Here is a 72,089-nt window from a genome sequence, read left to right as displayed (position 1 = left end):
ATTTATACACTCGACCGGAGCTGTATGCTCCGAAAAAGAAACAAAAAGGAAGGAGTGATAGAAATCTTACGGAGGACCGAAAACACTTAGCGTGACAGCACTCGCGTGAAATGCTCTCTGATTCTGTTTTTCTTTGTGATGGTGTGTGATCCCCGATAAAAATTTCGTAGACTGGTTCCGTGAATAGTAATGCGAACACTCGCATCCCCGACGCCCCTCCTTCCTCCGTCTTCTCCGAAGAAAAGAATAAAGCGGAACTTGCTTTATTGGCCCCAAGGGCCGCATGTCAGCCTTGGCTTTTTATACAGATAGCGCCCCTTCCAAAGGAGCCCCTGCGCTGGCGATCGTATCACCTCGGATTCGCGTATCTCCGCCCAGAGAAGAGAACTCGAAACGCTGAGTTTTACTACCTGTGACCCATTAGAGGCTAGTAAAGTTAGAACGCAGATGTTGTGGAGCACCGGAAGATTTGTTTTCGTGCCCTCGCGTTGGCTTCTTTGTTCTTTACTTGGCATTTTCTCACCCGGAACCAGTCTCTCGAAAGCGCATTCCGCGTAGCTGTCGACGGACGCGTTTAATGCGTCATTGATCACTGGACGGAAAGGCACGGGGTAGCGATTCGGTCAAGTGCGGCCGGTAATGACCTCCGACGTTTTACCAGCGAAAATGATAAAAATGCAGTTCTTTAAAACTGTTATGTTAGAAAACAAGTACAAATTTGTGTGAAGTCCATTGAGTGAGGCCCTTTAGAAGGCACTCAATGTTTCCAGCACTTCTATTATTTTCCTACTATACTACGATAGTACGCGTCGCGCAGCTTGGACATAGGTCACTTAGACATGCTCGACCCTCGCTTATCAAGCATCCCGAGAATTCACTTCCTGCTGCAGAGTCACGGGCATATCCTTGTGGTCATTTCCACTGAAAAAAGAATGCATTTTGTTCTCAATACAGAAGTTGAAAACACTTTTTCCAAGACCTGGAATACAAATTTACCATGGACTGTTTACTAGCAACATTGTTTTGAACATAAAATGTAATGCAAGCCATGAGGTTCGACTAGTCCATAACACTCGAAGCACTCAACGAAACTTCAGGAGCGATGGCCACTCAAAAATGGATGCCATTTAAGCCATATCATGAAGTTGCACCAAAATTACATAATGCTGCGGGGTTTTTAGGAGTTTCTCTGTTAATTCAGGACTCTTTTGTGATGCTATAGTTCGCCTCGACTCCTTAGTGCCTTCCCAGATGGTTCGGTATTCAGAGCTCGCACCAATATTCCTTTCGAATTCATTTAAAAACAGTATGGAAACTACCCGAAAAGTTATAGGAACCGTGTCAGATAGCTGCCTAAGAAAAAGCAAGGGAATGAAACTGTGTAGAAGCCTGTCATAAGGAACTGAATTTCTCTACCTGAGTTATTAAAAAACGTGTAAAGTATCAATTTTGATCACTACTCAGTTTTATTCATCATCATTGTCATCATCGCCACTACTACGACGATCATCATCATCATCATCATCATCATCATCATCATCATCATCATCATCATCATCATCATCATCATCATCATCATCATCAGCCTGACTACGCCCACTGCAGGGCAAATGCATCTTCCATGTCTCTCCATTTAACTCTGTCCTTTGCCAGCTGTGCCCACCGTTTGCCCGCAAACTTCTAAATCTCATCCGCCCACCTAACATTTTGCTCGCCTCTGCTACGCTTGCCTTCTCTTGGAATCCACCCTCCGGTACCCCTAAGGACCAGCGGTCATCTCGCCTTCGCATTACATGCCCTGCCCAAGCCCGTTTATTCCTCTTGATTTCGACTAGGATGTCATTAACACTTATTTGTTCCCTCACCCACTCCGCCCACTTCCGGTACCTTAACGTTACACCCATCATTTTCCTTTCTATTGCGCGCTGCGTTGTCCCTAACTTAAGTTGAGCCCTTTTCGTTAGCCTCCACGTTTATGCCCCGTAGGTGAGTACCGGTAAGATACAGCTGTTGTATACTTTTCTCTTGAGGGATATTGGTAAACTGCCATTAATATCTGGGAGAACCTGCATATGCGCTCCACACCATTCTTCTATCACAAAACAAGCTGTAATGCAAAAGTACATATTCAAGAAAACTTTGCGCAGAATAACAGAGGACGGGAGGGAGAAACACGCACACACACACGAGCGCGAACTTTGAACTGTATTTTCAGAAACGATACACCGCCTTGAGTACAGCCATGAAGTTTCCAAAGATTTCCAAATTAATTAGGTAAAATGTGAAATTTCCTTCATCGCACTCTTCCGAACGCACTTTTCATTCAGCGCGTACAAATGAACATAATGAGACCTACCAGTACTAGCGTCCTTCCTGTAGGAAATAAATATGACTGTGCGTACTTTTATGGCACAGACCATCATAAAGAATAAGTTTGCTACTTGCGAGGGGCTAAAGAAGCCTTCTTCCTGGCACAAACCGGAACAAAAAAGGAGACACAGCCAACTACGGCTTGCAAAAATGAGCCTTGAGTTCCTGTTGACATTGCGTTGGGGCGTTCTTTATAAAGCAACATTTCAATAAAACGTTCAGAACCCTCCAGTTTGGTAATTTTACAAAATTTTTGTTCATCACATCACAATGAAATACTCACATGAGTAGTAGCTTTTGGTTTTTCACTGAGCAGTAATTGTGGCATCAGCAACGCCGCGCGCCATCTGGCGATCTTGCTTCGTTCTGACGTGATCGTTCTGATGAGCCAGCGGCGGCCAGTTTTATTTTCCCACCTTCAATAGTGTGTTGCTGTGCGCTCAAACGCATTTCTCTCTTTGTTGGATAGCGTTTTGTGATGTAATGCGTTCAAGTGCCGTGTGTTTCGTGTGCGTAGGTCATCGCAGATCCTTGCGTGCCCACGTATCTTTATTTGCCAGCGCGCCGTATACGAGGTGCGTGGTGAGTGTGAGCCGATGTAGTTGCATCCTCGGTGTGCACTTATTTTTTTTTTTTGGCTGCTGAAAAGGGTATACTGTCGTGACTCTGGAAGGCAGAAAGAGTTCGCGAATTTGTTCACCGTCCGTGGTCGCTATCCTGTATGCGTCGATATCGAATCACCTTTCGTCCTGAAAATAGCATGATTGCTGAGGTTTCGCCAATGCAACGGGATCTTTGCCCGACAATGTGATTTTCCCAAGAGGTTACAAGCGCCATCAGAGTCCCTCTGGTGTCGTGCATGTTCGAAAACATTCTTTTATTTTTTCACAGTGACTTACTTACTGCAAATTTTCTTTTTCTATTAGAGCAAAAGACTGTGTTGAATGCTGAAATGTCATAATTTAACTCTGCATAGTTTCGGAAATAATAACGTTGTACTTATTCATTGGCCAGCGTACTTCTTGGAAAGTGTCTATTACATCTGCAGTGAGTGGCAGCTCACTAAAACCAGCTGAAGTACAACTGTGAGTGCTAGGAGACAAGATTTATCATTACTTTTTGCGTGCTGCCAATCGTTGGGCAGCACGCTGATTGTTCATTTATCTGCACTTTTAAGCTCTTTCGCCGGCTTGTAAGTTTCAGAATATCTTGGCCAGGGGAGCAGCCCGAATGAGAATCGCCGCCTGTTTTACGTTTTATCGGAACTGTGTGTGTGAATTTTAAACACCCCCTCCGAACCGCTAGGTGACTTTCTTCGGTGTGAACGCGCGCGTGGGACGCGTCGAGTGCCCCCGATTCATGGACCGTGTTGGTAGCTCTAGCCTCTTAGGTGGCCATGGCGGGTTGCTGGTACTTCATGGCACACGCTCTTTTATTGCTAAAAAAATGCTGAAGGTGCGAGCACTTCAGGTTGTGAAGGCGGGATCCCAACCGAGGCTCGCTGACACGGCGGTCGCCCTCTCCCTCAGCGTCACGCGTCGGCGTTTTAAGATTTCGCCTTCGTCGTAGTCTCACAATAACATCGTCGCTGCACTCTGAACGGAAAGATGTACAACGGTAGCAAGCTACAGTCCTCTATAAAAGGGAGTGCGCTAGAGGGCAGCTTAGCCCCTTTTTACTCCCATGCAGGCGTACTCGTGTTTAGAGTGTGCGCTGCTCCTATATGTCACGGGTGCTTCAGAGGCGTCGTGCAGTTTTTGCTTGTATTGACAGATTTACCAGCCTTACACCTGCGTTAAGTTGCACTTCACGCCCCCGCCTTGGCATTAGCTTGGGCAGCGCTAAGTTCCCGAGGAACCTGTTTTTTTTTTATTTGTTTCTTCCTGTGCGCTGTTTTCAGAACGGTCATGTATATACACGAGCAATTTTGCTCTTTTATTTTTTAGCGTCTTCATTCCTTCGCGTAATGCGACCAACGCGAACCTACAGCTCGATTTATCGAATCGTTCGGAAGCGCTTCGCTGGCGGCGATTTCACCCACACTTCAAAAAATAGGCGTGTTGTTAGTGAGAAAGCTTACGAACAGATGCCCGTGCCTGGCGTTGATATGACGAGCCAGTCTGCGTACGCACAAATGCAACTAGTGAACGTTCTAGGGTGCACGTTCTAGGGTGGAATTATGTGCAATTAAATGCAAGTACGGAATGAAATGCTTTCGTTATAGATTAAGCAGTCCTTCCTGCCTACATACCACGTGTTCCAGCTAAAGGTAACCGAGCTGTTTGCTGAAACGGAGTGTCTTAGCCCCGTGAAACCAGCTGAGGGCTGTTGAGTGTCGCGTGACGTAGTCTACGGTATCTTTTTTTCGTTCTTCAATGTGAATAATTAGTACAGAAATTTGGCTAACTTTATAATTATGGTGTTCTGGAATAAGCTTAAATTCAGAAGCTGTAGATCGCCTTTAAAAAGAACTGGCTGAAATGTTTCCATCAAGGTTGCATTTATTTATTTTTTTCACCGGCCTTAAAAAATAACTCGCAAAAGACAAATGTTTCTACGTGACAGCGGTGCTGTCTCAGCGTCCCTAGACGCGTCTTAGAGAACGAAATTTGCTTTCCTCAGGAGCGTGGTCTCCGACGGGGCTTTATTTGGGCAGTGTGCGAGAGATATGCGCCAACAGCGGTTAAAGGACTCTAGGCACCTTATTTTAGTTGCATGTTTTCGGCTTTCAAACGATGTGTTCGACGTGATAATGCATGAATTACCGCGTTGTATTCGCCTACGACCGCTAAATTATCTATAACTTCTTCTCTCGTGCCGTCTCGGTTTCATCAATCCGACGATGGCTGTAACGTGCAGTTCACACTTAGGTCACGTCAGACACGAAAAAACCGGCAATATGAACACTGATAGGTAGTTTTAATTCACTACAGCACTTAAACCAGCCTGCTTCAAGAGCTGGAATGGCAGCAAACGACTTATCAGCAATTATATTGACGTTTTTGTAGCGAAAGCTACATTGGACACGAACTAGCAGTTTCGCGGTGCTCGCAGTCCCACCGTGGTCGCACCGCACGACGTGACCAACTACGTGACTGGTCACGCGATTAACAGAGTGACGAACCACGTGACCAGCCACGGCGCCACCTCCTCTCCATCTCGTCTCGTCTCGTCTTTGATGCAACAACTAGCCAGACAACCAGACTAGCCTGGACTTGCAATCAAAATTAACCAAGGCTAACCAAGCTATGCCTTAGCTTTCGCTACGTATATCCTGGCATAGCTGAGCTAAGCCACTGACAACTTATTTTTTGTGCCTCGCATGACCTAGGTATGAACAGTTAATTTTTAACAGTTTTCCAGAGGCCGTTGATCACAATGCACACTGTGTAATGCAAAAATGTGCGCAATCGGCTTTCCTGATCCCTGTAACGGAATTGGAGGCTCAAGCATAATTATGAAATTTAAGAAACAACGCTTCTTGTGACATCTTTCATATCCGAGTTCGCCCAGGGAAGTTTGTAGCGGACATCATTGCCGGCCCTTTAACTTACATCTTTAATCTTCGTTTCAATGCCGGAATCTTTCCTCTTGAGCTGCAGATTTCTAAAGTTAACATACTTTATAAGACAGGCGACAGGAACAACCTACACAATTACCGGCCTATTCCAATATTTCCTATCTTCTCAAAGGTTTTAGAGATGTTCTTCTTGCTCTCTTGAGGTCATAATATTAGAGATGAGCACAATTTAACACATGACTCGCAATTTGGATTTCGAAAAAAATCGCTTCACCGAACTGGCTCTGCTAAACCAAAAAGAATATATTCGACAGAACTTTCAACAAATTAACTTTGTCTTAGGAATATTTGTCTATTTTAGTAAGACCTTTAAATATTTAAATCGCAACTTAATTAATGAAGTTTCAATTACTACTCAAAAGGAATTAAGGTATACGGGGTCTCGCGCTTTATACGATATATTGTTACTTTGACAACCGTAAACAATATGCATCTTTTAGTAACCGGTCTAAATTAACTAAAATAACATCATTTGGTGTTCCACAGGGCAATATGTTGGAGCCTTTTCTCTAACATTTTCATAAATGGTATAATACATCTTGATCAGTCCGTAAGATGCATAATCTACGTTGATGACATCAGCTTGTTTAATGCAGATATTTACAGTGAAGCTGTTTTTCGCCGTGGCAGTCAATTTTTATCGAAGCTAACTTTAGTAATAGATTAACTGTTAATACTAAGAGAACAAAAACCTTTAGTTATTTTCGATTAAAAGGCAAGCATTTAGAACAAGACCGCTCTCTCTTTCTAAAAGGAAAACCCATAGATATTGTAAATAACTTCAAAACATTAGGAATTATATTCTCAGAACATGTGCTGTGAGATTCAGTTTTACTACGCAGCAACCAAATTAGCTCGCACGACAGGTTTCCTATATCGCCACACACATTTTTATTCACCGTACGCTACTGTTTTCTCGTGTGGGGAAACATTATATGTACTACTAAATGAGTCGTGTTCAAATGAAGATTGTAAGAATTATCTCAAACTCATCTTCACAATTTTCAACTGAGACACTCTTAAGCTTGATACACTATTGATACATATGGTCGCTGAGCTCAACTGAGCTTATCATTTTTGATCCAGGACGTATTTTCTCTGCAATGAATGCATTTTTTTCTGAAATAATTATCTTTTTAACTTGTCGAGTTAGGCAACTAGTTGCAATTAGAGATTTGTAGCCGGTCGTTAGTTTAAGCCATATCAGTTTTTTAGAATTCCGAGAACGCGATTTCCCTCGCCGCTGTGGCTCGATAAAATTTGGCTGCATCGTGCGAAAATACATCCGCTTTCGAAAGCATGCAGGCAAACCAACCACTCCAGAGCACGAAACTAGTCCAAAAATCCAAATTTTGTCGAGTCACAGCGCCAAGGGTAATCGCGTTTTTCATCTTTCGAATGACCTGATATTACGTTAAATAAGCCGTGTAGAAAGCAAGGTGCAATAATTTTTTTTTTTGAAATCGGGCTATAGTTGCGCTGGCAACAGGCACGTAGTCACACTTTAAACCCGAATTACCCTATAGGGGAGTAAACGGACCTCTACCGCACTCTCTAATAGGTTCAGGATATGTTGCTCAAGCCCTGGAGTAGATTTCCATCCCTAAAAATACGGAATACTTACGGCGGACAAAGGAAACAGGTTCCCTTTTCAGAACATGGGAAGTCCTTCCAATTACCAGGATTTTAACCGACCTTTCAATCTCCTTTAAATGCTAGCGTCAAGACCTGCGGTGCCGCGTGGAAAAATCTTTTTCCTTTGCTACCTCCCACTGTGCCCTTTTTGTGCCGAACCTGAGACAATAGATCACTTCCTGCTGTTCTGCCGCCGCTTTTCTCATTTGAGGAAGAGTATTTTGCACATTCCATTTCATCAACTGGGCTTGCCTGTGTCTTCCGCGGTTGTTCTTTCCATTGGCGCTTCTTTGCTTGGACGAAGCGACAGGAGTGTGCGCTCTGCTGTGCAAAATTTTCTTCAAGAAACGCAGCGACTCCCACTCTAATTTCTTTTTCCCGCCCTCAATCAGTACGACATTGCAACATTACAGGCATTGTGTACTATTATGCGCATTAAGCAATTGTCCCGTCTTTGATCTCCAAGTTAACTGGACCCCTTTCCTTCCCTTTTCCAATATCTCAGACTACATACTATTACCACTCCTTTTCCCGTCAAAACTTTCCTGTGTCCAGTAATTAACCGCCTGTGTCTTGGCCACTCCCCCGTAGTGGGTATGTGCCAGCAACGTCTGAGGCCTTCCTTCCTTCCTTCCCTGGATACTTACGTGCCTGACTGGCAATAAATCAAAGCGGTATCTCGAAAAGAGCAAGAAGAGCCCAACATATTCTCAATCCTGTTATTTGGAGTACGGCGTTCTTAGCAAGACAAGCTTCACTGGCGCAGTCGGCTTCTGTTTCTTCTTTTTTTTTTCGGAGGGGGAGGGAGAGTGTTTTGGTATGCCGTTTGTCACGGATATCCCACACGCGATGGGCAGAGGAGGATTACTGAACATTGATTACTGAACACACTTGCCTGATACTCTACCTGGCGAGCTACTACAGAAGAGGGTGAAAAAAGGTGAAACGAAACACGCAGACAAAACTATCGCGCACTCACAAACACAAGAAAGATTTTCAGAGGATTCGAATATACCCCTGCCACACGGCCAGTTTCAAAGGCCATCGAGTCGAGAACCTTCGATATTCGCAATCGCTATCGGACTCGAAGGAGTTGTGTTGCTGCTACACGGCAGAACTCAATGGCCATTGCTTCTAGAGCCTTACATGAAGCTTGTGTGGCGCCACAATCGCTACTTTCGGTTTGGCGCAAATACCAAAAATATTTCTATAAATCTTAAATTAATGTTGAAATACACTGTTTTAAGGTCATAGGAGGTTTTTAGTTATTATTAAAGGCCTGTTACGCTGTCTTGAAATGCATTGTCTTTTTGCACAATTTGCTGACGCAGTTTTGTAACGCTCTGGCCACCCTGATACCGCTGGCCCTTCAGTCTTCTGCGATTGAAAGCATAAAATGAATGCGCTATGAAGCACACCGATCCAATTTTTAAAATATTGAACAGAAAAATATTTTACTGCTTACATTAAAGTTTGAGAGAAAAATGTTTGTTCATGCTTTTGTACCGTGAACGGATCGTGCGCGAAAGTGCGCGAAAGCAACACTAGCAACCTTGGGCAACGCTCGAAGGCCCTCGAAGTCTCGATTGAGTTCCACGTTGCTCCGTTGACTCGATAGACTATTCACTCGATGGGCATTCAAACTGGCCGTGCAGCAGCGCTCGATCGCCTGTGAGTCGATAGACTATAATCGATTCGGGGGCCTTCGAAATGCCCATGTGACAGTGGTATAATACCCGTGTCCTTTAGGAATTTAATAAGGCTTTTGTTTCACGAGACGCGAAGCCTGTTGGATCATTGTCAGCTGTGCAGGGTCGTCGTATGTACCCAAGCGCTTCATGCATAATTGAGGCTCTCAGCACTGAGAAAAGGCTAAATTTTTATATTTTTATTCCAATAGCATTAGAGCTGTCGCACCAAAACCCTGTCGATGTTCGAGCCGAAATTCGCTGATTGCCCGAGAGAGGTTATATGACCGTATGACGTCATCACAACCTGCCCTGGGGGCCACTCTGATTGGTTTAGAGAGGTCACGTCATTACAACCTGCCCTGCCAACAGGTTGTGGGCAACCTAGTTTCTAGACAGCAACCTATAATACATAGCTGAAATCAAAAATAAGAAAAAATGTGATGAATTGAAATGTCGGCACCGACACAGCGTAGCGGACACTTGCTATTGCAGCTAGCAGTCCGAATATGGCAGTTGATGGACCGACAATTGAAAAGACCTTGACGCAAGCACGTGCAGAAGTTGCAACAGAAGCTGTGAAAATGTGAAATATAATGCTATCTCATTTCACTCTGAAAGTAACCTAAAGCGTCCTGATAGTTATTTTTTTTTATCCTGTTGATGCCCAAATTTGTAGCAGGCATTTCAAACCGCTATCTTCAGTGATGTACTCGCCAATAAAACAGACATTTAAAAGTAACCCGACAAATTTCTTTCACTGTAGTTTCTTGAAATTTGCAAAAGCAAGACGTAATAAATAGAATAATTCCCAAAGGTGTTGTTATATCGAACCTGTAAAACTTTGCCCATGCACACGTATAGGAACCGCGATGAGATACCGCACAAATACGATATTGCTTTACAAAGCGCACGACCTTGAAAATAAATGAAAGTAGAAATGTATGAACGCGGCGTCGGCAAGGCGCAAGTGCAATGTCAACACGTTTGTGCACTCAAAAGTCTTGTGGGATGGCGTATGGTTGGTGCGACAAGTATAAATGGATGTCTCATGCTATTTATTAGCTTCGCTAGCGGATCGTGGGCAGCATCGTTCGCAATTACATACACATCCACGCACAGGAAGCGTGTGCTGCTGTCAGCGCCTCACAGCACCATTGGTTGGAAACGGCGCGCACAGCTATCCGTCGCCGCCTTGCGCCCACAAAGAACATAATTCACCGTAACCCTCCACTGTGCAACGCAACTCTGTTGCGCATGGCGTACCATAATTCAACTGCCTCGACGGCTGGGCCGCGCGAAACACGTAATTTGCTCGTAATAGCGCACGACACTGGCTCCCTGTCCTGCTTGCGTATACCGGTTTCGGCTATTTAGGTTTCGCCTATTATATTTGGAAGATTCGGGTGTTGTGCATGCGTTCGTTTTCCTGTTGTGCAAGGGCGTGCTGGTTCTTTTCGGCTGAAAAAAAAGGGAAAAAAAACGAAAGGGGGAGAGTATTGCGCGTCACTTCGTTAGGCAAGCCGTCGTCGTCGCTCTTTCCCCTCATTTCGCCGAAGCGCGTGCCTGTCGCGGAATCGAAGCGTCCCGTGCCGCCACCGCGAACAAGAATCGCGCGGCCGGTCGATCGGCGAAAGCCAACAGCGAGGCCTGGATCGACGCCCACCATTTAAGGCGACAGCTCGTGGCGGCACGCGAGCGTCGCGGCCGACGCCGGGCATTCGGGCCCTCGCGTGACGAGCCCGGGGCGGATGGATGTCGGCCGTGTACGGACGTCCGCCCCCATTGTCAATACGTGTTCTTTATTGCCCGGCTCGCCGGGACCACCATGCGGCTGACCACGTGGCTGGAAGGCCGCGCAACAAAAGGCGCATGAAAAATCATGACGCGCTCTGTCATGTCGCGACATATCTGGACCCCGGCGCACACGTTCCCAAACAACTTTTGTGTGCGGCCCCTGTCTGAAAGAGGCAAAATATATACACGCACAGGAGTATAGACGTGTATATACGGCCCATACATGAGGCGTAGGAGTAAACACGCGACAAGCCGCTGGACGCATGCATGCATGCACGCCGAGGGCCCGCACGCAGCTCTTTATGCTGCTCTTAAATATAGGCTCGGCAGCCACGGCTCTATTACGGTCCACTTCCGTGTGCCGTGCGCAGGCCAGGGGACGTCGTTCGAACGCAGTGCGCCCGCTGCCCGTTTGCGGACGTCCAAGGCCTCCTTGAATGCCTCCCAGGGTTATGACTTCTGGACTCCTGTTGGCTTGCGCCGGGGCTGATTATCAGCCACAGATTGATGGATGCACACGCATTCGCTGAATCAAGTCAGTCCAAAGCTGAGTGCGGCACTGGGTGCAACGCCGAATTCGGAGCGTCGGTGCCTCCCACGGCCCATGGCTGGCAGAATTTTGAGAGCGTTTTCCTACCGAGAGACTAGCAACGGGGCGATTTGATATGTTTACTTTTTTTAAATGAAACTGGTTTTTGGAAAAAGGAAATGGCGCAGTATCTGCCTCGCATCTCGATCGACACCTGAACCGCACCGTAAAAGAAGGCATAAAGGAGGGAGAGAAAGGAGAAAGGAATACAAAGGTACCGTAGTGGAGGGCTCCGGAATGATTTTGACCCCCTGGAAATCTTTAACGTGCTCTGGCATCACGCAGCACAAGGGCGCCATTTGCCGGCCGCCGCGGCCGGGTTCGAACCTGGAAACTCCGTCTTAGTAGCCGGGCACCCTAACCACTGAGACAAAGTCTGCTTCTAGCACGTGTTGCGCAAGTCGAGGCTCTTGCGGTGATAAGCAGCAGGAAATTAATGAGAAAGCTTTGCCTTGCGGTAGTGTGTACATTAGAGCTCGCAGTAGAAGCTGATCGGAGTAGTCCTGTGCTCAAATATATTTTCCTGAAGTGACTGATTTTACTAATTAAGAGCAGGTGAGTTCGGTACATTCGCGGATGCCTCTTCTGATGTCAAAGAAATCAACAAGGGCCCGAAGTTACGGCAAGGGCCTCTGGCTGGAAGACTCGTTGTACTCTTACATGCCGACTATGCTGCTAACATGGTACACCACAATGATTTCTTTGCGATCGTTGGTAGCAGTAAAGTTACTCTAACGGACATTGTTTTTGATGTAGTACTAACTCAACCAGCGGTAATTTAGCAAAAATATATTTTTGTACTACCGACCACTATCTTCTTTTTATTGAAAACTGATATACACATCTGTAAACCCTTCGACTCAGACCACACAACTGTCTGTTTACTGTCGAGCTTGAAGAAAAAACGGAGAATTTTCGCGCGCGCGTGCGTGCACGTGTACGTTTGCGCGTGTATTGTGTTGAAATTTTATCCTCGTTTCAGTTCATATCTCTTTTCATTAACCATTAAACAAATTCATTTCGTGGGCCAACATTCAGAGTCCCACAGAGACTTATTCGTTCATTTAACGGAGTAGGATACCTGCCCTGAAACCCATTGAGATGGACGACGTCTTTCTTGAAATCAGCAGAACAGCTAGGTTCACATTAGCCCTTAATAATTAATTTTAGCCTTGAGTGAAAAGCCTCATTCTCGTCCCGCATCTGGACTGTCACTGTGCTAGCAATCCCAGTGTCAAAAAAATACCCGTGCTGTTTACTTCGTTTCGTTTTAAGGGGGTTTAATGTCCCAAAGCGACTCAGGCTACGAGAGACGCAGTAGTGAAGGGCTCCGGACATTTCGACCACCTGGGGTTCTTTAACGTGCACTGACATCGCACAGTACACAGGCCTTAGTATTTCGCCCCATCGAAATTCGACCGCCGCGGCCGGGATCGAACCCGCGTCTTTCGGGCCAGCAGCCGAGCGCCATAACCACACAGCCACCGCGGCGGCTCCGTGCTGTTTACTGTTCCCTGCACTAACCTGGTCACCGGAGCAGATCCTGTTGACACGCCAAGAGACACTGTATTCATTTTTATTGTACCTAAAGGAACCCCCAAACTCAGTCTCACCTGGATTTTCTCCTTTTGAAAAGCGCCCATGGCGGTCGAAATGTACGACAACATGATGTCAAACAAACAAAAACAATCGAACAAATGACAATGAAATGGTTTATGGGGGGTTTAATGTCCCAAAGCGATTCAGGCTATAAGGGACGCCGTAGTGAAGGGCTCCGGAACTTTCGACCACCTGGGGTTCGTTAATGTGCACTGACATCGCACCGTACACGGGCCTCTAGAATTTCACCTCCATCGACATTCGACCGCCGCGGCCGGGATCGAACCCGCGTCTTTCGGGTCAGCAGCCGAGCGCCATAGCCACTGAGCCACCACTTTCGAATTGTGCAATTTGAAGAAGAACTAGAGTTTTTCAATTCCCATACCATCTAAATCCCATCCAAACGTATAATTCTGCAGGGTATCTGCTGAACTTGTTTTATGTTAACAGGTTTTTCTGCCCCATTTGCAATCAACCCATTTGCATTTCCGCAGTTTGTTTTTTCGGGGGGAAATGATGTGCGATTTAATTCGACTCTTTCGTCGCCTAGCTTGGCGCCTGTTTGCTAGTGTTTTGTGTGATGAATTATGATGGCGAGGATGAAGGAAAAGACTTGCAGCCTTTATATTATACGAGTAAGGTTGATCAATTACATATATATGGCCAATATTGGGCAAAATGATGATCATTTGACGAGGAAAGACAATAACGTTTTTATGCTTTTCATTCGTTTCAAGAAGTTCTAATATCAACTATCTTAATGCTTCGTTTTTTTTTCTACGTTACAGCATGTTAATCTTGCGGCCACTGCTATACTGCAACCAGCAGAAATCAGTGTGGCTATTTTTTTTTTACGACCAACTTCAATTTCATCACCTGCAGAGCGAAATCCGATGTGACATCGCACGCCGCACTTGTATGAGAGTCGCATGAGAGTAACTTGGCTATAGAGAGCCATTGAGGCCGATGTAAAACGTTTTGCTAAACGTGCGTCACACAAATCCGCGATATCACATGCTGCTTTGTCAGTTGTGAGCAGACACGCCTTGGGGTTGCTTTCTCGAGTTGATCAGCCGTGCAATAATTTGCACGAAATTAATATATAATCGCAGTATATCGCTGTCAGTCAGCAATAGCTGATAACTATCATCACCAGAAAGTCCGGACAGCGCCCAGCCAGTGCCGCTAATACCATAGAGGCCGATAGGACTTCAATGGGAGGTGACTCGGTCATTCTTCTTCTTTCTTGGATGATGTCAGCGCGATATTTTTTAATGTCCAAAGCCATATGCGCCACGTGCTGGCAGCGAAGGGAACTATAAGTGCTTGTCCTGAATTTCGGGCAATAAAACTCGGAGAATAAAACATAGGAGCATATTGATTGCAAAATTTATTGCCATTCGTGCAACAACAGAAGGGCTAATCCGAGAAAAAAAAAAGTGCATTTAGGCAAGCCCACACCGCTCCGTCCGTAAACGCAATTCATCATTGGAAAAACCATCCAACAAACAAAAAAAAGTGCCACTAAAGCTGCACGACGAATTGAAATCGATTAGCTTGCAAGAGCATATGCCTGCATGACTGAAGACGCGGAGCTCTGGCATTTGCCACTGCAAATTTTTCGAACATTCGAAAGGAACGACTAATATGGACGAATGTACACGGACACGGAGGCGCAAGAAAGTGTTGAGGCGATCCCCCGATGCTTGTTTCGTACAGGACTGAAGGCGGTAAACCGACGTAGGCCGGACCATTGACACACAGGCGCCGGAGCCAAGGTAGGCGCTGCCATTTGCGCAATCGTCCAGGCGCGCGCACCGTGTCGCGATCAATGTAATGGCAGGGGAGGCCCGCCGGAGGGGGGCGTGCCTAACCGCTGGGCGCAGCCGATTCACGGCCACCACTCTGCCGGCCAGAGGTCAGGAGGCGCGGTCGTTTGTCTGGAGGCCATCCCGTGTATGCCCCACACGGCCATTGATAGCTGTCAATTAGCGGGTTAAACTCCGGCCATACAACCAGATGCCCAGAAGACTGCTCAAGGAGAAGTCGAATATATATCATAGTGAGTGCTCCTTCAGAGTATATATCGTCTCATTGGGTCCGAATGGTGCGCCTAACCTTTCATTACCCGTCAAACTCGCTGTTTGTGGCAATATTATTACGTTGTACTTAGCGCGATCGTCGCCGTCATTTTTATCACGCTGGGAAAACAAATCTGAAGAAGGCACAAATAGGTAGAATTGGCGAAAGCTCTGCTGTTTACCAAGGTGCGAATAGAATTTTTTTTTGTCCCCTGCGTTTTCTATACCCACGCAAATACCCCTGAGTGCCTGAGACCATGCATTTTGTTCGCAAGTTACATGCGGCATGCCGAATGACAAAAGGAACGAGAAACGAACCCATCGAGGCTCTGGAATCAAACCGCCTTGGCGTGTGACGTGCCAGAGTATACAACATGTGCTCCAGCAGGATCGAACGTATATCAATGTGCTGCTGTTGATCATGACCACATTACATCTCCGAATTTCTGTTTACGTGCCGCTGCAGTCTCACTGAAGACCCGTCCCGTTTACTTTTGGTTTCGTTTGTACAACAAATAGTGTATGGCCGACCATACGCCGCCTTTTGACCATTCAGCTCAATGGACAACGACGCTCAATGCATAAAGACGATCAGTGGATAAGTACGCTCAATGGATAACGATCGTTTCGGCACCATTTACTAGTACAACCTACTTGATGAAAGCTCGAGGCATTTTGATGTGTGCCGAGACAATGGCAACTAGATAGAACACGGAAAAGTACTTACACAGCCAACTCTTTATGTACAGCATTTGTCGAAAGCATTCAGCCCGAGGAGTTGGCTTCTATAAGCCTTGCAGTGGGGCTCCCTATAGCACCCTTGAAGCCCAAAGCTTCGTAGTAGTGGGGACAATAGTTAATCTCATTTTCGCTATATTTTGAACGCTGTAAGCGCAAAACGAGCATCCTGAGCTAAACCCGGTGGGCTGTAAATTTTCAATAATGGCTGTACGTAATACGAACAGTGCCGTATAATCAATGCTGATTCCTCGAAATTATAAAAAATCCCTCCTTTTTTTTCGAATAAGTTTTGCGGCGATTGTTATTGTTGTACAGCTGAGATGAATCATAGCTATTAATACCTAATTCTACTAAGTAATCCTTCCGGTATTTCGAAATTTCTAGTTTATGTTCATGCACATCATCGCTCTTAGACCAGCTCTGACTTTGTATCAATTATGAAACGCTTACGTGGCGCACTCTGCCTATTGCTCTCGGTGCTGCCTCTATTGATATCTGGGTATTTTTGCCCATATAACATTTTAAGCACACTGTTTTGATATTTTTTTCTTGTAGGAATTAACTTTTAAGAGGCTAAAACCATTTTATGACAACAAATTGACGTGCACCGAACTGGAAAGAATAGTTACTGGCACTATAAAAATCTGAGTCGGCTGTAAGATTCATTCATTCATTCATTCATTCATTCATTCATTCATTCATTCATTCATTCATTCATTCATTCATTCATTTCTGTTTGAATGGTAGCATTGCACTATAGTTGGATACAAGTCCAGAAAAAAAGCGGCTTCACCCCGTCAAAGGACCCCCTTCAGCCAATGGCTTCGCTCGACGCTCATGAACCTGCTAGCCTGAGCAGCGTGACAAAGCAAGGAAATGTTCAAGATTACGTTGATACACGTAATCTTGCGTTACCTTACGTTGATTCTTGTCATATGTAATACGTTTCATATGTTCTTCGCACATGTGTCTCGGCAGCTGCACTTTGTATCGCGTAATGCAGGAAGTAGCGTGGCAATGCAGAAAAGGGGCTTTCCCCGACAAGGAATGGATGGAACTGTCTCCTTTCATCTGCCACTCCCTGGATTGTCACGCTAGCAGGTTCATGAGAATCGGCCGACGCCATTGGCTGGAAAGGGGTCCTTAGACGGGGAAAAGCTGCTTTTTTTTTCTTGACTTGTATCCGACTACACTATCAGGGCTGGACGATTTTGCAGAAACTGAATAGCGTCCGATGGAAACGAAATTAGGGGTCGATACTCTCGCTTTCGAGTCCAACCGATAATATTTTTCTTTCATGAGAAGAGCCCAAGAGAGTGTACCGACATTACAACCCTGTCGACAGGGACTGAAAGGCCGCGACGAAAGGAGGCGAGAGCGCTCGAGGGGTGCACTGGCCAGATACGTGTATCCCAATGGTTCCTCCTTTTCCTGGTTTGCAAAGGACCCATTTCACCGTCATGGCATCGCTGTGCTGTTTACGTGTGCGTGCGCGCCGTAGTTGGTGCGTCTGTCGTCTTCCTTTTGTTTTTTATTGAATGTCTGCCCAAGGAGCTGAGGAGCGCCAGGATAAGAAACGGGCGGGGCATCTCGGCAGTCACCAAACAAACTAAGCACCTCAGCCAGTAAACGCTGATGCGTGTCTCTAAGTCCCGTGTAATTACCGGTCGCGTGTTCTTCTCATATCTGCCTGGGCACTGAAAGAAGCAAACAGAGATGCCCGCCGATTGAGGCAACTACAGTCGCGGGACATTATGCAAAACGCGCATTACGCAAATGACAGGGAAGAGCACGGTTAAGGACGGTCCGGCAAAGGCTGCGAACTCGTCGAGGGGAGCGCTTTCGAAAGTTTCTTGAATGGAAAGCCGCGACGCAAATATTATGCCTGACTCCGCTTAAGGAAGACAAGACGACACTGCCTATTAGGAGGAGTGATTTGGTCCTTCGAAATTGTCTGCGCAAAAGTATCGAAGTGCACCCCCCCCCACCCCCCCCCCCCCCCCACCCCGCCCCCCACGTGGACCATTTGGAATTAGATATGCGATTATAAAGTTTGGCCTCCGGTAAAATTGAAGAGCAGCGTTGTCTAGCTGTAACCGTTAGAAGCATGTTGGAGACTGAACACGCGAAACAGTGCACCATGAAACGGTAAGCGCAACTCTCAGCAGCCTTACTTGGTGGACCATGACCTTTTAAAGTTTCGATTCAGCTCTGTTTGCCTCAGAGACCCGCAAAACAAATCTGAAGCTGTGACATCTAACCATAACGAAGCTTGAGTAACCTTAATCCATCTCTCCCCCTCATGTCTTCCTTGCACAAAACAGCGACTGCGAGTGACACAACCTCACAAAAAGAAATTAAAAAATTGCGGTTGCGCTGCTTGTGCGGAGGTAAAAAAAGGCCGCCAACGTCTGTAAGACGTTGAAGAAACGCGCGTTAGCTTTATTGGGCATGCGTAAAACGAAAGTATTTCCGCATCCAGCGGGGCCAGTGAAGAAAAACGTGAGCGGTTGGGAAAAGTAACAACTTTTCCACCTAGCGCAGCGATCGACGCCTAGCGCCATCTGTCAGAGAAATTACGATGCACGTCTACCCGTTGTCGAGTTACACCCCATCAAGATACGTCCCGAAAGGAATTTGCTTCGTTTGGGGGGTCAGGGTGTGCCTAGAATTCGGCTTGCGGTGCGATATGGTAGCGCTTCAATTAATAATTGTATATATAAAATGTTTACCTATTATTTACTTGTGGATTTATTTCTATACCACAACCCGCAGGGTTTTATTTGCCTACCAAATTCGGTACAGAACTGTCCCCGGATGGGTGCCGCTTGTTGTCGTAGTATATATAACAGAACGAATGTATACATTGCAGATGGTGTTATTAGTCTCAGTGCGAGATGAGCTGCTTCTGGTTGTTGCCTCAGATGGCGCTGTGATCTCAGGGTGGCAGCAGGCCCACGAAATCTCGAAACATGATGAGTAGTTGCTGCCACAGATGGTGCTGTGTTCCCAGCGGGGTAGCAGACCCCACGAAATATGAAAACTTGATGAGTAAAAGCTCACGCTCCTAAAAAAAGGCGTAAATGTTACGTCATGCTTAACGTATACAGTGAGAGCACGCTCGGCAGCGCGAACTGGAGCATGTCAGCTTGATCACATTTCGCTTTAAAACGCGCCTACTGCGGCCTTAGCTGACGTTGTATGCGGGTAGAGTGCACGACGTGACTAGAAGGCGCTGTGCACGACGAGAGACGCACGCCTGATTCATATCGTTATGCTGTATCATAGACTGCTCCTTCCTTCCCGGCATAGTCCGAGGCCCGCTTAATTGATTGGTTTTTTGGGGGGATAGGAAATGGCGCAGTATCTGTTTCATATATCGTTGGACACCTGAACCGCGCCGTAAGGGAATGGATATAGGAGGCAGTGAAAGAAGAAAGGAAGAAAGAGGTGCCGTAGTGGAGGGCTCCGGAATAATTTCGACCACCTGGGGATCTTTAACGTGCACTGACATTGCACAGCACACGGGAGCCTTAGCGTTTTGCCTCCATAAAAATGCAGCCGCCGGGGTCGGGTTCGAACCCGGGAACTCCGGATCGGTAGCCGAGCGCCCTAAGCACTGAGCCACCGCGGCGGGTCGAGGCCCGCTTGCACGAAGCAGATTATAGACAGCCAGTCGAGCCATATACTTGCAGTTTAGTTCACGGTGCTATAAGTGGTATAAACCATGGCTCACTTTGCTGGTGGGCACCTCAAGAGCGCCGTGGAAGAAAAACACGAACGCTAGCAGCGAATAAGCTTTTATTATGTGTTCGTGTTTTTCTTTCAGGGCGTGGTTGCGGTGTCCACCGGCAAAGTGAGCCCATTATGTGTCTTTCCTCAAATCCAGCGAAGGGTTTAGGCTGGGAATAGGGCTAGAATGGGAACTAGACTGTCTAAGGTTATTCGCGGTCTAAACATTCTCTTGCACTTGAGGGAAGGAAAGGCGCATAACTGGCTCATTTTGTAGGTGGACAGCTAGTTTAACCACACAGTGAGAAAAAAATGTTTCCTCCTCTCCGCTGCTACAGCCGGCTAGACCGCATTACGCGTGTAATGCGAATGCATTACATGGCTGCCGTTGTGTCCCGTCACTTATGTTGGCTTGAGCTAAGCCATTACAGCTCTCGCTGTGAAACGTTTTGTTTCATACCCAGTCCGCTGCACTTTGAACCAGGAGGCTTAATCTGCGCCACTTTCAAGTCTGCCACCCAAATGCCCTTTTCTTTTCCTCCCGTCCTCTTTTCCTTCCTAAATACAGTGTTTGCCTTATGGCTAGGCAGCCGCAGGTTCTCACGTTATGAGGATAAGACCCCATCCCGTTTTCATTTTGTAACGTTGCCTTTGTGTCACCGTCACACAAAATACTGAAGAGCGTCACAAAAATAAAATATCGATGGAGGCCCAGGGAGTGCTTGACCGGGAGCGTTTGCAGGACATGCGTTACACACACCTTCTCATGTTACGGCAGCTTCCCCCATTTTTTCCCTCGTTACCTGCGCAGCGGCGCGCCATGCCGGCGCTGGCCCTCTGCGCCCTTCGGCAGCGCCCGAGCGAGCGTCGCCAGCGTGGCCGACCCCCCGCTGCACCGCGACGCGGCCACTGGCGAGACGGGAGCACGCAGCTCGTTTGTGCTGGAACTTGTCGCTTCGATGGCCCGCTTTATTTGGGCGCCTCGCGAAGGCGATTCTTGCTAGTTTTTTTCGCAAGCGTGTACCGCCGCTACACAGTGTAATACACGAATGGGTGCCATTAATCCAGTTCGCGCCACACAAAGCGCGGACAAACGAGGCCAATTGAAGCTCGCCTGTTCTGGACGACGTTTCTTGCAACGTATAAGGCACCGCCCAATGAAAAGAGGTGGAGGATGGGTTGTGGAGAATGAGAGCGAACACACGGCCACCCGTGAAGAAAACCATGGAAAGAAAAGAACTGTATGTGTGCCGGCTATAGAAAACAAGTCAGGACTGGAAGGATGGCGTTGCGCGAAAGGCATTAGTTACTGTGTTCCTAGACAAAGTCATGGTCAGTTCGGAAAGGAATGACACTCCGATAGAAAAATAGGCGACAAATAGCCCTCTCTTGTCACGCTTCCTTTCCCCTTGCTGCGAACCCGTCAGAAGAAACACAACTTAGGGAAAAAAACATTGTAAACATTAATTATCTTATAAGGGAGTAAATAGGGAGTAAACTGTGTTCTAGTGCATTCCCTTTTAGGGGAAGGGTGTGCTGCCCAAGTCCCGGAGCAAATTTCGATCGTAATATATGGAAGGCTTACTGTCGGTAACGGAAACATATTGCCAGCTCAAAGCATACCACCTTAATGGAGCTAACAATGGAAGGAGACTTCTAAACATGGCACCGGAGTTGCTGATAAAGCTGTTTGCTTTCCTTTGTAGACGTATGGCTACGCTTGGGTGATGCCAATGAGTAACTACTCCCTTATTACAAATCTACTCCACCTTGGGGGATTACCCTAAACATCTGACAGGCACCGGAGGTCTTGGGGTTAGCTAATAGAGAAGATTCAAAGCTCGGTTAAAATCTTGGTAACTGCAAAAAACTTAGCTTGTTCTGAAGAGGGAATGTGCTTCCGTTGCGAACCGTAAATGTGCCGTATTTCTAGTGAACGAAATCTACCTCAGGTCTAGGCCAGCTTGCCCTGCCCCGAATAGAGAGTGCGCTAGAGGTCAGTGTACTCCCTTTTTACTCCCTTTAGAGCAATTCGTGCTCACGTTGTAGCATGGCCAGCACTCCATGTGCCAGGCGAAAATGCAAACGCTTTAAGTACCATTTTCGCACGTGGGAATAACAGCGCTTAGAAGGTTTTTTTTTTTTTTCATTCGTGCATGACAATCACGCATGACACCAGGATGTCCATGCATGAGTTGGAGCGTGCCTGATTCCGGAAAGGAACCGTTCAACCTGCTTCGCCCACACTCGCTGCGACGCAGGAGTGTTGCTCCTGCAGGACAGCCAATGCGCGGAACTATGCAAAATCGTCCGCGCTGCGCGTGGGCGATGATCACCGGTGCATGTTACTAAAACGTAGCACCTGTGTAATAGCGTACAGTCATCAGCTGTCCTATCGGCTAAAGCAAGTAGGCACTAGATATGGGGTAGAAGTCTTGTTTTCGGCTCCTAATAAACTATAGAAAAGTGTGTGCCATCTTTGACAGAAGAGCCCGAGAACAAAACAAAAAAAAACAAGAAAAGGTTAAAAAAGATGTGCCAAGCAAAAGGTGAGTTCGAGTTTGCACCATGTGCTGAGGGTGTGGTCTACGTCGTTCCTTCTACCTGCGGCAAGAACTATATAGGGCAAACCGGGAAATGCTCAAGAAGTCTTTAAAAGGCGCTCCTACTTCCAACCTGGCCTCGCATTACAAAGATTGTTGTCTTAACAATCCCCGTTCCTCGAAGAACAATGCATGCGCTACTCTTTTTAATAAATCTAAAGTTTCGTATACGCAAACATTTCAGTTAACAAGAGAAATATGGGAGCCATATCGTATTCAACAGTGAAACGTGCATGAGCACTCCTTCTCTTTTTATCCATGACTGTGAAACCATCTATCTGGATTCCCATCAGTAGCGCATTCTGTATCTCGTTGGGGAAGCGCATGCGCTCCTGGTTGCAGACTAGTGTACATTATCCATTACTTTTCCACTAAGCGCTTGTCGTTCATTCCTGGTCTCCTGTCGCGGCGCTGTGTTTGTAGTAAAACAATGTACCAACTAGTTTGAGTCTCCGTTTTACTGCCGTTCATATCCTCTTTTGTCCTGCATGCGCGCTGCTCGCTGCGTTACGGCTGATTAAGTGATGGTGCGGGCGCATTGCCGCCGACGTGTGCCCAGCAGCATGCATCATCGGCGTGTGAGGGCACGCAGCAAAATTTGGTTGCTGTTAAAAAGACGGAGCTCAGTCATGTAGTAATGATTCTAAAAACCAAAACACAGGCTGCTTTCGTAACCGATTCCAATCTTTGTACGATAATGCTATTAACTATTTCACGCAGAGTCGTGAAATACAAGAGAAGCACATTACATACATAAATCGCGTGAACCTCTCAGCACGCATGCCGCAGGCGCAAGCGAGTACGGGATGGCACACGCAATTTCAGTGTTCTGTATGAGTGTCAAAGTTCGATGAACAGAAAGGATTCAGATTTTTTTTTTTTGCTCGAGGCCTTAAGCACCAGAACAACAACAAAAAAAGTTAGGCATGCGAAAGCACCGCTTTTTTTCCCCCTCCGCTCTGCGCAGCAGTTGTCTTCGCCCGCACCCAACTAAAATTCTCTATACTTTGCCAGAAAACAGCACGCTGCTAAGGGTGGTAACACGAACACCAGAAGGCGCGATGTGAAGCAAACATTTCACGCGGAGGCGCCTGCATCAAGAGGCCGAAGGCGGTGTACAGCAGCACCTAAGGAATGCGCACCGAGGCCCAGCTCAGGACGGCATGAAAGGTGGCCCCCCGAGCAACGGCAGCGGCGGCGTCGCGCGTCATTGAGGCAGGGCGCCGACACATGGACGCGTCGTCTTTGTGCGCGCCTCGGGGCAACAGCGGCCGCCCCTCGGCGCGTGTGTGGGCACTTGGCCCCGGGATGACCGAGAGCGCGAAAAAGCCGCTCCCCATGGCCTACTGAAAGAGCAGGAGGATCGCAGCGACACCCATCCCATTATGTAAAGGCGAAGCGGGTGAAAGTAACGGATGGCGCGACATCATTTGTCAGCAAGTGCAACGCCATTGTCGCTCTGAAGGGCCGGGCCATGTGGCCCTGAGGGGTCATCTTTCAGCGCCTTGCTCGAGGACACGTCGGGTCTCGTAACAATGACACTGTATAATTCCACGGCGTAGATCATCTTCTGGTGCAGATGATGGCGGATCTTTTAAAGATGCCCCGGTCTCGGCCGCTTCTCGCGTTTTCTTCAGTTGGTTTTTAATCCGGGACGCCCACGGCCAAGCCTCTCTAGGTGTCAGAAGCGCCTGAATGACCACCACTTTTTGGAGGACGCGCTTCTAAATGGCGACGCCGCCGCGCGCAAACAACGGCTCCACAGTGAGGCCATCTATGTCCAACGTCCCGGGCACTCGTGTGCTTGACAGTGCGGATCTGGGAGCGAAACATGCACAAAAACAAGCGCAAGCAGCCCACAAAGAAAGACGGAATGGCGCATCGCGCAGCCTACTCCGGAAATTTCTGGCCTGGCTTTAGAACAGCCGATTGCCTGGGTCAGCGCCATACTTAAGGCAGTTGTGGAGATGTCGTACAGCCACTGAGGGGAAAAGGATGATCTAACTCTGAGGCCAACTCCGTTTTCACAAAAGTGTCGACCTACAAAACAGAATGATGAACGTCACCAATGAGCTGAGAAGTAAGAACGACATTGAATGCACGCTCCTGTAAATGGCCTCTGAGAAACTGACAACAAATAGTGGGCCTTTTCCTTACATGAGAGCCCCGGATAACGTTATGTGAGGCCAGACTAACAAATCAACAAATATACCCGCTGCGCACACTTTTCAGCATAATGCAATCAGTTGAAGTGGGATTTCATTACTAACCACGATGGGGTGAATTTCTGTGCAATGGCGCATCAAATACCTCTCTGTGAAGGCGCAGTTCTGAGCTTTTCATAGCGTTTACTACCCTTTCTTCCCTTGCATGTTGATATGTTCAGACATGAAAGTGCAAAGAAATGTCTTGCCTATAACATTATTCGTATATGAGGACTACTTTTGAGCCTTCTTGCGGACGTCAGCAAATTACTCGACGTGATTACCCTATATGCCCCGATCTCTATGACACCATCGCAGAGTTTTTAGTGCTGTCTTTGCTCAGCAATCCTTAATAAAGTTTGCAAGGATAACGTCCTCTGATATATTACCATCGATGTTGCAACATACGCATGCTGAAGTGATTAGTGCGTCTAGCATATCTCCACATAATAAGCGCAATTCGCTATGGAATCCCAAGGAGTCATTCTTACTTGGACTCGTTCAAACTGGCATGAAGAATGAAAAGTTGGGCTGGCTGTAAATAAATATTCTTTTTAAGTGACAGCAGCGCCTAAGAAGGGCGGGTGCACTGAAGAAGAGTACGATAAGACGAGTGTTCGTCTTGTCCTCTCCTGTGTCCCCGTCCCTTCATGCGCTGATAGCGCTTAAAATGAAACGCTCGTGTAAGTTGAGCCAAAGTGAACAGAGCCCGTGAAGCAATAGCTGCACAACAGTGAACTTAAAGAGCATGAGCAAGCAGTGCTCCTCTTCAGCAGCACGAATGCAGAAAAAGTGCAGACATTAGAACGCTGATACTCGAGGGACACCTGTGAGCACACTTGGAGGGCTTCGTGCACGCGTAAACACCCTGAACGGGTCAGGAGTACATGTAAGAAGAGGTGGATTTGCGCCGAGAATGGGACTGAGGTATCTTTCAAACCAACTCCTTGCTTTCCAAAACATTTGGCGCTGGTCGAGCTCAGCAGCGCTCATTTCTCGTCGATCCTGCAAGTGCTGCCAAGTACCGCCTCGCTTTTGGGGGCGACCTGATCGACTCAAAAAATGGTCGGCTGACGCGTGCCCTCCTAAAGACTCCGCAGTACACTTCGCCTCTGGCTCCAGTTGTTGAAACAATGCTGTTACAATGCCGAGAGACTCTTGATTAGTACATCCACCATTCGTACGCACATAGATATTAATTTGTGCTGCAACTCGTAGAGATCTTTATTTTTTGGCGAGTGAAACCTTATCATACCGCCCGCGCGACGGTCTTCACAGACTTCCTTCTTTAGTTCTTTTTGGCGCGAGCAGCTGCGTCAGTCGCCGAGCGGTGATCCGCATAAAGCGCTCGATTCACCAGCGCGTCCAAGCGCTGAAGCGTTGCCGCACATGGGCGCGCATGCACTTGGGTGTCCCTGACTGGCGACGGATTTGCTCTTCCGGTCGTCGCGTACACATACACACGCATCCGGGCTGCGCCTTCCTCGCAGGGCGCCCCCAACCGCAAATGCCGTTAGCGGCCGGGGCTCTGGGCAGCAGACTATTACTTTTTTCTTTAAAGCGGCTCGATATGGACGCTGGCGCGCGCGCGTGCGCGTGGTCGAAGGGGCCCCCGATTCTGCCGGGGCCACGCAGGAATCCCCGGAAGTGGGCTTCCTTCCTGGAGGGCTGCTGCCACTCCCGGGCCGTGGGCGGCCGATCATCGCCGAGGCATGCGCGACATGGCGCCGCGCCAAAGCCCCCTTCCCTCCCCACCCCCTCTTTTCCCGCCACTCGAGCCCGCAAAAACGCACAGCAAAGCGGGAACAATGCTATTACGTCAACTCGCCTTCCCCGCTAACCGCCGCGGGAGGGCGCGCCGACCGCGGGAAGGAAGAGGACTGCCGGGCGTTCGCACGTCCCAGTATTAAAGCCGTCCTCCTACTCGACGCCCTCATCACCTAATGGGTGACACGTCAACCTTCTAACTTGTGCAATATAGTCTATAATAATGTACTGCGCTGAGAGCGAAGACGACGAGCCGCGCTATGTGTTGGGATTAGAGGGATAGCGACGCACTTTCTATGCCCCTCCTCTCCGGGATTTTGCCTTTCCTTTTCCCTTCTCTGGGCAGACGCACTTCCCGGAGAGATAAGCGTCATCGCGGGGCAGACAGCAGTTTTGGCAGATATTTGGCCGAGGAGAGAACGGGCGTGCGCAAGATTGAGGGCGGTGGGGGGGAGGCGATATTGTCCGGATATTTGTGGGACATCGGTGCAGTCATGTAATGATCAAAGGGACAGTGGCCCTGGTGCTCCCGAAGCCGGTGCTGCTTCTGCTTCCGAAGAGGCTCTACACGCCGCGCAAAGCCGCGGGCCGCTAGATTGTCCCGAGGCCCGCTTGTTGTTTATTTCCCCCGCTGCAGGCCAAGCCACGCGCGAGGAGCTAGAAAACGCGCTCCCTTTTTTCCTTTTGCCACGATGTACATACATGAATTCCTGGCTTCAGTCCGCGAGAGGAAATAAATGCACCGCCTTGCGTTGAAACGTATCTCCGCGTACCCAATTGTTTTATCTCCGCATCCGATGCGGCAGAGTGCTTGCTGTATAGAATTGCCATTCGCTCAGTTATCTTGGCAGTCGAGAATAGCCAAAAATTCGACGCCCTAAAGTGGCCCGCTTTCGGCATTGACTGCCATGCCTTTGGAAGAAACCAACCTGCGGAATAGCACGCTTTTTTGAGACAGTCTCGGTAGTTTTGGTGGTGCCACATCTGAGAGCTTCCATGCTGTAAATACCGGACTATTTTGTTTCGTCTACATGTTTCATTTTCGTGCACATTTAATGTACGACAATAATTAACATAAGTGAGCGCAGTGTGCAGGATATTTTGATTTCACTCTTCCTGAACAGTTCCAGGATGCCTATTTTTAAGATTTTTTTTTTTGCTTCCCTCGACTGTATCGACCATAGAGAGCGGTGGTCTTCGCCTGATAGGAGGAAAGCTGTTAGGAGAAAGCTTGAACGAGGGTGAATGTAGAAATTTTGCAGGACACGTGGTGGGCTCAGTGGCTGGTAAAGCATGTTAAATAAAATGAATAAGCGAGGAACAGAATGCTGCGAGCACGGAACGAGATATTTCTCTTGCCCATTTTCTTTTTATTGATGCAAATATTACCTGTTTACATAATATCTTGGCAAATTTGGACACAACCAAAAGAGCTGGGCATGATGGTGTGCCGAATACATCCTTAAAACAGTATTTAGAACAGATCTCTCGCTACTAACTGTAGTCTTTAAAAAATCGTTAGAGTCTGCGACTGCCCCATTGCTCTGGAAAGATGTGAGACGTATTGCTATACAGAAAGCAGGTATCCAGCTGCTCATATCGTAATTACAGGCAAGATCTTATCCTAATATTCTCTCTAATTAACTGTTGTCGTACCCTAGTTCCCTAACAATACATGACCTGACATCTCTTCACTGAGCATGATATCATGTCAACCGTGCAGCTATGGTTCCACGCAAATTTTCAACCGTGCGCTAATCATCGGTATCACTCAGGTTATCTTTTCAATGCTTAATATGACTGATGCACGAAATTGCAGATGATGCAAACGCACTTACAGCATATGTCACCAAAAGCCATCACTCGATTGAAAATTTTTAGTAAGGATTCTAACTTAGCTGACTGGTTGACTATTTGCCTGCATTTATGCTCTCTGTTCGATTGCTTTAACCAGGTTCAATCATCTAGTGTTAGGGCAACTTCAGGGGCGTCGCAAAAGTTCACTTTAAGAGCACTTGGATTCACGATTTACATTAATTACGCTATGGCCGATTTTGGTGACTTTCCTGTTAAAATTCAATTATATGCCGATGACTGCGCAATTTATTTAACCTTATATCCTCGGCTCTTGGCGAAAAAAAAATTAAATAACGCTTTTAAATGTTCAGTGGTTGGTGTGAGAAATGTACGAAAACCATTAATTAAAAAAAACAATTGTCATGATGTTTAGGAACAAAAATAACCACTTCAGTACACTTAAAATAATAAATGCAACATCCTATCACAATTTAATTAACTCATATATTAAAGCGTAACCTTCGCACCTAAATTAAAGTGGCTCAGGCATGTAGACTTAATTGGCACCAAGGCGTACCAGAAATTGGGCTTTTTGAAGCGCGTTCTAGAAATTGCCACGAAAGAACACAGCTTATGCAAGGTGCGCGATATGAAAAAGCAACTTGACTAAACAAAAAGGGATCAGATTTATTTACCGGCGCTATGACCGTAATTTCTCGCTCTTGCCGCATGCTGCAACCTTATTACTTCCTTCCCTTGCTGCGAAATGAATGTGTGGCCATATCATTCTTTCGCATAAGACTGACCATGAAGCCATGCAGGGGCATATGCATGGGTCACTCTTTGAGGGGAAGGTTTGGGATTGGGGAGCGGTCCCATTTGAACCATGTATTCATTAAAGATCTTTTCGCCGAAAAATGGGTTTAGCATGGCTTTCCTATGTGAAATTTCTCACGGGGGTAGGGGGTGGAGAGGGCCTCCTCTCACCCTTATGAATCCGCCCGTGGCACCATGTCCAATTCAATTCATTAGCCCAGGCCACAGAACGTAGCAATACGCGGGACGGGTCGCCTCGTGCATTACCGCATGTTGAATTTGTGAACCAACTGCCAAGTGACGTGAGTTGATTTTTTTACTACGCGTACTGATTATTGCAAGCTGATTATTTCTTCATGTACCAACTCATGCAGTGTCTTAGGGAGAGAAGAAAGGGAAAGAGGAGGGCAGGGAGGCTAATCAGAGGGACGTTTCGGTTGGCTGCCCTGCATTGGGAGAAATGGAAGAGGGGTACCAGGACTGAAATGTGGTGCTATGCAAGACAAAGGTATGAATAAATAAATAAATAAATAAATAAATAAATAAATAAATAAATAAATAAATAAATAAATAAATAAATAAATAAATAAATAAATAAATAAATAAATAAATAAATAAAATTAAAGTTGGCTACGACATGCGAAGTTGGTCATCAGCCGTCAGCGCATGGATAGGGCAGCCTCAGAAGCTAGAACTATCGAACGTACGATAACGCTGCATTGTCGTTGAAACTTCTTCTCTGGCATGCTCAGGTCTCTCCATGAGAACTGCCAAAACAACCATCAGCGTCCCACTCACGTTGTTCTTCCAGCGTACGTACCAAATTTACGCCGAGGAAACTGTAGACGTGATACGAATGTTGGGTTTGATCGTTGAAGGAAAAATATATCGGAGGGCTCGAACATGGTTCATACACGTGTTGACAGACGTGAAGTTTTACAATATCGCCCGCCTGCATGGTTCCGTGCGAATGAAGCCAACGGCAGTGCAATGCCAAGGACAGCAAAAGCGAATAGCACTGTTTTCACTGAAGCTCATAACATTCTTTTCTACGCTGATATTGTTTCCTGTGCACTTGGTTTCCCCCCCCCCCCCCCCTTTTTTTTTGTCGCATTTGGCTACTATTCTAATCGATTTTCAGGCCACGTTCGCGACGCTTCGAACGACAGCGCGTGAAGACAATGCGCACGCCGTAGCTTCGCTTCGGGGAAAAGAATGGAGAAATTTTCTACAGGCTGCCTATACCGTGACCCGAGCCCGCGCGCATTAGGACAAGCTGTTCCCTTTCTCTTCTCGCACCGTGTACGGCTGCCGTTATGACACCCGCGCCCCTGAGACGGCCTTTCACTGCCTCGCAGCCCCGCGCGTAACTTTAGAGGCAATGTAACCCGGCGCCCCCATCGCTGTAGCCGCGCGCGTCGCAGCGGGGGAGGGTGACATGCAGGGTCCCCCGAGGAGCTGGGGCGAACGTCGGTTTCCGCGATGGGCGCGCCGCGAGATGTGCGCCTCGCCTCGGCTGTCGGACCCGAAACGGGACAGTGAAAATCGAATTTCCTTTAATGACGGCGCTGTCAGAAGCGGCTGCTCCTATAACGACCCGGCGCCCGCTTTACAAGTCCGAGGAGCAGCGTTAACGGAGTGGGTTAATTTGAGCCTGATCATCGTTAGTGACAACGTCTAGCGCCTGTCGTCTTTGTATTTTTATCCGCCCATTTGTGCACGGCTGGGAATGTGTATACATAGATATATTTTTGAGCACCATTTTTACAACAACAGCGGCCGGGGGAAATATTTCTATTTGCATACGCGCTAAATAATTTTAATGAGTTCAGGAGATGCTTAGGTCTGTTGTGTCTTTAAAAAAAATATTACTCACTGCTCAGCTACAACTGATAGCCTGCCTTCGGTGGTGCCAAGTGTTATGCAAAAAGATTACGAAAGAGGGAACATCTTCTGCAGTTATTTGTTTCTAGTTTCTGCAACTTTGCCTCCTGTTTTGTGCGTCCTTACCTGGCGTTAATGTATACGTGAGTGAATGCGCCACTCAGTTAATGACTATCGGAAAGTTGTCATATGCAGCACCTAGAGCTTAGTTTAGAGATTTCTTCACGTTTAACGAGCACTGTACGCATTATTGAGTTGAGTTGAGGTGTTGAATGCTACAGGTGGGGTTAGCCTTGCTTTATCTGCCGGCAATTGCTCCACCGTAGCGTCCCTTCTATATTAACAATGTCCTGAAGCCTGTGGCATCTACCCCGCTATGCGCGCAGTCTCTCATAATAGCACGCATTCTCTCCCGCAGTCACCATCTATGCACACAGTCACTCCACACAGTCCACATCACAGTCCACTCCAGAAGACACCATCTATAACTATCTATACTCACGCATTATTAACTTCGAAGGTCTCTGTTATTTCATAACAAGGACTGAAAATTCCAGGACCTGGCCAGTATGCATGCGACTATTATCAGAATTACTGGAATTGGATTTACCAATTATTCCCTCATTTTGGTTTGCGACAAACGCAAAAGTGGGGCGCTTAAGGAAAATAAATACTTCGCTTTTGCAGCAAAAGTTAGAAGCGACAAAAACACTGGAAGTAGGCGCTCGAAGAAAATTAGAAAGAGCGTACGACGCGTGCATGGTGTACAGAAATTATCAGAACGTACTCAACTGCGAACGTGCTCATCTTCGCTAAGAGCACGGTCCGGACAGAACTAATGGTATGTATTTTATGTAAGCTGCTATTCTAACGTATTCAACAGCTAGCACTAGGCATGTCAAAGCACATTCGCTTAACTCATAAGCGCCGATGCACTGGACTGCGAGCAAAGTGAGTATACGAAGCTAAGAACAATATGTGTGTGCGGATTAGAACTGGTCAAAAGCCTGACGAAATCTGTACAATTGCTCAACCAAACCTTGCATTTAATATCGTTAACCTGAGCTCAGTGTTTTTGCTATGGATAGTTCGTGCTCTAAAGATCACATAATGCCGACTGCTGACGATGCTATAGGCCTCAAACACGTTCCACATACGTAAACGACGTATGAAAAACACTCTCTATAATAAATATTAAAAGGACGGTCATATGGGAGGTACGCAGTGGTACCTGGGAGACACCGCACGCTGATAAGCTCTGTGCACAGAAAGAGGAAGAAAGGGCAAATATGGGGGGAAATGTGGCCAGGGTTGTTGCAAATGCGACAAAGACTGCCTCACCGTAGAAAGTTTTCTGGAAAAAAAAATGAAAGATTAAAAAAAAACTTTGTGAAGTCTTCCGGAAACCATACGTGAAAAAGTGGGCGAATTATGCGCTCTCAGAGAGAGCACATCATGAAAAGAACTTCGAGGATGGCGCAAACGGTGGGATCGATATGCTGTATCGGTATAGTACACCGATACGTAAAATGAGCCACTGGTAATTTCAGAATAAGCAACAATCGTTTTATTGCAAACGTTTTATACTTTTTCAAGACACTCCCTAAATATCGAGTACTAGATACGAGTGATATCCTGTGAGCTGCCCATACCGCGAAGGGACTGCAAGAATGAGTGAGCCAATTAACTGCAGAGCTGTAACTAAAGAGAGGGAACAGAATGCAGTAATTTTGACGGAAAAGCTTTTAAAGCGGCCTAATAAAATAACAAAAAACGAATATGACCGGACGTCTACTTATAATTTTCTGAGTGGGTGGGCTCTGCAAATGGAGTGGTACACTTTGGCATTAGTCAAAACACATACATGATCATTCAGCGCACCGAGAACATTGTGCACGTGCTTTCGAGTTCTTAACTATTTATGGCCTAATACTGGCGCGGAAAAAATGAGACATTGAAAATGAACATAAGCCAAGTTTTGACTAGGGTAATTGCTTATACCTTTCGTCGTCACTTCTCGTCCCGTAGATTACCCTTTGATCACGCGGATAATACTAATTCAAGGAGATAGGGACTACTAATTAGAATTCTCATAAGTACAGCTGCACGACTACGAAGAAAAACTACACATATTTCTCAGAATCTTCATTAACGAAATCTGCACATTTTAAAAAAAATCTACAAAATGCATTGGGCAATTTATTTATTGGCCACAGCAACACTGCCTACTGTGAGGGCTCAGTAGGGGCTCTAAATCAATTTCGACTTCCCGTGGGGCTCTTTAATGTGTCGAAAAATCTCACTACATGGGCGTTTTTTTCTGTGTTTTGTCTCCATCGGAGTGCAGCCAACGCGACCGGGATCAAACTCATGACTTCGGGCTCAGCAGCCAAACGCTATAACGCTGAGCGACCTCAGTGGATGGTGATGACATTGATCATGATACACTTCTACCGGCATTACTACTATCATTACTGCTGCTACCAGTACTACTAATAATTAATAATAAAATCCAGCTTACGCTCGATGGATCATTACAACCAAACCTATTCCATACGCATGTGCTCGCCCGTTCGCGCGGCGATCGAGCACCCGTCTTCGATTTCTCAGCGATGCATAGCATCGCTACACTGGACCGGGGTAAAGAAAGAGTGCTCACACATTTCTCATCGTACGGGTGTCCTACGCCGCTGCCAACAGTTTGCAAGGCTCACCTTTATACTCTCCGAGGCGAATGTCGCCGTTGATGACATCATGCGCCTCGCCGTTCTTCTTTATTTGACGAATGCACTGCCCGCTCAAAGGTGCTGAGGCGCAATGAAGAAAAGAAAAGAATAAATGAAAGCTAGAGAAAGACGGTGGGGCCAAGCCAGAAAATAGACAACGCTGTACTGATCACCGAATACCAGCCAAATTCAGACACCCCGAGAGGCCTCGGGAGCGCGGCGGTGCGCTTGGCGCTGCACGGAAGGCCTGGAACAGCCTTTGTGGTCGTGTCATTGGCAGCGACCTCGGAGTGAAAAACGACGACCTGGCGCTCCTCTCTTTCCCTTCGTGCGTGCGGTCCTTCATTTTTTTTTCTTTCTCTTCCTTCATTATTCCCTCCGATCCCCAAAATAAGCCTCTCTTCCCGACTACAGTCAGCTCACTAAGAGAAAGGACGATATGCAGGAACAAAAAAAGAAAAGAAAAAAGGAGCGCTACATATATGCGTATGTATAAACAGAGATATATATATATATATATATATATATATATATATATATACATCGAACACGCGCTCCCCTAAAAAAAGACAGCGGAAAGAGCAAGAGCTGAGCAGGGACGTGGTCTCCTGGTGGTTCGAAGCTGTAAATCAAAAGCGGAGCCAGATCCACATTGCTAAATGGAGCGGGCATACCGCCGGGCAGACTGCGTGCATACAAGCAGCGGTGCAGGCAGGAACAGAGGGCGCTGCTTGCGGGGATACAGCGTGGAGGACCTGCCTGATGCGCTTGTACGGTCGGGCTGCGTTGTGAGGTTCTCTCGCGGCGACCACCGTACTTGTGGAGCTGCATACGTGGAGGGGTGCTCAACTCTGCTGCAGCACTTTCTCCATTACCCTATTGGATCGCATAGAGGTTCCGACGACGCGCCGCGAGCTTTGCTCATATTATGCACTCGTGCTTGGGGGGATTTGTTAACATGGGACGCGCTTTTGCATGTCTTGGCCAAATAATAATGCCCCCGGACCCGCTAGCATAAGCTGCCGTGTCCGTTGCAGGTGTGGTGTCATAGTAGTGCTTTCAAAAGTCATTGCATAGGCATGTTCATGTATATAACGGATGGGTCGCAGGGCTGCACTTTGCGTATCCCGGCTTTCTACATGATGAATACAATTCGAAAGGCTACTTTTCGTACTGTGAAAAGCATCACCAGCTCAACACTCATTAAAAAGGGGGGCAATAAAGTGGCAGTAAGTGCAGCAGTTACTCTTACTGCGCTTTGCTGCCTTTTTACTAAATACATACTGCCCTCCTAAACGTAATTAGTAAAAGTCGGCACTTCCTACCTTTTCACTTCCTGTGGTTGCCAGTTAGTATCTGGGAAGTTACCGTTCCTACAACCCTGCAATAAAGTCGTAGAAGATAATTGCCACAGACAGTTGCGTGAATGAAATGGGTTTGTAATTAAACATTTCTGCTGCTTTGTGTGGTTAGGTAGACTAACCTGTTTCTGCAATCGAAAATTCATAATTAAGGCTGGTACCTTACCTCAACGGTTAAGAGCCACTAGCCCATAAATGAGAGGAAAATTTACGGAGTATTAAAGGCGGAGAAAGATTTACTCGCGCAACGCGCAGTGCGTGTGCCGCGCTTGTTTGACTCTTTCGGATATGTGCTTTTCTTGCATCCTTAACCTTTGTGTGTGTCCAGTAGGGTTGTTTGATGCCGTCGCCTCGCATGATTTGTACACGTAATGCACAATATGTCAAAGCCAAAGCGTGTGTGATTTACCTGCAGCACACCCTAGCAGTTCTCACAGGTGTCGGGCACTAGCTAGCATTGAACATGGTTTTTTTTTTCTCCCAGTGTGTGCACAAATTTAACAAGCCAAGCCAATACACCGTTCTAGAACCTATAGTAACATATGCAAAAACGGTTTCTACCCATTTTCTTAGTAAGTACTACTACCTTTTTATTCATGACTGTACTGCTCTTCACTAGCTTCTTAAGGTAGTAGCTTGCACTAGTTCTACTTTTATTACCTCCAGTTAGGAAGTTAATGGTCTGTGTGACAATATGTGGTCAGTAGTTACTTAATGAATTCTCTTGCCTTCTTCTTAAGAGTGAATTACAGCCCATAACACCCGATGACTGGATCTTCGCGCTCCAGCATGCAGTATACAAACACCTTTTTAATAGTTTTCTGGGTGCACACCGACAAATTTGAGCTGTGAACGTTGCTGTAACCCAGCAATTATCGGCATTAATTAATATTTTTTCATCAGCCTACTGCACCACTTCATTCTGTCCCAGCTGTGAGTGGCTATACTAATGCAGTTTGCTGCAATACATAAACTACCGGCAGGAAAAGTGTACGGGATTCGGATGAGCTCTTCCACCGAGGGCGAAAAGAGACTCCGACAACTCTCTTCACCTGTAAGCTGTAGGACGGCAGGCTCATGATAATGACGTTAACAGGTCTCCACTTTGCGCCAAACATAGCAAAAGTATGTGAGCAAAGCTCACAGTGTTTGAAGCAGCTTGCACATTGTGCCTGCACATAAACAGAACAGTATAGCACTTGATGGGCTTCTTCGTTCTATTTTTACTTTAAAGGGCTGCAATTTTGGGGGGTTTTCCACGCAAGCCTCTGTTGACAGCATACGCTTGCCGCGAGGGCGGAAAAACAGTGGAGAAAAAAAAATGCAGCAAAGTCGACGAATAAAGAAAACACGGCGCAAGTCTGTGTTAAGCGTAACGGCGTTTATATCTAAAGCTCTTACTCCCATTGTGCCGTTATGCTTCTTTTTCTCGCGAATAAAACGTGTTTTCCGCAGGTCAATGAAACACTACGGCGTTTTCAATGATCCTTCTCTTCTATTGGAACGCCATGCAAAAAGTATCAATACAAGGGATTTAAAGTCCATTATGCTGATGTTGTGTCTTTGAAGACGGATGAATTATTTCGGGTTTTTTGTCTGCGCGATATTTTTCTTTTTCCTTTTCTTGCCCAAGCAGTGAGAAAGCTCTCTCACTGAGCAAGATTTGGGATGTTCATGGGGTCAATAACTACTTTCCGTGTACGATAACTTGCGCAGCTCATGATGGAAAGGAAACTGACCGATGTGAACAGCTGCTTTTGCTCTGTGTGTGCTGCTCTCTCGTCTGCTTTTCTCGAGCTTGCGCGCCACGGAATCAGCCGAATATTTTTTGTCTTTTCGATGGTTTTTTACGCAGGCGCCTCGTCACCCTGCTGCATTGTCAACCGTGACTTTCTTCATGCCTGGAATATGGATAAATCGTCAGTGAGTGCTGTTGGTCGGTGCATGCCCGCAGCAAGAGGCTGGGCTGTTTTTACCCTGACCATATGGGACGTCGCGCTCGCAATAATTAGCGCATCTGCGAACGTTGCCATTTTTGCAGGCAAAATTCGCAGGCAGAGAGAAGCAGGCAGCAATAATTCACTAATTCTGAATTTCCAAGGCATTAAAGAAATTTGTCCAGGAGCAAGTTAAGCGCACAACTAACAGCCGACAGTACAGGAAAAGAACACGCAAGCTAATGGGCGATGTCTTCACCATATACGCGTTCTCGGCACCTTTTTCTTGCTAGTCGGAAGGCCAATAAACGCCTTATCCTGTCCACTTCACGTGAGACACCTGGCGAATGGATTTATAGCTTAACAAGTTTCGTTTAATCGCCTTTAGTCTGCGAAGCTGGTCATCCAGGTATATAAGATTCGTACAGGCTTGGAATTTCTTTTCCATTGCAGTCTATTGGTATGTGCTGACCAGCTGGCGTATAATGTTGTCTGTTCAATATAATACTTGCAATGAATTAGGAAAGACTTCAGCTGTCTGAACACAATTACAAATGTTTGAGAACAAAACATTTTTTGTCAATATTTGTTCCAGATGGCTAAAAATTTCACATTATAGAGATCTTTGCCAGTGTTTTTTTTTTTCAATGTGCTGCTCATGTTCCCCTATCCTGCTTTGTTCAGTTTTTACAAGTCATGCATTTAAAATATGGAGATGTTTTCGTGCACCTATTTCTTGTCAGTATATACATACGACAGAACTGCGAAATATCCCGTTTTGTTGAACATGATTCTTTTTATGCACTCAGAGAAAATCATGCCTTGTAAAAAATTTCAGAGTTAAAAAGAGCACTCTTTAGAATGTTTCTTTTTGATGAGACTGCAATGACAGACCAAAATTTGAATGCTATTCACAACTATAAATTGTAATAAAAAGCATTATGGCCGCATTCTGCAGACAGTATAAAACATATCCGTACCAAATATGATTGCGATGCGACAAGCATTAGTGTAAGAATGCGGTCCAAAAGCAATGAGGTCACATGAAAATGATAAACGAAGGAAAATGTGCTCCAAGGTATTCGAAGAGACGGAGTGGTGGTGCAGCTACTGGGGAAAGGAAAACGTTAGTTTCGAATTTATTTTTTTGAGCGACAAAACTGCTGCAGGACGCATCTGAAAGAATAAGGCTTGCTCTGTACGGTTTGTGTGGCCAGCTTGAACACTGAGACGTAGGGGGACGCACAGTACACATTGGCGTTTTTTTTTAACAGGAACTTCCAGCGAACAAGAAAGGTACTATAAGTTTTAATGTTCAAGAAGCTGACCGTACAAATGGAATCACACCAACTAGCCCGGAGGAATGCCATTCTACAGTTACTCTGCCCACCTGCACAGCCGAAATGGCGGGAAACGCCGCTATTCATATTTATTACCGTCGTGAACGTGTAGTTAAGTTCTGCCCATCTTTCGGTCACTTAATTGGCGTGTTTGCATCGAAGTTTTTATTAATTTCGCTTCTACATTCGACGCTTGTATTGTTGTACATGAAAAAGGAAGGCTTACACATAATAAAATTAGAAAAAGGCACAAGTGCTAATTTAAGAGAAAAATTGCCGATGCTTAAAGAGGGGTGCCACTGCTGAGAGTTTAGTGAGGAAAAAAATCGGAAGTTATGCTTCCGACAGCGGGGCACTGCGCCATGTAGTTGCACGTGCCGAACAGTTCGACCATACAGGAAAATGTAGGTGGGATGGATTTGAGCGTCTAGGTGCACTTTGCGCGTCAAAGAAATTGCTAACCACGAGCATTCTTGAATGGCTGCCGGCACGTTGCATCCAAGCTTGGCGTCGACCGCGGCGGGCACTCTTGCACAAAATTCATATCGTACAGAAAGCTCCGTTCTGACGTTTTATCATCTGAGACGTCCGCGTTATTATTCACATTTATTTATTCATGCATTTCCGAGACAGTATACCTGCACTCCCACATGGAGATCGAAGGCAACGTCCTTAATGCTGGTTCATTTGTCCATAGTCCGACCATATCCCTTCTGTCGCAGTCCAGTAGAGAAACCAATGGCGAGCTCACTTGGAGTCTTTTGTGCAGTCCCGAGCTTCCCTAGCAAAGTCTCTCAACGAAAAGGGGACAGAGCTGTGGGGAAAACAGCTGAGATCAGTGGAAAGAAAGGTACATCGGGGAGCGATTGACAAAGAAAAAAGGAGAGAGGGACGGGCCCCCTGCCTCGCGAAGAGTATAAAAGAACGCGCCTGCTCCTTTGTAGGTGGTTTCAGAGACGGCGCAGGCAAATAGAGAGGGCACGCTATTGGGAAAGTTCTCCTCTAATCCTCCTCAGTCTCGGAGCGTCTATAAAGCCCGGAGCCCGAAACAAGACATCTCCTTATTTATACAGGTCCTCCAGGGCGAGGGGTTCATCCACGCCATTCCTGTCACGTCAGGAGCGAGGAGGGCCGCAGCCGGCCAACCACTCGAATATATTACTCCCTAAAACAGCGCTCGGCCCGGAGGGAAAGCGCCGACTTCCCCGCTCGCTCCTGGCCGCCACTTTATTTATACGGAATGCCCGACACACCTCGTACGATGTCTCCGTGTCCGAGTCTAAGTCGCAAAATCCGGCGGCGCTTGCATAAAGCGGGGCGCTGTAGCCGACGTCGCGCTTGCCAACTGGGCCGGAATCGGCGATCGCGGGTAACATATGGCTGCTCTTCATGGCTCCGGCGAAACAAAAGGCGGCCGCCGACTTTTACGCGCGGACCGTGTTTCCCGTCCGGCCGGGAGTCTGCTTTGCATTTTACGCTTTCCGGCGCGCTCTCGTGTTTGTCCAATGGCGTGTAAGCGCGCGCCGGCGGGATTCGGCGCTCCGAGGCGCCGCCTGGCGCCGGAAACTGCGCGCTATCGGCCCAAAGAGTTGGTCCGCGGCGCACCTTAATCCAGCGGCTCCCTATTTCCCGGGGACTTTAATGTTTTTACAGGGGCGGCCCCTTTCTACCCCTTTTGATAAATGAGTTGGCGCGCGGAATCTGGCGCAACCGGCGGCGCGCGCGGTAATGGCGGCGGCGCCGCGCTTATTCATGAGTCGCCGAGCTGTTTTACATGAGCGAGCCAAGGCGCCAGAGGGGGAGACATAAGAGGGATTTCCGGGAGTCGATTGCGAACGCGGCCCAATGTCAAGATGTATGTTTGCGCGTATCGGAGGAAAGCTGCCGTGAAATGAGCCGGGGAGAGTTTAATTTTATTCCTCTAAAGCGCCCTCGAAAAGCGATCGGCCCGGGGGCGCGCGTAGTTTAACGCCGCGGACCCCGACTCGGCGCCGAAACAAAGAGGGATCCGGCCAGAATCGATGGCCCCAGGTCGATGCCGCCGCTGCAGCCGGCGCGATCAGTGCGCGCACAGTGCGCTCGCGGGGCGCCAAATTATCTCGCACGTTCCGCCCCTGCACAGGCACGCGCCAAAACGGCTTCGAAAAGTGGCCAACGGCCGCGCGTCGCTTAAATTTCCTGCCCCGGGCGCGCCTGTGCAGGCCTTGTCTACGTATACTTAAAAGAACGCTTCGGATAGTCTCTTTTTATACTCTGTCGCCCACTGAAGTTCGGAGCTTTCAGCAGGTAGTGCGACGTATTAAAAAAAGAAACTGAAGCGAAATTTCATCTTTTCGTAAGGGTATCAGGCAAGGCTTTTTGGAAACCGACATTCCTACATAAACACACTGCTATACGCATGGACGGAACGAAGCTGCAGCGACTGCCAAGCGTGCGGCTTTGGTACATTTTTGATGCGTTGATGTGCGCACTTAACTTTCAAGTAAGCGCACTTGAAATGTGCTGCATAGTTTGTCCAGTAGGCACGCATATGGGTATACTCAGCAAATGCTGACAGCCATTTAGAAATTTAGGGAAATCGAACAAATACAAGCTCTGTTTTATTGGTGGTTCCAGGCACGTATCCAAGCGGACCCGAAAGCCCCCTCCCCTAATCAAGTTCCCCCTGCCCCGTTCTCTGGACAGTGTCCAGCCAGCTGCCAGCACCCCCCCCCCCCCCCCCCCGCGCCAGCTAGAAGAAATTATCTTGGGCCCCTCCCGAAAAAAATGGCCATTAATGAATGCTACCAAATTTGCTACGTACAACGAGAACACCGCCTAAAAACAAACAGATGTACATTTGATCGAAAAAGCGGCTTATCTGTTCTTACCGCGCCCATCATAGGTGTACAGGGAAACACGAGTGACTTTTAGCTATGAGTTCTAGAGTCACACTGCATACAAAGGCTTCCGATTATAGTGATTCAGGAAGCGCAAACATGCGACGTCCTATTTATTATCATCGCTAGCTTATGCATGCAGGACTCGACAAGAACTCTAACCTAAAAGTCACTAGTGTTCGCGTGTATACTTGTGATGGACGCTGCAGATATCGTCTCATACGCATCTCCCATCTGACGTACAATTCTCTGCATATAGTGCAGTGTTTTATCTGTCGGCAGCGAATTTTGAAGTTTTGGGATACGTACCGGTGATGATGACGTGACACCTTTATTAAAGAAAGTATGTATGTGTGTGTGTGTGTGGGGGGGGGGGGGGCAAGTCCGTAGTTTGTTTAAAAATATCGCATATAATGTGTGTTTGCACGCTGAGTAATTCTACGCAGCGTACTAAATGAACAACAACAACAACAAAAGAAAGATGAACTCGCACTCGAGACGCGCTTCGCCTTCAATAAAATTAATGCGCTCCAATTTCACTTAGGCTTTAACATTGGTCACTGGCGTGAAAGTCAAAATGCAAGTGAAAATAACGACGATAATAAAGCGCTAGAAATTTGTAATATAGTTCCGGACCAGTACGAACCAAGTTGGTGTGGATAGAAGAGCTGAGACGCCTAGGACTTTCTATGCTTAAGATGATACGAAGAAAGATTTGGGATATGTCATGAAATATATCAGTTGGCCAGGTATGCTAACTTTTATGTGGCAACTGGCGGAGCAACACCGCGCGGACATCAGCAGCACTAACCTGCCCTACACGAAAGGCATATCGGCATCTTTTGGGTTGATTTGTACGGAATGGGCCCCGCTTGGAACCAAGGCATTTTTGGAAACGCGGCGAAGTGCTTGCATTCGCCTGACTCGCTGCCTGGACTGCCTCTGCACGCGTTCAGCTTGGGAGATTATGATTAGCGTGTTTCATCCGTACGAACAGCATGTGCCCCGATTCATCACGCTACTGTGCAATTTCTCGGTGTCCCCCCCCCCCCCCCCCTTTTTTTTTAATTCTTTTCCTGGATGCGGCTCAGAGCTCGATACAAAAGGAAGATTGCTTGGCGTTGTCATGTCACAGCCAACATTGCCCCATTTGCACCGTAATTGTTTCATACGAGTGTATAGTTCGCGTGCAAGAATCCTGCTAGTGCTGCATTATGCACAGGTGTACCTATGAGGCCGAATATTGGAGGCCAGCGAAAAAGACAAGAAACGATATTGTGGACCCTGCTGCAAATGCTGTAAAGGAAAATAGCGGGAAAAGACAGAAAGCAAGCAGCATGAACTAGAAGCGAGATGGCATTGCCACTTACACTGAAGTTACGAAGTAGACCTGGTCAGGGTACGTAATGCGTGGAACACATAACCTATGGTCTCCGGGTGACTTAGTGGACGCCAAGAGAATTATCAACTTATATTCGAGGGTGGCGGAGGATCAAATGGTGTGATAAGGTTCGGATATTTTCTGGGACTTATGATATATCCGCGCGATGCTGCAGAGCCACTCCAAGAGGCCTTGGCCCTCAATACGGCGCAGCATGTTTTCTTTATTCGTTACATGGTGCGCCGTAAAAAAGCGTGATAAGCTCATTGCAGCTCGATAATGCTATTTACGAGAGATTGTGATAGGTGTAAATATTTCGCCGATATTTTAGAGCGCACATACTATAAAACTGCTTTCCCACACGGAATATGCCGTGGCTGCCAGAGAGGACACAGCCGCTTAACAGTTGTTCAGCGGCAGGAACGAGCCCCTTCAACGCGCACTCGCAATCCGGATCACTTCTAATTTCCGCAAATATACGCGCACTCCCGTCTAAGTCTCTTCCCCGTGTTCTGGCGCTACCGGAAATCCAAGTTCTCGGTCTCCACGACGCGCGAGGGAGAACAAGAACAGGGCCGCATAATAATCGCATCGCACCACGCGATTCTGCACCGCGGGCGGCGTGAGTGGCAAAAAGCCCGCGCGAAATAAAACCCGCGAGATCTGAGCCGACAGCGAAGGGAGGGGGGATCAGGAGGGGCAGCAAGCACAACCAAACCGGGACCCGCGACGTCGGCGGCAGCAGCAGCACCGCGGTATATAGCGGCGTTCGAGGGAGGAGGCGCGCGGAATGAACAAGGGGTCCGTATCGAAGAGATCCGCGAGCTTTTCACACCTGTCTTGCGCAAGGAGCGCGGTCCCTCGGCAGCTCCGCGGTGGAGTATTAACTCAATTCTTTAATTAAAGCCTCGTGCCACGCTGCTCCATGCATGAGCGGCGGCGGCGCGGGACCCTATAGCCGCACTCTCGCCTTTTTATCAGCGCTTTCTCCTTCTTGCCCGGCTGGCCACGCATATGCGTGCTGTTCGCTTCTCTTTGTAATACGGTCTGTGCGCACACCACTCCCCCCTCGCTCGCCAGTCCTGCTGCCTGCCCCAACCAGCCGACTTGTGCGGAGTGTATGTACTCTCGCACTCCCTGCAGGGCTCGATTCGTCTCCCGAGCCAGAGCGCGAGGCTCGCGGTCCAGCCTGCGCGCCCGAATAAATCCCGGCCGGTGTTCATTAGCGGAATTTATTCCAACAGATTGTCTCGCCATTGTCAGCCCTCGGCCGAGCATGGCTGGAGGAAAGCCGCGCGCGCGGACACAGTGCCGGAATCGCAGCCCGGCCACGGGAAGGGACAAAAAAAAAAGATGGTAAAAGTAGTAACACGCGAGGCTGTAGATCGTGGCGACTGCCAACGGCCCCGAATCGGAGAAGAGGATCTCAACTCGGCGAATTATCGCCTCCGAAGGAGAGGAAGCCGGGAGAAAGGACAAAGTCCTCCGCGGGGGTTACATAATAGGATTTGCTGCGCGATTGTTTATTGAGGGAAAATTGAAAGCCTTAACGCAGCGGCGGCAAATTAGAACAAATCTTAATGCGCCAAATGCGATTCTTCGCCGCCGTCTTTTGTGCCCTAAGCGCCGCTTCTCGCCTTTCTTTGCACCCCTATATACTCGTTTCAATTTCATTCTCGATGGGACTCTGTTTTCAGCTCTTCTTTTTTTTTTCTCTCTGATGCTGTTGCTATTACCCGTTCGTCTAATACCTATAAGTGCTTCTTGCTTCAAAATTTGATGAGTGTCACCTCGGAGCAATAATTTGATGAAAAAGCGTCGCAAGAGCGTGCCAGAACGGAGGTCGGCAAGAGTGAAAAAGAAGCTTGATGCCTTCACCTTGTTTACCTGGCAACGGCGCGGATTCACTAATCATGTCCCTGTTAGAATTAAGAACTTCGTATTGATAAAATTTCACGCCTTGATGCTGCAGTCACATGAAGGCAGACGTGCGAGTATAGAATCAACGCGTGTTATGTGTCAACCTCTGAAAACATTGGCGAAATATTTAGGCGCAATCGCGCTCAAACTTTCAGCGCTCCGATGTTTCAAGAGCACTCGCACACAAATACAGGATTGAGAGCAAGGTAGTTAAGCAATGCTTAAGTACTGACACCCCCGACACTTATTCAAAACAACAACAAAAAAGAATAGAAGAACAGAAGATGGTGGTTAAGGCGGCCTAGAGTGTACGCATCAAAAGAATAATAATAATAATAAACGGCTTCGCGTATATGCTAAGCTTGCATCCGACTAGGAACTGACTCTGATAGCGCGCTGACTCCAATGCTATACCTCCAATCCATCACGCGCAGTACAAAACGTCTTTGATGCTGGCAGCGCCAGATTGAAAACAGACTTGGATAAAAGCAATATGCCAGCGCCCAGATTCGAATCTCAGCTCAGAAGATACAAATTGGAAGCTCTCTTTCTGACAGTGCTGCATTATTACGTTTTTATCCTTAGCAGTAAAAACGCCATAAAATAGCCAACAAGGTTCGTCATCGGGGACACGTATGTTGGAAAAAGCATGCACCGCCATCTTAGGATGGACGAAGAAGGAATAGCTGTGCATACTACAACGGCATTCGGCGCAGCTTCTCGCGTTTCTTTTTTTTTCAGTATATGCATAGCTTAGTGCGCGACAACAGACATCCTAGAAACCACATAAAGCACAAAGCGCCACTCGCACACTGTGTCTAAATTGAATTGTTTTCCTTTCTCTATTTCTCGTTTTGAACCAATTCAGCCGTCCACTAAACGAAAGTAAGGAGAATCAGACCTCCGCCGCCCACCCTTAGAAGACAGCAGCTGGTGCTGTGCGGCTCCCTACAAGCTATGTAAGGGAACAATTTTGCCGAAGTTAAAGCAGTGCCTTACACGAGTGTTGAACACACCGCATCCTCGGAGAAAGGAGGAGGCGACTTGTGTCACTCTGTAGCACCTCGTCTAGAATTCCGCACTGGATGCACGGCAATCACAAGGGAATCTCAAGCAGAGCGTGCCGGTTCCGACACCAGAGGGACAGGCGAGCATCCCGCCTGGTGCTGGGGCCGCGGCGTGGACCATTAGCGCGTGGACTGGGAGCGTGCGCCTGGTCAACGACCTTCCGCCCCTTCTCCGAGTTGGTCCCGGCTGAGCGTCGAGCAAACACCAAACATCTGTCGCCCTGCAGATCGCAATGAGGGTGCCCCACGTTGTCGGGCATCATCATAATTCGTTTCAACGGTCGTCGTCGCCTCTTCGCTCGCGTCTCCGCTTTTGCAAGGCGCCATGTTTCCTTCTTTTTCTCCCTGTCTCGGCTGCCGCATCCCTCTCGCGTCTCCTCTTCTTCCTCGTCCTTCTTCTCCCCGACTTCGAAACCGACCGATCCCCAAAACGAAGTGTTCCACAACGTGGCCAACCAGCGTTCGGCGAAACTTGGGCTTCCCTCCTCGCCCCCCTCAGCACGCCAGATTGGAAAAGAAAGAAAGCGCCCGGAGACGTTGCATGAAAAGGGAATTTTTGTCAATCACCGGCAAGAAGCAGATGGCGAGGGCGCCCCGCGGAGGAGCGGGACGCAAACGAGATCAGAGGAGAGAAGCTCGGCCCCGCCCCGCCGCCGTCTTGGCCCAATGGCGTCACGGCGCGGACCCGCCCCTCGACTTCTCCCTCGCCGCCCCTTCCCCTCCAAGGACCCGCGGGGCGAGGAGGGCAAGGCGCCAAACAAAGAAAGCGGCCCGAAGCGCGCGCGCGCACCGCCGGCTGCGGCGGATCCGGCGCACTCGCGACCAGCGCTCTGCGAGAGCGAAGCGCGCACTTGGGCGCTGCCCCGGCGCCGCCACACGCCCACGCTGCAGTCGGCCGAAGTGAAACGTGGTAAGGCCAGTTTGCCACCGCCTCCCCTCTCTCTTATTCCCTCCTTCCTTTTTCTTTTCGTTCGTTCTCTCATCGCGTAATAAACGCAAAGCTGGACAACAACGCTGCGTCCCGCCAAGACACCAGCCTTTGTTGTCTGCCTTTGCACATTCGCACCTTGCTCTCTTGCGTCTGTCCTTTGTCCTGCCCGAGTGCCGCGTTGCTCGCCTCGAGCGCGATCTCGCCGGGGAGAACGTCGTGCCATGGAAGTACACTTGGAACGCTCAGCGCGGTGGAAAAACACCGAAACAGAAGCTCAGATGGTGCGGCCGAACGCGAAAAGTATCCTGCAGTCGGCGACTTGTCCGTTCAGTAGTGACGTAGTAAACAAGTTAGGGCTTACTGGTGCAAAAAAACCAGTTGTCAGATGTTTTAATCTGCCTTAAAGTTTATGTAAATATCCTGACAACGGATGCTAAGTGTTGATCCCTGCCGTGGGGTCCAGCTGATTCATATTATCCGTCGAATATTATCATTACACTCTATACCAACAACAAAAAAAATGAAAAGAAAAGGGGTGGGCGGCGCAGAGCAAGGCACTTTCATACAAAAGCAGCAAAAAAACAAAACACTCATCCTACTCACACCGATTTGGAGGTACAAGTCATCCGTTTCGCTATACCGGACCGTTGGCGTATTATACAAGATTTTGTACGATGGTTCCATTTCGCATTTTTTTTTATATCGCATTAGGAGGGGCGTATTATATATACGTCGACGGGCAACTGCTCTGCTCTCAGAAAGTTCCCGTAGTAGTTAGCGCCTGGCAGCCGGAAAAACGTCGTCCTTTGTGCCTGACCCGCAGAGGCGGAGGCGGCGGTCCACACTTCAATGCAAAAGGCGGTGAATCCAGAGGCGAGAGATTTGCCTCCGCACTCGTCTCGGGAGCCGCGCGCGTTGGCATGAATGGAACAAGCGTCGTCAAATTTCGCCGTGGGGCGCATCTGCGCTGGGCTGCGCTCATTTGCAAGCAGTATTAACGACGCTGTGATCCGCTGCAGAGAGAGAAGGCGTGCGCGCGCGCCGACATCTGCGGCGGTCGGCTTGACTCAGCGCGCGCTGACAGTCGGCAAGCAATTTCTGCCGGGACATGTCCAGGGAGGAGATGCCGGCGCGCGCAGGGCTTGTCAGCGCGCCGCGCGCTGCCGCCGGCTCGTGTTCCTTCAAAGGGTGAATATGCAAATCCCAGCGGCGCCCGCATGTTGGATTCGGTTCGGAAGATTTGATTTCCAGGAAAGGGAAGCCCCCTGACTTCCCCCGTCGTTTACACGGGGCGGTATATACACTGGGCGCGCTGGGCTGTAATATGCGCGCGCGGCCGCCGGCTCGCCTCTCCTCTGGGCCGAGTCGATCGCATATGCATGGTCGTCTCGCTGAGCCGCTGCTGCCCGGCTTCGGCAGTGATGCACCGCGCGACACCGCCGAGCATTGCCGACTCGAGGCTTCGTCTTCGCGACACTGTGCCCGGTCTTCTCGGAGCACCCCTTCGCGGGACGAAGGAACAAATGCTTTTGGTGCGAGCGTATACACGCTGCTATCGAGGCCAACTTTGTCTGAAGGCTTGTCAAGAAGCCCCGTGCTTCCAGAACGAATAAGATTGGGCGACAGTGCTAGTTATGCACACGATTCCACGGAAGCGCTTCGTTCGATAACGCTCAATCGCTGCTGCCACCGGCTCTATTATAACAAATAAAGGAAGCGCCGACAGAATCCAAGAACTCGTAGGTAGACTACCTCTATGACTTGGATGCAGGTTTTTACTCTAAGAAAGGACTAGAAGATTTTTGTGGAGGCACTGTTTGTGAGTTCCACCACACCCATGGCGCCTCTTAATTCGCAGAGCCACTTTTATAACCAGCGGAAGTGTGTTAAAGGTGCTTAGTAGTTGGGCGAGACGCATTCCCGCGTAACAAATTCTCTGTTTCGCTTCGAGTCCTGTTTGGCACACTAAGAAAAACATGCAGCTGTTCTTTTCATCTACTTTACAAGTATAATCGCCGTTCTACTGACATTAAAGTTCGAGCGAAGTAGGTATAGGCATATATTTCTGCGCATGAAGGTTTGGGAGCCAGTGCAGATGACGAAGCATTGGTACTGCACTCCTGATAGTTGTTTCATTGTGCTGAACTGAAGCAGGACCAAATATATAAAAAAAAATTATGCAGATGGTAATACTTCAATAGACAGACGTGAACTGAAACGAGGTTTAAACAAATTCGGCATACCAGGAAAAACCAAATTTTTTATTGCGTAGAACGACTTATAAAAGAATATCAGGTAACACTCACGTGCAGGTTCCGTACAGTCATGTTGCAAGCTGTCAGTAAGTTATGAATAAATAAATAGCAAACATGACAATGGTTCGCAAAATGTTAAGTAAAAATCTGTGCGACTGATTAGAGCAGTTATCTGAGGCCACTATTATTAAATTTCGCCGAAAATTGCTGTAATGAACCGTAAGGCGTGGAAATTGCTTTTTATTTTTTTAACATATACATCGCCCTTGTTTATAGCATGGCACGGTCTGTTTATTCGATTGTTTAAAGTTACGACGGCCAAGACGCAATGGTTTGTAATAGAATTTTTTTTTTTTTTTTTGCTGCATGCCTTGTAAAAGAAAAGGGGGGGGGGGTGTCTGGGGCTCCCCCATGTGATTTCAGATCACTTTCTATCCGGAACTACCCACATCTATAATGTAAATAAACGACTTGACTTTTGTTGAAAATGAATATGCAATATTAAAATGTTACCGCATCAGAAGTCAAGTTGGAGTTCAAGCACAGGAAAATGTGATGAATTGCTTTTTTTTTACTGGTGGAATCAATGAAAATCGTAGCGCGATGCTATGCACGATGTATTCCAGGTCGTTATATATTTCAAGAATAGTTTCAGTGGACGGCTGATGGGCTGGCATTGCAAAGAACCGTGGTCCCCCCGTTAAGCATACACGAAAGTGCACTAGAAAAACAGTGTCTACATGGTGTCCTTGTTTGCCTTTTACGCTCGAAAAGTCTATGGCTTACAATCTTTACACTTCAGTTTTTATGACAACTCAAGAACAATGCTCTTAAAAAAATCAAAGTCTTGCTACAGATTTGAGGCTTTTGGTGAGGCGTGTTTAAAGAGATGTGTTGCTGTTGCGCACAAAGAAAAATATGAACCGGATGAGATTCTTTTTTTCTTATGGCGACGGCTGCAGATGGAAATTTCTGCGAGCTAAATGGCTTTTTGTTGGGGACCTTAAATTTTGTGAAAGGTAAGTTTCAAATAATCATTATTCACCCTGCTTTGTAAGGCACGTTACTGAATGCTTGAACATTACTTTGCAGCTTATTTGAGATGCGCCCACGAGATACCGAAGCTCAGTGGGCTCACGTGATACAAATGCATGGGGGAAATCACGGAAAGCAGTTTTTCTTCGGTCTGTCTTTTACTCAGGTGAGTGGTTCAAATCATCGTTGTGTACAGAAAGCTGGAAACAAGAGGGAAACTATCGGTTCGAAGACAAGTTGGAAAAGTGATGGTTTTTATTCGGAAAATCACAAAATATTATGTTTGCATATTATAGGAATGTGTATAGATTTCTGGCTTGGCAACAGGCTACCATCTACCCTTCTCATTTACTCTCGGTATTTCTATTAAAGCTCGAGATATAAACTGGTAAGAAATGAGAGCAAAACAAACTTGTGCTCCAAGTCAGTCATCATTAAGCGATAAAATAATTACACCATTAATCTCTCATCTACTAACACTAAAAATTAAAAAAGAAGAAAAATCCTCTATGCTTCTTGGTTTCAGTGACTGTTCGCTTCCTTCATGTTGTGCGCAGCACGTGAGCATGAGCTGATGCGTCTCGGCGGACGTTCGCGTCCGCACAAACCTCGGCCCATCAGCATGTAGCAGCCCGTTCATTGTTTCTGCAGACCTCTAGCTCAGACGTAAACTCAGCACGCTTAGAGTGGCACTCAGATACGCGTTTTCCTCTTTCGACACCGGCAACGCACATGTCATGCTATACATATACGCGTGTCGTTCTTTGAGTGCGCGAGCACCACGCAGACGTGCCGGCAGTATAATTTCTGCTGCGCAGTGGTCCGGTTCATGCGCCTATGTGGACGCTTTATTTCATACTCGCCACGGATCAACATTCCCTCTGGCGACGAGTGAGCCTTCCATGCAACTCGGAGGAGCCATGCGGCAACGTCCTTGACCTCACGCGTCGTACTCGAACGAACAAGAAGGATTAAAGGTGCTTTCACACGATGGAAACAACTCTAAAATGTTCATGGAAAATTGGCGATATAGGTGTACGAGCCAAGAATATTGAGAAAAATCATGGTAAATAAGCCTGTAAGGCTTGAGGGGCAACGAGTTAAGGCTGGAGGTAAAATCACCGTACTGAAGCGCACAAATGCTCAGTGAATGAAATCAAACGTACCGAATGATAACAAGGGCAGCTAAAGCGAGTTGAAATTAAATGAGAAAGGTGTCTATACAAATCTGCTAAACATTCGCAGGACCGTCTTATAGGAGGTGTGTGCACAAAGACAAAAGGCGGGAGCAACATTCCATTGCTCGCTGTTTGCTAATGTTAACGACTGTCTGTGTATAATGCCAGTCAGTGCACTTTGTACTTGAATACAGTAAAATGGGCGATGCTCGATGTCCGCTCACAACGGTGATCAAGGGTGTTATAAAACTGATTCAAAGTAAAAATCGCAGATTGCTCGGGACAATCACGCATTACGAAGACGAAACAGAACATGATGCGCTCATACTGCTGAGTTTATTTCTATCAGGGGGCAACTGCTCATTAGCATCCACCTAAGCGCAGCCATGAAGTTACAAAAAAAAAAACACCGAATTTTTCGCCAACTGCGAGGCTTCCTTGAAAGCTATGTAGCTATCCTTTGTAGCCGCACGATTGCGCTCAGGTGGATGCAAGTGAGTAATTGCTCCCGTGTTGCAAATTTACTCCACCTTGGGGTATTCCGCTAAAACACATCAGGCTATTTTTCTATATCACCCTATTCCTCTCACACACGCACAAATTGTCATTATATGATTTAGGGCTCATTTAGAAAAAGGAAGTGTGCACCACATCACGTGTGAGTACTATATTTTATATGCTGTTCAGGTAAGGGGCGCGTAATCCTTCAATGTTCGAAGAAACTGCCTCCTGTAAAGGAAGTCATGACAATATCATTGGCAATGCATGCATACGTGTTTAACCCCCTATTACTGAGCAGGGGAAACAAAAGATGGATAGCGCTCACACTAGCAGAGTCATGAGATCAGGCATTCACAATCCTTGCTTACTTGACAGAGTACATCTTTAATGCGCTCGAGCTATGTTGTGTACCCCTGTGTAAGTAAGTAAGTTAGAGAGACAAAAGCAAGACACCTTCATCATACTTTGAAGTTCAATAGTAGCCTAGCTGACGGTCTGTTGATTTATTCTATGTCTGATGCTTTTGCTTTTTAAATAGAACAATTAGCAACAAATGGCGAAAATGGCGTTGTCATTTGCTGCGCAAAATGGACTTCGAAACAAGAAGAGGGAAGGGGGAGTGTCGCTGACTTTCGCTCACGGGGGTGCAAATTTGCCACGCGTCTGCTAATTTATTTGCCAACACGTGAAGGAAATTTGCTCTCTTTATCTGAACAGGAAATGGCATACCGCTGAGTGGTACAAAATTCTGATATTGACAAAGTGCGAGTGTCAGCAAATTTCGGCGCAGGAATGGCTGTATATAGCTATTCATCAGCACTGCCGCAATACAGGTCCTTCTTGTTATGGGATGACCGCTGTATTTATCGTGCAAGTAATTTGTAATTCTTCTTGACGCTAATTTCGTCATCGGATAGGAATGCCGCAGTAGACTTAGGCGTACAACAATTTGATATACTTATTACTTGGAACTACAATCCAGTCGGAGCACATGATTAGAAGGCAGCAGCCGGGATCGCATCGGTAGATTCAGTTTTAGCAAGAGAGAGAGAGAGCATAAACGTTTCATTTCTTAGGGCAATGCATCTTTCTTTTGGCTGTAATCCTTAGTTGAGAATCAATCCCATTGGCGGACGCAATGACCTTTTCTCGGTTGGCAGTTTAAACAAGCCTCATTACCTAATTCACAAAGATTTTCGTATCTCATATATGTATACATAACCGGTGCTCTTTAGCGTGTTTTTGCCGCTATGAAAGAAAAAAAGAATATGTTGACAGCGTTATGATAGTGATGCCTGCTAATGTTTCCCTTCATATAAAAAAAGATATAAAGAGAAGAGTGTACGCACCCTTTTGCAGTCACTGACTTTTGAAGGTATCACTCCCTCTTCCATTTGTGCCCTTTTGTCGGTTCGTGTTTTAGCGAAATCAAACTGATCTTGAATCTCCATCGGAGCACGCCCTGCCGAGCCGTACGATAGGAAGCCTCGTTAAAGAACTTCTTTAGCAGCGTTTCTCAAGAACAACAAATTTGATCATACACAAGAGAACGTGAAAGTGCCAATTAAGCGCAATCTAAACGCGCACTCGTTAAAATCGACACTAAACGTGCTGAATCGATAGCAAATACCTGGCCATATAATGTGAGTAAAACAAACAGCATAATAATGCCGTTTTCTCATGCTATACTGGCAATAATTTATTACCTACATTCGCGCATGCACGCAGCCTCCAGAGCAGCCCATACTTAGCGTCACAAATTCAGTTGAGTGAAAAATGTAAACCTGGCCAGTGGGGTGTGAAAGAAAGCAAGTCTATAGCCCTGTTTTCTTGCACACTCCACTGGCCAGGTTTACATTCTTCCGTGAGTATACTCGCGCGCGTTCCGCGCAATGTGCAGAAACTTGTGCGTTACTCTCGTCGCGACGGTTTATTTCGGTGCGAATTTTATTCTCTTTCCTGCACTGAAAGTGTCAGGGAGGGTTTATATGCAAGCGGGAACAGGCGAAATTACGACACTGCACACATGTCGACACTAAGTTCTCATGAAATATAGTGAGGATATCAAAATGCGTTTAAATTCGAATCCACTTCAAAAAATCCTTTCTACATTCCTAGAATCAGAGCTGAACAAGGAAATATGCCAGGCAAACAACAAGATGAATGTTCCGGCCACACATCACGTCCAGTTTCTGTGTCGCAACGGTGTCCATACGCCAAGCGCTGAGCTGTTGAGGTTGCGCAACCACGGTTTCTCTCTCTCCAAAGTTGCAGGGCTTCAAAAGGAGCAACGATGGTTTTTGATCGTGCAGGCGTGATCGAGAGAACGCGTATACGCCCATCGCTCATGCGCGCCTCTGAGCCATCACGCATCCGCGGGGGGAAGGACATGGAAGAAGGCCGGGTGTCATTTTCAGGCGAACAGAGCCCGTCCTCTGTCCGCGTGGGACGGGTGCTGGGCGCCTCTGTCCCACGGACGGCGGAGGAGATCTCCGGCGATGCAAATATCCCGCACTGCGGGGCCCACCGGAGTTGTGTGAAGTGGTCGTGTTGACCAGCTATATAGCTCCACGCTGTCCGCGCGGCCCAAAACACAAGCGCAAAATCTGTCGTCTCGCCAAGGACCGCGCAGCGCGAGATCCTCAATCCTCGCAGAAAAATGATGTTCTACAAGTCCGCCGGCGGCCGCTCGGGTGTATACATAAACAGTGGAGCCGGTCGGCGCTACCGGCGGGCCCAGGCTTTCGGTGGGGAAGAGGAAGCAGCCCGTATAGAGCGCGTCGTCGCTTTGTTTTTCCCGGCATCCGGTATGCGGCCCAGCGTATATCTCGACCCTCGACAGATATAGAGGCGCTCGGAAGAGGCCGCGCGGGATGACCAGAAGGGAGAAAGAATTAAATTGATCGCTCGCTTTTATCTCTTTTGTCATTCGTCACTTCCCGTAGATGATCTCCGCGCAGCTCCCGAACAAGCGCTCCAGCAGGCGAGGGCGCAAACGCCAAAAAAGAGGAGACAGCAATAACAAGCGCGCCAAAGACAGTGAAACACATTGTCGTCGGAACTCCCCCTCCTCCCCCCCGTCCCACCACCACTCGGGGCCAGATACGAGAATGAAGTACGAAGAGCTGGGGCTCGCCAGTATACCGAGGGAGACGCCGTGCCGGTGTCCGCACGAGGAGTTCATCACTCTTCCCAAAATGGTTCCTGTCTTCAGTTGGTCATTTTGGCGCAGCCGTACTTTACCTCGCGGCACCTTCGTTGGTGCGGCGCTCTTCTTGCTTGTTTGGGGCCTCCTTCGCTACGGCCAGGATTTTTGCACTCCTGGCGCTGCGCCTCATTTTCTTCTGGCGCCTTTTGTTTGTTTTTTTTCTTCTCCTTCTGCGCACAACGCCCGTGTGCTGGACGCTCTCCAGGTTTCCCCCCTGCGAGTCGCTATTGATTTATCTTTTGTTCCTGTCTGTTCATGCCGATTTAAACCGAGACCTTCGCTGGCGAAGCAACCCCCCCCCCCCCCTCCCTTCCCTTCTCAGCTAAAAAGGCCGGGCAAGTTGTTGCCGGTGTCGATGAGCTCTACCGGTCCAAACCGCGTGTCCAAAGAAAAAAAAAGGAAACCGTCTAGGGAGAGAGAAGAGGCCCGGATCTGTCGGAGGACACAGGGAATGAGCTTGAATCACCTTGTGGAACCATTTATTACAGCGGTCAAGTTTCGCCACTTCCTTCGGTCCGGATGCTTGTTTGGGAAAGTTTGACCCCTGCTAACGGTTTCTGCCCTCTTTATACGGCCGCAGCGCGTCACGGGCCAAGCTAATGGTGTCATAATGGAGAAGACCAATGACTCTGTAAGAGAAATTGATGCACGGCGCCTGACAAACGCTGGCTGCATCAGGCGGGGGTTGGCTGCAGGAGCCCCTTATAACGCTTTCAGGCGAGGGCGACGCTACAGCAGTGAAGACGCAGTTTGCAGGAGCGCCCCTCTTGTTACTTTTCTTAATATGGAAGCGAAAGCAAAAAGAGCCTTCAGGACAATTCACCAAGTTTAAAAAAGATGTATACCACGCGAGTGCGTCGACGCTGGTCGAAAGGCCGCTCTCGGAAGCCGTGTTGTCTGCGATGCTTGATCAGCCACTAGAAAGCGTGAGAAAATAAATGAATAAAAAACAAGGTAATCCGATTCCTAGCAGGACCAACAAGCTATTGTGATTGTACGCTTTTGTCTTTTTCAAAGCTCTTCTCTCTCTCTCTTTCAAGCAACCATCAATACTAAAATGATGTGAATCATTTTGTTCTCTTAATGTGCGAACGCCCACATCGAAATCAATGGCAGTTTCTATATACATGCCTGTTTTTACTGTATTTATACTGTTCCTTGGAATCTGGTACCTTGCTCACAAAATTCTCGAAACTCGCTTTGCTTCCGAAGAGTAACCAGTAGAATAGATGTGTGTGCTAAGTGAATTGCAGTAATTAAATTTCAGTCAAGATTGTCTTTTATGAGAACGTCCGCAGATAAAAATTTTTGTGATGAGCCCTAGACAGGAACGAAGGTGTAGTATACCTAAGTGTGCATTTCAAAAATAAGCAAGGTACTTGCGCGGAGAGAACTTCTTTTCATGGAACAGCTACTATTAAGTTTATTTCCAGGGGAGTCTCTGGTGAAAAAAAAAAAAAGACGTCAAAGAAGACGTTACAAAGAAAGCTTTTTTTTTTTTTTTCAATGGCACTCTTAGCTCGTCCTTGAAAACCGAGATGATAACTACCACCCCGAAAGCAATTTCACGCAGTAGGTGTGTATAGTTTGGAAAGATTGCGTGTTATGGCAGTTGACGCATCTACCTTGGTTCGAGCAGTTAACTGGTTTGCCGCATTGTAACTCGCCAACATGTGATGTCAACTGTACAAACCATTACATTCCTTTCTTTCAGACCTTCGCGACACCCTGTGCTTCAAGCGATGTTTACTGTTCGACGCAGCGTTTCAAGACAGGACTCTGTTCGAAAAGACGCGCATGTAAATGCTAGACTTGGCACGACACTCTTCTCATTCGCGTAAGTGAAGAGGAAGACATTCCTCCTTTCACATGCTGGAAGACAACGCTGGAAGACAAGTTCATACTCGCATGTGTATGCGTGAAAATGATGTAAGCAGAAGACGTACTTTTTTTTCCAACGAGTTCTTAGTTTTAAACTCGCGCTCTACGTTTGCGCGCGTAGCTCGCGTCTCGCCTTTTCGGTCGGAAAATAAAAAAATTAATTCACGAATCGTGAAGGCCAGGGCAAGAAAGGGAGTAGGAAGAATGAAACGGCCTCTACACGACACGGCCGCCGATTAACGAATCGAAAGAAAGGGAGTAGGAAGAAGGAAACGGCCTCTACACGACACAGCCGCCGATTAACGAATCCTGTGGATTTTGTTGGGACAGCTAATGTAGTTTCTGACTCGTGCGTATTAGTCACGTCGGTTTCAAGGCCGCTCAAACCTTACTCGCATTGAGGCTTTCGCTAGGGTTCGTTTAGTGAACCTTGCAAGTGGAAAAAAAAAGCAGCAGGGTGCAGCTCTAACCCTATACACTAAATGAGACAAAAAAAAATGGTTACTAAATAAAGTAGTCACTAAATAGTCAAAAAGAGGATTGCACACTGCTAAGTATACCCCTTGTTGCTCTTGCGCCTCGTAGGCAGCCGTCCAAGACGTGCGGATTTTATGGGATTTTGCCGATGAGACCGGCGATAATAAATCGTGCCGGCCAAAAAGCGTCACTATTTCACTCAGTGGGTGGCCATTCAGTCTCTTAATAGTCCACCGACGAAAAATACTTCTCATAACGGAAGCGAGTGTAGCGGCACACCAGGTGTTCACAGTTTCTTCACAGCAAGGGTTGCCGCGTGCGATGGTGTCGGCCATTCCAACCTGGAAGCAGTCTGCATACGAGATCCTTGGACGGTTTAGTTAATTGCCAATGGCACCTTCACTTCGCGTGAGGTCTCTGCGTGGGTTGATTTTAAGGCGATGGGAGCGAGGGCAACGGGTATTTAGTGAGAAAACAATGGCCTGCTTTCCTTTTTTTTTACCAGACAGACGCACTTTGAATACGAGGATATACCCGGTTCCCTTCCAATCGCCTCATTACAGAAAGGGCGATACATCTGCCCGTAGTCCTCCGGAGGTGGTATCTTTAATTAGGTGTTGCAATGAATGGGTACAGGTGTGGCTGATAATTTAAGCTTGGTCCCATTCGGACAAGGCAGCTTGACGCGCGTGGAAGCGAATCGTGTTTGGAGCATCTGGTTTTCGATAAGGAGGCGAAAGCTTGCTTGTCTTTCGCGTGGGCTTTGCGGTCACGTCCATCCGTGCAGCGGTTCCCCACGAAGCCATTACCATATAAGACAACGAGGCATTCTTCTCGGCTAGTGAATTTCGCAGCTTTCTTTTTGCACAGTCTAAATGCCGCGCGCGTATTCCTGGACCGGTTGGTGACGCGCTGCCTTGGAGCAACAGAAACGCATCGCAATATCGAACAGGAATACTTTTCTACCAGAGTGCTGGCAAATGCATCCAGCGCTCTCAATATGGTTTCCAAATTCGGAATTGACGGCAAGTAAGGATGCACCGACCGTATGCCTAAACAGCGAGCGCCTCTCGGGCTCTCGGCATGACGGGTGAAGGGCTGCAGGAGTGGAGCGCGCGGCACCAGCAGCCCCGCTGCTTGGTGCGGGCGCGTGCCTGCGCACTCCGCATTCTTGCGCCATGCCCCTTGGAGCGAAAAAGAGGACCAGCCGCCATCGTCGTCCACTTTAAGCGCGCGCCTAAAACACTTATTACTCGCCTCGCGACAACGTTTAGCGGCTAAGGCAAACACGATGCGCGCTCGGTGTGGACACACGGGAGCGCGATTCGAGAGCCGGGCATCAGCTCGAGTGCGCCAGATAACTCCGGAAGAGCAGCTCTTAAGTGCGGGGACGCAGGCAGCAGCGATTCGGCCGGCAACTTTTTCTGCCGCCCGTCGCGGGCGGCCCTCGAAAAGTGCGCGGGGATCAAGAGGCCTCTTGGCGGGATGCACGCCATCCGACGCGAGGGGGCGCTGCTGCATTTGCATACCGCGTCGCCGCCGCCTGCGGATGCTGCTCTCCTCGGGGGACCAGGCGCCGGCCAAGCCCACCTGCAAACAGTGATGCAAGCCAAACAATGTGTCACTGCCCCACGACACCGGGTGCCATTTTCTCGACGCCCCACTTTCCGGCTTAGCGTGCACCCGGGTACAGGCCCGCGTATCGCACCATGGGTGGACCTCCGAGGCGTCCCGGTGACACTTTGTCTTTCGGCCTGCATAACCGAGGCACCAGCGGTTGCCTAGACACCGCGCCATTGCCGAGGCTGCGTCGCAACGTGCAGGGAAGACGTCGTGTCGGCTCACCTGAGCGCTCGCCAAATCCACACGTGGATACCTCGCTCACCGTTGCAGGATTATATATACCAGCACAGGGGCCCAGATGCTTCACTGTTTTTTTTAATGTATTCATGTATTTAGTCTAGTGAGACTGTGGTGGCCGCGCTTCACTGTTTGAATGGAAGGAAAACGCAAGAAACGCCCATGTGCACGTTCAAAAACTATTAAACAGATTTCAGAAGGTGTTAAGAACAACATGATCTAAATTAATTGGAGCCCTTAAGTCTACAGCACGCGCCGTGTATAAGCCACAGTGCTGCCTCGGGATGTAAAATAAATAAATAAATAAATAAATAAATAAATAAATAAATAAATAAATATTGAATCAATCAATCCAATAAATCATGTGTTCGTTGTTTGTCGGGCGCTCATATGAAATAAAACTGCTAATAGAAAGAATTGCTGAGCGCATGAGTAAATCGGCTGCTGCTGTGTTCCTACGACGAATTTAGGCTCAGAAAAAGAGACGCTCGCTATTTTAGACCGTTATTTGTTTGACAGTGGGTCGCGTCTTTTTGTTGCTGACTTCGACACAGCCAAATTAATACATTCAAGTTGTCTCGGCCTATAGGCGCATATTTTCTTTTTTAAAAGCTTATAACTTGGATTATGAATTAATTGAAAGGATTGCCGAGTATGTTTCATTACGGAAATGGTTTTCTTCACAATATGCACCAGTTACATCGAGAGTTCCCCAAGGATCAGTGTTGGGACTACTTTTGTTCTTGTTTTACATCAATGATATTTCAACTGGTCTGTATTCAGTCTTTATTCAGGATGTTTGCCGATGATTGTGCTGTTTATAGAATAGTAGGTGGCATTTCTTATTCACACATCCTGCTAGCTGATTTAGAGATTATAGCAGACTGGTGTGTGCGTTAGGACATGTCAATAAATATAAATAAAACTGTTCACATCACCTTCACAGGAAAACGCGCTAATCATCCATGTAGGGACAGAATTAACGATATTACTCTAAACACAACCAAGGAGTTTAAATATCTGGGTGTCTTCTTTAGTTCTGATTTAAGATGGAATAAACATGTTTACTACATTGTGAATAAGGCAGCATCAGTTTTGGGGTTCTTACGCCTGAATTTTAGTTATCTACCAAGTGACTCAAAAACACAGCTGTATTTCAGTAATGTGCCATCAATACTTAATTATGGATGCGTTTGTTGGGACCTCCATACATCTGAGCTTTTAGGCAGATTAGAAAAAAATTCAGAACAGGGCAGTTATATTTTTCTGGAAACTATAGCCTGCAACTTACCATGAGAGAAAGCAAACTTAATCATAAATGGCAAATTTTTCCACGATAATTATTATTCTAAAACATAAGCGTCGAAAAATATATCCGCGCACCACACTGCCACACTATATATTGAAGCGACTGGGCCCTTCCTTAAATGTCATAGAACTTCCTTGTCATAGAATTTCGAGCTATTCCAACTGGAACGGTCTGCTGTCCAGCATTGTATGTTTCGTATCAAATGACGTTTTTTTCATGAACTTAATCAATTTGTACATATGTAGTTAAATCTGTAACCCCCCCCCCCCCTTGCTGTAATGCCTACGGGCCATTCAGGAAATAAATAAATAATATAAATAAATAAATAAATGCTGACGACTTGTTTGCACACCTGAAGTTAATGTACACTATACGTGCGTCTGTTTATACTGGCACTGCCTAGTATTGTACCGCCTTCTGCAACTTCAGATCCTTTACTTCCCACACCTTGCCTCTAATCTTGAACCTCAGGAATTGCTACAGACAGTTATCACTGCACACTGTTTATTGGTAGTTTCGACAAATAACTGTTGTATTAACCTCGTCAATGCAGATCAAAGGTCGCAATGCACTGCAACGAAGCACACCAGTCCTCAGACTATCGAAAGTACTGAAAACTAATATTTGGAAACTCTGCAATCCGGATGTCTTCGCTTCTCGGCTAAAGAGAAAGAGGATTAAGCGTCGGATATAAAACATGAGACTGCCAAGTTAGCAACACAAGACTTCAACATCTATAAAGGTGTGTTGCCAAACATGAAACTTCAAATCAAATCAAACGTTTTTATTCACATGGCTAGTAAAAAGGTACATGCAAATCATCTGGGCTCATAGTCTTCTCGACTAGACTTGGGCCCATGCAGGTAATGCAAAAATAATTATAGCGAGACAACTCGGTATTATACATCAAACTCATGTGCAGACATGCTTCACCCTAGTGTAGAGCGCTCGAACAGTGTGCTCCACGCAGTAAAAACTAAATCTAGAAAGCAGCCAATGGTTTCCGAACAAAGTACTGTTCGTCATATTGCTTGCAAGTCTATGGAGGTATACTTGTGCCGAAGCGCTGCTTCTAAATCGTAGAAGTTGCGAGAAGGTTTCGGTTTTTCTGCCGGAATGTGCGCCGCTCGAGCGCTATACACAAGGCTGACGCGCACTGTATACAGCGGTTATGCAGTAGTCATATACAAGAAGAAGCGAAATGTACAAGAAATTGAGAAATAGTTACGAAAAAAAAAATTGATATGCCTGTAAGAAAAACACTGGCTTATAATGGAGTCGAATATTGGTTGCTTCGGAAATTTTTTTTTATTTCGGCGATTGAAAAATGACCTATTTTTAAGTTGACAGGCAGCTGATTCTAAATTAAATTACCTTTGATCATTGCCTGCCTCCCTACAACACAAACACACACAGCACAAATTAACTAGCAAAAGGCAATGGTTGATCATTTACACAAGCTTATACCACTGTTCCCGTATTACTCCACAAGTGCAGCTGTATAGTGGCCGCTGCGGTGGCTCAGTGGTTATGGCGCTCGGCTGCTGGCCCGAAAGACGCGGGTTTGATCCCGGCCGCGGCGGTTGAATTTCGCTGGAGGCGAAATTCTAGAGGCCCGTGTACTGTGCGACGTCAGTGCGCGTTAAAGAAGCCCAGGTGGTCGAAATTTCCGGAGCCCTTCACTACGGCGTCTCTCATAGCAGAAGTCGGTTTGGGACGTAGAACCCCCATAAACCAAAGCAAACAACAAGTGCAGCCATAGCCGAGAAGCAGACGCGTCTCAATGCGAGCGCTGCCCAGGAACCCGAAGTTGTTCTCGTGTATGTGCAGTGGCCAAAATGGCAAACGTACGCATCACTTCTTGTCACTGTTGTTTGGAGATAACTGACTCGTATTGTGTACGTTTCGCTGCGATAAAATGTTTCAACATGTGAAAATACACCTGAAGATAACACTCCAGATTTTTTTTTTCGGTACCAATTATTGCTGCAATTCTGGCATCATACCACGCGTCAACCACATTTTCATAACTAATTGATGTGATGGTTCTGCACCTAAAAAAAAGGGGGGGGGGGGGAAGGGCGAAGAAAGAAAACACAATAGGAATATTTCACTATGCAAAGAGACCAGCGGCACAAAAAATGACCCACCGGCTCAACAAGCTGTTGCTGCTGCCAGGGAATCCCAGCTAGAAAAAAACGAGTGAGAAACTGAGCCAAAGAGTGCAGAGAGCGATAGGAGAGCAGCAAGGGAACGCCACCCGAAGAAACCAAAAAAAGGAAAAAAAGAGAGAATAGCCAGGTCCTCTTTACGCAACTTAATTAATTTAATCGGATTAGCGTCGGGATCAGGATTCCAACTGGCGCGCGCATGTGTGCCCAGGCGCACGATCAGTGCGCGCGTGCTCGAGTGAGGCGCGCTGGCTGCTGCCTCCGCCGCCGCCGAGTTAAGCCGGCTGTCAGCGGACGCGCCAGAGGAAGCGCAGGCCCGCGCGCGGGATTCATCGCAATATCGCGTGAGTGACACGTAGTCAACATCTGTGAACAGAGGTCCCCGCGAAGGGGGACCGCGGCCAGGGCGCCGCTAAGAAGCCGTTGCGCAACGGGGGTCCCGCGCCGCTGGCCTCTGCCGCCGAGCGGAGGGCGCCGCTGCTCTGGCTGCCGGGGGAAGAATGAACGCAAGAAAAACAAATGTAGGAATATGGGTCGGCGGAGGAGGGGGGCGGGGGGGGGGGGGGGGGCAGCCTTTGCTGCTAGATGGCTGCTAGCCGGCAGCGCGCTAAAAAGCAAAAAATGAAGGAGGGGCCACACACAGGAGAGGCAGAGGGGCGTAATTACGCGCGGCGAAAGATGACGCTGTCAGGACTGGCTGCCTGTGTGGGCTGCTGGACGCGTGACCGCGCTTGCCGGGGCGCGGGAGAGGATCGCCGCTACTGGTCTCATAAGCCGCGCGGTAAATGTGTGTTCTACGGATGGACCCTGGCGCCGCCGCGACCTCGGCTGTTGCGTCACTGCGCACTTGCTCGTTCCCGGCTGCGGGCAGTTGCTCCTGGTGGCGAGCGAGTGCCTCGCGGGTCCCCACTTGTTCTACGTGGACCTGAGGTCGGCGCCCGGTAAACGGACCGCAAGGGGCTGATCGCAGCAATACACAAGAAATGCGGAGAGCATGGCTACGGCCGACGCCATGCGTCGGTGGTTTACATTGCATTCAATGCCGGTGACGCGAAATTTGGCTCCAAATTGCTCAAGGTGCCACGCTGTCCAGCAGCAGCACAAAACTGTAGTATAGCAGACGTGAAATCACTAGTGTTCGGGAGAAAAAAAAAAGAAGAAAGGGTGTGTCCAATGGCATTTCAGGGCACCAGCAGGAGAGAAGCGTACAGTCGGATTCAGGATGTGCAGCTGTTAATTTTCGATTTCTCAGAAGTGGCGACATGAACTGGTGTCGGAAGAACCATGGATAACGAAGCTCGCTGGCGCCCGGGTTAGCGGTGTCTCGCTTACATCCAGGACAATAGGCAACATATGCCACTTGAGCTTCTATCATGGGGAATAACTATCTGCCTCGTATGCGGGAGGTGCAGGGTTCGGTCCCCACTGCAAACAGGTGCGCGGCGATTTTTGCAATAGGTTAAAGTTTTCTGCTGGCCTGATGTTCGGCTTCCTCGGGGCGAATTGAGCGAAACGCTTGGGAAAATGGGTCTTTGACCCACCTTGGGCAGACCGCACACGATAGCCACGGCACTCTTTGGCGAAGCTACCCTCGCGCCATTAAAAGAAAAAAATCAAACGATGATGATGGTGACCTTCATGCTGAACATCACGGGACATCAGCTTCTGTCAGGGAAGAATCGAGCATTCGCTTTAGCGCTACAGCTCCACATATATTAGTCCCTCTCAGAGCTAATTGAAACACAGCAACACACCCAATTCTTTACTGCGTATTTACTGAAGTGCACAGGAGAAATTAACTATTTTTTTTCTACGTTTCCATTCTGTCACTGATTAACAGAAATTGCCGCCCTGGAACTTTGCGAATTAAGAGATGCCCGCTGCGATGTTTCGTACGGTCTTTCTCTTAGCTCGCGTCCTAGTCCGCGTAGCACAGCTAATTCAGTCAACCTCACACAAAAGCCGACTACTATCGCGGGCAAATGAAATGTGAGCAGGACAATTCACAAGCAAGCAACAAAAAAAAAGGCGGAAAGGAGAAATAAAAACCCTGCTTCTTATCGCCTTGAAATACCGGTCATCGAGTTTTTTTAGTCGTAATTAACAAATTAAGTTTTTAATCGAACTGTTCTAATTGTCTCATTTGTCTTTTATTTGTCTCCGCTGGTTGCTAGTTGTCCATATAAATATGCATAAGTGAACATTCAGTACACCTTTATGAATCTACTGCATGCGTATTTACTGCTTACGTATTATTTTGCACTAGGTGCGCCTAGAGGGTGTAGTTTTCAAACACAATTGTATTTATTATGTGTATTTATTGTTTGTATTTTATAGTGCGTATCTTTGTCCTCCTTTTTACTTGTATCTTTCTTACATTTATTTCCATCACCTGATATGTCGATGCCACTGCTATGTAACGGTTTTCCGGGCCCAGTCAAGCTGCAAAAGCAGCTTTCTGCCTGGAAATCCTTCCAGTTGTTCTGGAGAAATCAATTCATTTCAATGCGAATTAAGCTCAATAACATCTATAGGCCAAAAAATAAGCGAAATATTTTTCGTAAGCTTTGACTGGTCTAAAATTTAAACTTCTTATTCCAAACTGCTGCAAATTAGAGACACAGAGATATAATGAAACCAGTTCCATGCACTGTGCTCCGCACGCCACACGGCCTTTTCTGTTACGAGGCTGCTTATGCTGCTAGCGCATGCATCTCGCCAAAATGGGCTAGCTGTGCGATGTAAGTCCAATTGAGGCAAATTTAATCATTGTGCCGATAGACGTAGTCCAGAGCTAAACCGACAGATGACATATGCTCCATTAATGATGCAGCTTTCATACGCTCGACTCTACTCTACCTTTTCTGTTTCAAAAAGCTTGAATTTTGCCGTGACGCCTCAGCATAATGCATTAATTTAGGAAATTGTCAAGCTTTCTTTGAACTGTAAGAATATGGCATCACTTTCCTGTACTGCACACACTCATAGCTTCACTAGTAGTTTTTCTCCCTTTATATGCTATAGCTGCGTCGTTGAGTGACTTTTTTGTGCAGACCTTCCTCTGTAAAAAACAAAATGAAATGTTACTAAGCGCCAGGTTAAACAAAGGTAAGTTACACTAGTCTGCATTGTTCAAAACAAAAAAATCTTATGGACATGATGGCGTAGACTAGCTTCTTTCATTTGTGCCTGTATATCTGGTCGTTCGAGATTTAGCTGTCATAAACAGTGAGCACCATACAGAGATGTGCCCTAAATTTTGTCCCTTTAAAGGAGTATGTACACCAAATTGATGATGGCGTGTTTTCTTTGTTTGAAATGAAGTGTTAGACTTTAGTATACATTGCCGAGGCTTTGGCATTCCCTTACGACGGCTAAATAATTTACAATCAGTTTCTTTTTATTCTGTACTGGTTTCAAAAACCGAACGTCGGTTGGAGACGTGTAAGGTGCTTTTAGGTCACGTGTCGCATGAAAAATACTGCGCAATCACTGATGCGTAGTTTGAATTCACTAAAACGCTTAAGTCAGCCAGTTTAAACCGCTGTTATGGCAACAAACGATGTATCAGCGGCTACATTGCAATTTTTTTCGTGTCTGACTTGACCGAAACAACACGTCACAGCCATCGTTCAGTTGGTGAAACCGAACGACCGAAAGTGAGGGACCTGCTCTTAAGAGAAGGAATTCAATTATAATCTGTTTAGTGCTCATAGGGGAATACCACGTGTTGATCCATCTATTATAATGTCTTATGCATCATTACACAGAAAAAAAAGCATGAAACTAAAACCAGGCGTGTGACATCCCTTAAGTCTTATTCATGCTTCCTTCGTCTTCCATGCTCGAGGGACGTTTTTTTCTCTCTCTTATGCAAGACATATGAGCTTTTGGTTTCTTTTCCTTTTAGGACGGGCAAGGCTTCCACTTTCCTTCTAAGGTTCTTCAGGACATTTTGCAGGCGCGCATGTACATGCACGCAAAGTAGCCAATAAGAGAAGGTGAAACACAATGTAATGCGTCACGTCTTTACTTGCGAATGTCTATCAGTACCAACAAGAATACGGCGTGCATGCTAATTCCGGCCACCGACGTTCTCTCTAGCACGCGCCGACAGGCGCCATGACCTCTTCCAGGTGACCTCAACGTCCCCCTCTGGACGGGACGCGTGTATCGATACGGGGCGTCACGGAGCAGCGGGAGAGCCGGCGAAAGTTTCGCGGACGCTCGGGTTGGCGTCCGTCCTCATCCCTGACCGCACACGGCGCGTCGGCTGCCCGTTCACGCGGCGAGACGGGCGAGCCCTCTCGCGCGTCCCAAGCGGCACCCGCGTTAATTAGGGAGCAGGCGCGCCTTCTTTCCCCAAATCAGGCGGCTGAGCATTTGATCGACACATCATGGCCTCTGCGTGACGCGTCAGCGCGTCCCCAACCGTTCCAATCTCGGCGGCTCATTCGAGCGAGCATTCGATTAACAGCGCGCACCAGATACCGCCTCGATAAGCCCGCTTACGCGCTCCGCACGACGAAATCGAGCCGAAAAGGCAGCGCGCATGCGCGCTAACTAGGGCACGGCGAAGGGAAGCCGCTGTGAGCGGGGGACTGGCGAAAACCGTATGCACACGCTGCGTGAGGGGGCCGTGTACCGGCTGAATATATCCATAGCGAAGACGCACTTTCGGTTACAAATATTATCGAGGCCGCGTGAATTGGCTTTCTGCGAAAAGCCGACATGCCTGACGTGAATTTTCGATATTTATGTTGGTTTAAGCAAAAATACATTTGGTTAAGAGTTAAATTACTCCTCACCGCTACCTCAATGTATACTGAATAAGAAACTGTTAAGCAGTCGACGTCTCAAGAAAACAAAACGCATTACTGAGGCCGTAAGTCAAAGTGAAAGATAACAATATGTCTCACTCTTTATGCAGTTTTTGTTGCGTTTATGTTGGGAAAATTCCTGCTCCTTTTGTCTAGCAAGGTGTGCTGAGAGATTAGTACATCGATCTCGTCTGTTTTAAACATTCAAGCGCTGTTAGGCTGTCATGCAGAATTTTCAATACACTGGAGAAGAACCGCTAAGGTCATAATTTTATACTCTTTTCTCACGCGATGATATATAGTCGTGCCTCTTTAATCTGGGCACTTTGATTCCAGAGCAAAAGTGTCCATAACGCCAGTTGTCCTTAATAACGAGTAACGAAGGAAAATAAAGAAAAAATATTTCATCAGGCAAAAAAAAAAGTCACTCTTCTATTAATGTCTACTTCTGTGCATATTGGTGGGACGTGAACTACAAATGAGACAAAATTTTGAGAATTCTCAATCTGTTATCTTCAACTCCGTGGTCTCTAAAGTAACGCGATGCAGTTTGAAGCACCTAGTGATCTATGAGACACTTGATGGCGTCTCACGGTGGGATCACGTATCTCCTACCACGATTGTTCACATACCTCGAACCGCTAGTGCGTAATGAGTTCAGCCGGCTGACAGCCACCGAATACGGCTTTCCACGTAGCCAGGTTACACAGAGAATTTATTCACACTCATATACAATATGGCAAACGGTGAGGCACATCGACCGGGCACTTTGGCACTGCAAAGCATAAAACCACACCGCAAAGCATAAAAGGACATCATTCACGCAACAGCACTTTCGCACTGCCTTTCGCTGGTGTCCAGCACTCAAAATACAGGAATGGAATCATTTGGTTAAATAAGTCGATATTTTGTTCTCATCGCTGTCCCTAGTAACGGTACAAATATACATGGGCTCCAACGGGTTCCGTGCATTTTTTCACTCTGACACTGATCCGGACAGCGAGTTTCCATACTAATGATGCGAAAATACATTGAAAAAGTTTGGCCCCCCCCAAAAATTGTCCCTAATTCGAGACTTCCGTATTAACGGGGCACGCCTGCGCTCACGCACGCACGCACGCAGAGTTTTTTTATGGGCGAATACTACATACCTTCTATACTAACCCTGTAAATGCTTATATAGAAGCCATCTTGTCTTCTCATCATTTAGGGCCTCCCTTCTATGCCGTTAATGTCTCATGTGTTGTTACAGCCTTGCTTACCTTCATACTGGCGCACAATATTTGATTGCTTCGGGTTCAAGTATATCGCCAATGGCATCTTGTCCTTGAGCAAGGGGTATGGTAGAATTAGTTATGCATATCCGTAGTCCTTTCGCCTGTGTTTCCAGCATCGCCGTTCTTGTAATGCATAGACGTCGGAATAAACTTAATTCTCTTTTTGTTTGAAAAACACTCTGTAGGCAGGCAGTAATGTTAAGGAAAAAGATGCCTAAACGTCTGACACATTGTCACAATTACCCGTAGCGATGAAATTGTGGCACAGCATCCGCGATGTATGCGGCACGTGCTGGATTCAAATCCTGGTTAAGTTGGTTACCCACGGCTTTTCGAATGGGTGCAAGCTTTCGCCGGCCAGGCACTATACTTTGAGAGGGGTGAAACGTTTGCCATAATCGGATTAACCACACAAGATGCACTTCAGGTCTTCGATGGCGGAACAAATCTCCCGTTCATCTATGCAACGATTTGGAGTGACACATGGGTGACTCGTTTTGTCGCTGAATTCAGGACCAGCAGATATACTTGAATATATATATATATATATATATATATATATATATATATATATATATATATATATATATATATATATATATATATATATATATATATATATATGTGTGTGTGTGTGTGTGTGTGTGTGTGTGTGTGTGTGTGTGTGTGTGTGTGTGTGTGTGTGTGTGTGTGTGTGTGTGTGTGTGTGTGTGTGTGTGTGTGTTCAAGATGAGGAGTTGGATATGATGAACGTCGGTAGTGCATGTTCCACTCATACCCAACTGCGCACTAATACGGTAGACGCTTCGTGTGTTAAAAATTTCCTCCCCCCCCCCCCCCCCGAAAAGGTAAAGCTCGCAGTGCGAATGCATGCAGGCGCGAAGACGGACACCAATGGCCAGGCGCGGGCGGCAGCCTGCTGCCGCGGCGGTGACAGTAATCCGAACGACGTTGATTTAGACAGCGCGCTCCCAGGCAGACCCGTTGGCGGTGAGGCCCGGGCAAACAAACGCGGATGACAAAGAGGGCCCGTCGGGCGAAACAGGGCGCCGCGCGGCGCATGCGACCGCAGAAAGGGAGCAGCAGGGGAGCCGGGCGCGGGAACCTTCCCTGCGGAGCAGCCGAGCAGCAGCGTTGCCTACACGGCTCACGAGGCAACCTCAAAAAGCCGTGGGATCGCGAGGGAGGGTCCTCCCCTTCGCCGCAGCGATACCGGCCGAGAGTGAAAGTTAGGCTTAATTTGGGACCGCGAAAAGGGAGAGCCAGGGACGTTATCAACCACCAGGGATATGAATAAATATAGAGAGAGATATATATAGCCGTATATACACTCGCCGCGACGCCTCCCTCCCCTCAAGATATCACGCTTTGGCGGTGCGCGAGAGCGGGGAGCGGTATAACGTCTCACTCGGGCCTGCTCGGCCGAGTGTCAGGCTTCGTTTTTACGTCTGAGCAAACACGGGGAAGCTGCTTCAGATTCAGCCTTCTTCCCCCCCCCCCCCCCCCTTCCCCGCGCACAGTGGCAGCTCGGGCCCTCGTCGATTGCTGACTGAGCGTTAAATGTATGAAGAGGGTGCTCCCGTCTGTCGAGTCATCAACATCGCTATCGAGACGCTCGCCGCGAAAGGAAAAAGGGCGAGCGCGAGGCAATATATCTGGGCCGGTCTTTCTCCTCTGCTGGCTCGATTACGTGCGACGCGGCCTCTGAAACAAAAAGTGCGCGCCACGCCGCTTCCACAAACAGCGACAAGTGGAAACACAGAGGGCGCCACCGGCGAAACGCGGCTTCCTCGCGCGCACGCCCTTTTTTGGCGGCGGAGAAAGTGTTCTCGGCGCGCGACAAAATAATGATTGTCAGCGTTTTAAGGTTTGCCTTTGTCGTTGCTGCTGCTCCTGTGTTTGGCCCAAGTCGGTGTTTCTGCTCGCAGGAAAAAAAAAAAGAGTTCCTGGGGCAATGGGGCGCATTTCGCCTTTCCAGAAACACCACTTTCTGGCGTATATATTTCGAGGAAGAGACTACCGGTCGCTTCTTTTTATTACTGAGGGTGGAAGCGTAAACAGCTCGCGAAGCATTCCGGAGCCGCGAGTAAAACAAAGAATGGGAGCAATAAATACGTCGGCGACCAAAATGTCTTTAGGGCATGGCTACCATAGCGGCCTCTGAACACCTGTCGCGGCAGTCTGGTTCTGTGCGCGCCTCCTATAGGCCGCGCCGCAGGGATAACGCAAGCAGTGGACGTGCTTTATTCAAAGCTGTTTCACAAGAACGGCGATGAGGAGGACGGAAGCGGGATGGCACCTCCATCCATGTGTCATCGTCGTTTAACGAAGCTACTATTCCAAGCTTAATGCACATATATAAAATCGTGGGGCTACTAGCTTGTCACGAAGGCTGAAAAAAGTATTGTTATTGTCAAAAGATGATTGCTTTTAAGAAACTTTTTAGCTCAAGACAGCAAACCCCTTTTAGAGAACAAGCGAGGAAATTAGTTTTTTTTTTAGCAAAAGAAAGGCGTTTACTTTTTCTTCTGACAGGAAGAAAAAGACTTGACAGTCACAGCTCGTGCTGACCCGTGACGACTAAAATTCGAAGGTCATGAAAACAGTCGAAGGCAAGAACCAAAGGCATCTGTTGATTCATAGCAAATGCTGTGCGCACGCTGTAAGCAACCGAGACACAGCAGCAACAAACAATGCTTCAGCAGCGAATGCATTTTGACGGTAGTGCGGCGGCCGCAGCGCAGTATTTTTCCCTAGTAAAAACTAAATACAACAAGAGCTTGTATCAAAGCTGAATTTTAGGCGTCCGAAGGTCATGGTGCGCATTTAACTGCCGTGAAAAAACGGTAAAACTGGTAAGAGAGCAATAACGGGGGTCAGTTCGTAGAACGTTGGGCAGAAGCCCACACCAGGCTGAATACTAAAACACAAAGAGCGACGAACCTACGAAGCGTGTTCGTTGGGCTTCTGAATTCGTTTCGCGTGTGTGAGAGGTTTGCATGTTTACCCCCCCCCCCCCGTGACCAAATCCTGATTACTTGATGTAACGGCGTAAGCGTACCCGCAGTAGGCTGGTCAATGTTTCGACTAGCTTGCGGCCAATCTCAAATGAACTCGACGAGCGCTCAGAGTGTGTCGTCGAACTACTTGTCGCACCGTTGCGCGTACGTCGGTTTGTTTGCAAGAAAAAGGGAGGGATGAAATTCACAGACCTGTCAGGTAGGGCGCAAACACTTCAGCCATAAGAGCCCCTCACACGACCACACTTCGCTATCTCTACGCAGAATTCGATCACGCATCGGAAGTACGAGTCTGTAATACGTTCAATAGGAAAACGCCTGCATCCCTACCAGCAGCTGCACTGTCTGTTGATATAGGAACAGAAGAGAGTTTACGTCTTGTAGGTTTTGTCTAACTCGAATATATCAAAATGAGACGGCGTGACACGCAAAATACAAAGCAAAGGGACACATAGGAGGAAGCCAATGTAAAGACGCATATACGCTTTGGAATAACTCCTTGAAAGAACACGCTGAAGGCACGAAAGGAAGGAAGCAACAAAACGAGCCCTGAATGCGGAGGCCTGGAAGCGGTGGTTCCCCCCCCCCCCTCCCCCTGAAATAACTGTCAGCTGCAGACAAACAAGCCCGCAATTAAACAAATCACTTCGTAATCCAAGGCTCCGCGGGGGG

General features: G+C 47.5%; 1 long non-coding RNA gene across 1 annotated transcript; it reads left to right on the top strand.

The window, feature by feature from the left end:
* The first annotated feature begins 46,317 nt into the window (after positions 1–46,317).
* LOC144136215 (uncharacterized) lies at positions 46,318–60,903 on the top strand. The gene is made up of 4 exons (XR_013315578.1): positions 46,318–46,404; positions 49,773–49,881; positions 56,317–56,439; positions 60,683–60,903. It is a non-coding gene; the product is annotated as an uncharacterized LOC144136215 (long non-coding RNA).
* The last annotated feature ends 11,186 nt before the right edge of the window (positions 60,904–72,089 follow it).

The sequence above is a fragment of the Amblyomma americanum genome, chromosome 1, assembly GCF_052857255.1.
Source record: "Amblyomma americanum isolate KBUSLIRL-KWMA chromosome 1, ASM5285725v1, whole genome shotgun sequence".
In the NCBI taxonomy this organism is placed as follows: Eukaryota; Metazoa; Arthropoda; class Arachnida; order Ixodida; family Ixodidae; genus Amblyomma; species Amblyomma americanum.
The sequence above is the reverse complement of the archived record's forward strand: the minus strand, read 5'-3'. Positions and strand labels throughout refer to the sequence as shown.